The sequence below is a fragment of the Sturnira hondurensis genome, unplaced genomic scaffold (assembly GCF_014824575.4).
Source record: "Sturnira hondurensis isolate 20B ecotype Veracruz unplaced genomic scaffold, ASM1482457v3 Scaffold0002532, whole genome shotgun sequence".
NCBI lineage: Eukaryota > Metazoa > Chordata > Mammalia > Chiroptera > Phyllostomidae > Sturnira > Sturnira hondurensis.
Genome location: NW_028075163.1, coordinates 186,606 through 258,467, shown reverse-complemented (window position 1 = coordinate 258,467; position 71,862 = coordinate 186,606). Strand labels below are relative to the sequence as shown.

The 71,862-nt window shown below is 37.7% G+C and overlaps 5 protein-coding genes across 5 annotated transcripts; all 5 read right to left on the bottom strand.

Annotated features, from left to right (window-relative positions):
• Positions 1-17,667: 17,667 nt before the first annotated feature.
• LOC118982867 (olfactory receptor 52Z1) lies at positions 17,668-18,642 on the bottom strand. Its single transcript, XM_037040020.1, has one exon. It carries the CDS (start codon positions 18,640-18,642, stop codon positions 17,668-17,670), a length of 975 nt encoding a protein of 324 aa, XP_036895915.1.
• Positions 18,643-31,915: 13,273 nt separating this feature from the next.
• Positions 31,916-32,797, bottom strand: LOC118982901 (olfactory receptor 51V1-like). The gene has a single exon (XM_037040050.1). It carries the CDS (start codon positions 32,795-32,797, stop codon positions 31,916-31,918), a length of 882 nt encoding a protein of 293 aa, XP_036895945.1.
• Positions 32,798-51,478: 18,681 nt separating this feature from the next.
• LOC118982887 (hemoglobin subunit beta) lies at positions 51,479-52,960 on the bottom strand. Its single transcript, XM_037040041.1, has 3 exons — positions 52,806-52,960; positions 52,465-52,687; positions 51,479-51,727 (listed from the first exon to the last, which is right to left on the bottom strand). Exons 1-3 carry the CDS (start codon positions 52,895-52,897, stop codon positions 51,599-51,601), a joined length of 444 nt encoding a protein of 147 aa, XP_036895936.1. The 5' UTR covers positions 52,898-52,960; the 3' UTR covers positions 51,479-51,598.
• Positions 52,961-57,558: 4,598 nt separating this feature from the next.
• On the bottom strand, positions 57,559-59,013 carry LOC118982886 (hemoglobin subunit beta). The gene is made up of 3 exons (XM_037040040.1): positions 58,891-59,013; positions 58,550-58,772; positions 57,559-57,814 (listed from the first exon to the last, which is right to left on the bottom strand). The coding sequence occupies exons 1-3, from the start codon at positions 58,980-58,982 to the stop codon at positions 57,686-57,688; spliced, it is 444 nt and encodes a 147-aa protein (XP_036895935.1). The 5' UTR covers positions 58,983-59,013; the 3' UTR covers positions 57,559-57,685.
• A 5,730-nt stretch (positions 59,014-64,743) lies between these two features.
• LOC118982885 (hemoglobin subunit epsilon-2) lies at positions 64,744-66,102 on the bottom strand. Its single transcript, XM_037040038.1, has 3 exons — positions 66,004-66,102; positions 65,660-65,882; positions 64,744-64,883 (listed from the first exon to the last, which is right to left on the bottom strand). The coding sequence occupies exons 1-3, from the start codon at positions 66,093-66,095 to the stop codon at positions 64,755-64,757; spliced, it is 444 nt and encodes a 147-aa protein (XP_036895933.1). The 5' UTR covers positions 66,096-66,102; the 3' UTR covers positions 64,744-64,754.
• Positions 66,103-71,862: the final 5,760 nt, after the last annotated feature.

Below are 71,862 nucleotides of genomic sequence, written 5' to 3'. Positions count from 1 at the left end.
ATAATTCAGATGAGATATTTTGAAGTGATGTGGCAAAATCAGAAGGATATCAAGGAAGCAGTATCTATGAGACTCACTGACTTGATGTAGGCAAACTGAGAAAGATGAAGCTAAAAAACACTATGTTCTCAGCATGGGAGTAGCATCACTGGATGCTGAAGAATATGGTGAAAGCAATTGTCTGTGTACAGAGATATCTATATGTCTCTGTATATCATCTATCTATTTACCCACATCTATGTATCTATGTGTCTATGTATCTATCTATGATTTATCTATCTATCACCTGTTGAGAAGAGGGAGGAAACCTATCTCAAACCCTTGAAATTCATAGACCTGGAAAACAATCATGAATCTCACGTATCTAATAAATCTGGAACCATTAATACAACTTACAACTTTAATTCTGACTCAGGATGTGTCCCAGAATCTAAAAGATTTAAGAAATTTAGGGTGTAAGCCCACTCCCCCTACAATCTTAGGAGATCTCCTCTCTCTATAAAATCTCTGACACGTGCCCTTCAATCTGTTCTGGAAGCCTCCAGTGACAGAGAATTCTGTTTTCTGAGAGTTTGCCACATTGCAGAACAGCCCCATGTCCGATAGGCCTTCTTTCTATTGAGTCTCTAGTAACAGTAGGTCTTAACTCCACATTCCATGTTCCAGTGGTAGACATCAGTCATAGGTCATGGCCATTAGTGCACAGGTCTAAGTCAGTCATGAGATTTTAAATTCTGGATGCCCCTCTTTAGCTTTGCACGATCTTCAGTCAGTCTATGTGTCTCAATTATCCTTCGTGGTAAAATACAGTTAATGAATAGAAATACAACACTGTGTGACTGAGAGGGTTAAATACATAACTTATCTAAAATATTTAGAAAGATACTTAGAATGTATTGAAATAACAATGCAGACAATAATCCACAGACATTTATCTTCTTTTTTTCATAAATGACCTCAGATATTTGATGAACATTTCACCTGAATGTCCTGAAGGGTGTTGTTTCCCCTGAGTGCTTTCCAGCCTAAATATGTATAATTGTCTGACCTTTTAACAAATAAGCTTTTTATTCATTCATTGGCCAAGATATTATTATCTAGAAGTCATCATATTTGTCAATGCACTTTAACATGTTTACCTACTGTGTCATTAACTGACTTAGAAATATTCTGAAGAGGATGAAACAAATCTTTCTGGTGCTTAATCACTCAACCAGCATAAGATTTTATTGCTTTTTTTTTAACATCCCGGCATCATATTGGATCAGATAGGACATGTTGTCTTTGAAACCAACCCTCCTTTTCCCCAAATCTAGTGTAGAATTGCAACCCCGAAGACTTACCAGGGATTATCTGCTGTAATACATGTAGAAGGCATAGAGTGGAAATCATTTTGATGTTTCAGATAGTGAAGGATGACTGTTTTGTATCATAAGACACACCCTGGGGCTTAGTTCTCACCAATCCCTAGTGAGCTCTTAGGTTCATCTTGGACAAAGGTGAAAAAAGTACAACATAGTGCAGAACATGGGTTTGTTGTCTAATAAAGGTTCTGTATATTAAAAAATTCTCAAACTCTCTTTTCTATTTGAGACTGAGAACCAGTATAAACCTACTTTTAAATATTCCTTAGAGAATAAAGTGCCCAAAGGCAACATGAAACAGGTCGATGACACATTTTCAAAAATAATGAGCCAATACAAGAATATAAAAACATCTTGAGCCATGATGGTAAAGCAACAAAAGGAATCTTTCTGTGTTCTAATTCCAGTTGAAGAAGCAGTTTCTTATTTAGGTCCCTAAAAGGAGCTGACTTCGGAAAGTCATCTCAGAGCATCAATTCATTCACTTTCTAAGCTTCTCTTACATGAAATTTGGTGACAATTTTTTCTGTATTCAAATTTCCCTGGTCATGTTTATATTTTTGGTGAAATAATGATCAGAAAATTTTCTAACACTCACAATATCTACATCAGCTGCCCAATGGGAACTATTATTCATGGCAGGCATTTACTTAGTTAGACAAAAGGGGGTTTATGCCTTAGAAACAAGATTTTAAGCTTTTGTATCAAGAAGAGTAAACAAAAGTCTCTCATTCTTTTCATAGAACGAAATTAAGTTTTAGAGGAAGGATTACTTGCATCCTCTTGAGATATAGTGACCTTATCTGTAGTCACACTGTTTTTTGTCCTGTGTCATTGGGTCTAGCCCTGCTTAGTAGACCTCTTCTTTTGGCATTGAAAAAATTATCTTTGACTTCATTTTGTCATTCAACTGTGAAAAATTATATTCATTCTAGAAAAACTATTGATATAAACTTAAGGATAGTTACATCTTGGAGCCAGCTCAAACCAAGTAAGGAGAGATCGCTGTATTCATCTCTCCCCAGTTTTGCATTCAGTGATTTCATGTTGGTTGATTAAAATCAGCCATAGCTGGAGTACTTACACCAAGAAAATGAGTGAACAATGTTCATCAAATTCACACCACCCACCAAATGGACTCCAAATAAAATAAAATCTTTTCAGGGAAAATAAGATGAATACTTTTCAGAATGAATATAAAGTAGACTGTGGTGAGTTACTCAGTTTCTGAAATTTGTAGCTATGTAGATATAGTATAACTAACAATTACACATGCTTAATAATTCTCAAGATACTTTTGAAATACGTGAAACATGTTTGAACCTCAATGCATCAAAATGTTATTGAATGTTACAGACAAAAAATTCTTAGATACTATTTAGTTAAACCTGTCAGAACAATGGGAGAATAAAGTATTTTAGAAAAGATGTGACTCCTTATCTTGGTGGTTCCTTAGTACTCCTAGTATTAAATAGAAATAATGTATTCATCTGTAAAATGCAATAGGAAATAAAGAGAGCAAATTTTTAGGAGAGGTTCTTATTTCTGCACATTATTTAGAGAAAACAAGAAACAAATCATTTCATTTTAAAAAAATAACCAAGTTAGAAATGGGTGTTTAATAGCTTTTACTGTGGATGGGTGATAAAATTCCCCAAGTGAGTAGAAATAAGCTTAAATGAAATAGGGAAAATATGAAATAGAAGTGTCTGGCCATGCCTATATTAATCATGCAATTGTCCTAATTAAGATGGAAACATTTACCCTGTCGAGAGAGGGATTAAGAAAAAAACATTGGATCAGAATCCTGCCTGCCACGTAGAAGAGGAGACTCCGATATTTCCATGCAATGGCATTTTATTCAGACGTTAAAAAGAAAGTTCTGATTTATGCTACAACACAGATGAAATTTAAAAACTTGATGCTCTTTGAAAGAAGCTAGATTTAACAAGCCATGTGTTGCATGATTCCACTTAAATGAAATGTCCAGAAAAGTCAGATCCATTGAGCCAGAGGTGATTAGTGGTTTCCACAGACTGGGGACAGAACAGAATGGGAAGTGACTGCGAATGGGATGGAATATTTATATTGGGATGACTAAATGTTCTGGAATTAGATATTAGTGATAGTTACACAATTTTTATATGTTAACTTATATTTTTATCTTTAGTCAGAATATATGTGTATACATACATGTATTGTACCATCTCATGGTTTGTGTATTGCTTATTAATTTTCTCAAAATTATACTTTTATTGAAGTTACAAAATATATTTTTTCAACCCATTTTATGTTCAAGTATTTATCCTATAATTGTCCTAGTCCAATTTTGTGAGGACAATAGAAAATCTTGGGCATCCTTTTGTCCCTGAAATTTCCCATTTTTTTTCTCTTCTCCATTTGTAGGTCTCAGTTTAAAATTAGTTCTCATAATTTGAAGATCGCAATAACTAGGTAAACTGGATTTTTCACTAGATAGTTTATGGAATATTTGCTATTGAATATGGTACTAATACTTTCTAGTTTCACATTCTGTTTCTGTTTCAGTCTTACATTTCTATATATTTTCAGGACTACTTCCAGAACCAGGAGTTGTTAAACGTATTTCAAACATCTCCAAATTAGCTTAGTATTAGAGTGGAACACTCAAAGCTGTCTGCTGTCTGTATCTGTATAACCTACTAGATAAGCATATTCTTTTTTACAAAGAAACTTTAGCAATCAATTTGATGATAGAGAAAATTTAACTTTAATTCCACTTAAGCAGAATGCTCTCCTCAGGAGAAAAAAATCAATTCCATTCTTCTAATGAATAAACATGAATTACAGAAAACCTATACTACTTCTGAGAAGATATGTTGCCTTAATTAGATACACACAACACACACATGTCTTTTTTATAGAGAAAAACTTTCCAGTGACACATTTGTAGTTTTCAGAATAAAGTTAACAAACTTACACAGTGTGCATGACTACTCTTCATTTTTGTTATATTAAATTTTTTATGTAAGTGTAGTTGGTATGCAGTATTTGAGTAGTTATATTAATTTCTGGTGTTCAATATAATGATTTGACATTTTTTATACCTTACAATGTGGTCACTCCACTAATTCTAGTAATCACTTGTCACTGGGAAAACTTGTCACCATACTATTGACTATATTCTCCCTCTCCTCTTTCATCCCTATCCCCTTCCTCCTCCCCTGATGACCATCTTTTGGTCTTTGTTTCTATGAATCTCTTTTTTTTTCTTGTTTGGTTGTTTTAATGTTTTTAGATTTTATGTGTAAGTTAAACCAGAGGGTATTTGTTTTCCTCTGTTTGTTGTGTACTTACTTCACTTAGTATGATGCTATCTAGGTCTATCCATGTAGTCACAAGTGGTGAGATTTCATTATTTTTTATTGCCGTGTAATATTCCATTGTATAAATGCACCTCATCTTTTTAAACCACTCATCTATTGCTGGACACCTTGTACCTACATTTAAAACAACAACAACAACTACAATAACTGTGTAGTTACCTTAAATGGCATTTTCTAGTTTAAATCTCCTTTATGGTCTGCTTGGTTTGGGGTGTCCTTACTTGCTTGTCTATGCATTCATCCTTGCTCAAAAATCAGACTTCTTAATTAAAACACAAAACAAAACAAATATAACTCTCCTGGCTGCTGTGTTCAGTTCAATTTCAATCCTTTGGTTTTTTTTCAACCTCATATTTCATGATTATCACTATTAGTTATTTTTCATATCTCTCTCTCTTGTCTCTCTGTTCCCTCTCTTCAATGCATATATAAGGCTGCAAAGACAACAAACCCATGAAATTTAGGCATTAAATTTACCATTTTTTTTACTATTCTCTAATTGCCTGATATTCTTCAGATCCCAATTTAAAAATGGATTTGAATATTGAGTTATAGAACTCAGAATATGGCTGGTTGGAAAATGAGGTTTTAAATTAGACTGTCTAGTTTTGAGTCTGGATTCCACCACTTATTAATTCTGTGATTTGGGGCATGACACTTCTCTGTTTCCATTTCCATAACTGTAATATGTGGAGATTATTGATGATTGCTTCATATGTCATTTCTTTGAATAAATTATCTCGATATCTTATGTATAAATCACTTAATATGATACATTGTATAGAGCTTTCATCAAATATATTTATAACTTTCATTATGATGTTTTTGAATTTTGAATTAGGGTGTAGAACTGTTACTATCAGGCATGGTGAAATTTGGCTCTGGGATTCACACATCATCATATTGGCGAAAAATATGACTATAATAAAATCTAAGTGCTCATTAAGTAAATTGTACCAGGAACTGTGCTAATTGTTTTACATGCATCATTCTACTTAATTTTTAAACCATTTTTGTGTGGCATGGATAAATTTATGTAACTTTTTGTTTTCTTCATTTGTGTATGAGATTAATAATACTATCTAGCTTACATATTTGTCATGGAGATTACCAATAATGATCGTTATCCAATGGCTTCTGAGCTACCTTGAAAAATTAAAGATTAGATTATTAAAATACCTTAGCCCATTTTCATAATTCCACTGACTGAGCACTTTTAAAGATAGATATATAAAAATAGAATAAAACTCAATAATTTGAATGAATTAGATAAGAACAGAAAAAAGATCTGAATGATGCCACCCATCACCTTATATACTTATCATTTATTTTAGGACAGGGACCTTTCTTAATTACTTTGTTGAGTGAAAAATTATTCAAGACCCTATGGTATATGATGATATTCACTGTATTTTGTGGAAAGTCAAAATTATATGGAAAAATATGGAGCACTGCAGGTCCTGTCTGGGGTAGGGGGGTGGTTACTCCACTTTGTTTCTTCCCTTCCTACCTTCTTGTGATCAGAAAGTGTCTACTACTGAATGATTTGTGCCAAGCAAAAATATTAGAAAAGTAGGGGCTTATTTTTTAAGTTGTTTCCTTTTAACACCATTATTTTTACATTGCTGTTTTTTTCTAACTTAGCTCATTAAAAATAAAATCTTTTTCTAAAATCAAATCATTCCCTGACCAAATCATTCTGACCAACTGTAAGTTATCTTTGAGTCATGGCCTACATTTAATAATGATTTAATATGATCACCACTAGTATTTCTTTAAATTTTTTATTAAAAGCATTCAAACAGCCCTGGCTGGTGTAGCTCAGTGGATTGAGCGCGGGCCTGCGAACCACATGATCGCGGTTTGATTCCCAGTCAGGCCACATGCCTGGGTTGCAGGCCAGTTCCCAGCAGGGGACTCACGAGAGGCAACCATACATTGATATTTCTCTCCTTCTCTCCTTCCCTTCCCCTCTAAAGATAAATAAATAAAATATTTTTAAAAAAGCATTCAAACATGTACAGAGCAAACAGACTGTTATAATGAATTTTCCATCTACCCATCATCCAACTTTAACACTTATCAACATTATACCTTTCTTATATCTTTTATAACTCCATTTACCATGTAACGCAATGATTATTGCTATTATTTTTAGTCTTTTAAATATTATATGTATATACATAAGTGTATTGTACCATGGTTTGTTATTGCTTATTTTCTCAAAATTATACTTTTATTGAAATTACAAAATATATTTTTCAAGCCATTTTATGTTCAAGTATTTATCCTATAATTGTCCTAGTCCAATTTTGTGGGGGCAAGAGAAAATCTTGGGCATCCTTTTGTCCTTGAAATTTCCCATTTTTTCTCTTCTCCATTTGTAGGCTATGAGTTTTAGAGGTAAAATTGAGATATATTGAAATGCACAAGTTTTAGCAGTACCATTCTGACTAATACATGCAGTTCAGCCACTGCACATTCAGAAATGTTCCATGTGCATTTGAAAAGAATGTTCAGTTTGCTATTTGGGGATGATGCACTCCATATATATCAGTTAAGTCCATTTCATCTAGGGCATTGTTCAACACCACGATATCTTTGTTGATATTTTTTTGTAAGATCTGTTCATTTTTGACAGTGGGGTATTAAAATCCCCTAATATAATTATGTTGTTTTCAATATCTTTCTTGACGTTCTCCAAGATTTTCTTTATGTATTTGGGTTCTCCTATGTTGGGTGCATATATGTTTACAATGTTAATGTCTTCTTGATGGATTCTTCCCTTGAGTCTCATGAAGTGACCTTCTGGGACTCTTTTTATGGCTCCTTTTTTTTGAAGTCTATTTTGTCTGGTATGAGTATTGGTACCCTGGCTTTTCTTCACTGTCTGTTTGCTTGGAGAAAAAAAATACTTGTTTTGAGCCCTTCACTTTCAGTGTGTGTAGGTCTTTTGTCCTGAGGTGGGTCTCTTGTTGGCAACCTATGTGTGGGTCATGATTTCTTATCCCTTCAGCTATTTTATGTCTCTTGATTGGAGCATTTAATTCATTTATGTTTAATATTATTATTGATAGGTACTTGCTCATTGCCATTTTTTCATATCTATGTTCCTCTCTCTCTCTCTCTCTTCCTTCCTTTTCTTAAAGCAGTCCCCTTAGCACCTCTTGCAGAGCTGGTTTGGTGGAAGTGTATTCTTTTAGACTTCTCTTGTCTGGGAAGCTCCTTATTTGGCCTTCCGTTTTAATTGAGAGCATTGGTGGGTAGAGTAATCTTGGTTGCAGGCCCCTGGTTCTCATTACTTTGAGTATTTCTTGCCATTCTCTTCCAGCTTCGAGCATTTTCATTGAGAAATCAGCTGCTAGCTTTATTGTGGCTCCCTTGTATGTTACTTCCTTTTTGTCTCTTGCTGCCTTTAAGATTCTCTCTTTGTCTTGGAATTTTGCCTTTTTAATTATGATGTATCTTGAAGTGGGCCTCTTTGGGTTCGTCTTGATTGGGACTCTTGTGTTTCCTGGATTTGTGTGACTTTTTCTCTCATCAAATTTGGGAAGTTTTCCATTATTACTTTTTCAAACAGTTTTTCTATTCCTTGCTCTTTTTCTTCTTTTTCTGGCATCTCTATTATATAGACATTGTTATATTTCATGTTGTCTTGCAGGTCCCTTACCACCTGCCTGTTCATTCTTTCTGAGTCTCCTTTCTTTTTCTTGCTCTACCTGGGAGGTTTTTCCTACCTTGTCCTCCAGCTTGCTGATTTGATCCTCTGCTTCATTCAGCCTGCTTGTAACTCCTTCTAATATGTTTTTTATTTCTGAGACTTTATTGTTTATTTCTTCTGGTTTTTGTTTAAAGTTTCTACTTCCTTTTTCATGCTGATGTAGTTCTCACTCAGTTCCTTGTAGTTTTCTGTGAGCTCCGTGAGCATCTTTATAACCATTAATTTGAATTCTATACCTGATAGTTTGGTTACCTCCATTTCACTGAGCTTTTTCAGTGGGGAGTCTTTCATTCCTTTTGATTGCATGTTTGTTCTTTGGCTTCTTGTTTTAGATGACTCTTCATTTGTATCTGTGCTTCTTGATATTTTGCTTTGTTAGCTGCCTTTGCAGAGTTAACTTTTATGGTAGGAATTCTATGAGGTTCGGTGATGTAGTCTCTGATCTTCTTGACTAGATTTTCTAGGTTTGCCATTTCTTCTGTTTGTGTGACCTCTTTTGTACTTGGGTTTGTACCTTCTGGTGGTTCCTTTATTGGTGGTTTTTCTCCTGCAGCAGGTATACTGATGTTTGTAGCTCCCACCTATTCTTGTGTGTGATCAGTGGCAAGGGGTAGAAGAAATGGATTGAAACAGCAGGAGAGTATTTTATGGGACTAATGTACCAGCAAGTAGAGAAGAAATAGGAGACTCTTTGAATAAGTATAGCATTTCACCTAATCAGCCACTTTTTATAAGAGGTGAAAGAGAGGTAAGATTCTTGTTAGAAGGGAGGATGATTGTGAGCTGAATCAAGAAAACAGAGTGCTTGTGCAAGGTTAGATGATGAGATATAGTGAGATTAAAATATAGAAAGTATATGTAGTGTAAGAGAAAATAGAGTTAACTACAACAATAATAATGCTCAGGATTAAAGTACAGTGGGCTACGATCATGGAGGGTTGCTGTGTAGTATGTACAATTGTATGGAACAAAAGTTGTTTACAATAGAACTGGAACAACAATAATATGATGAGAAATATATGTTTTAGATAACCAGAGTAGAAAGTACCTGATCAAGGGTTGTATATTATTGTCCCTGGCTGATGTAGCTCAGTGGATTGATCGAACAGTGGTCCAATTCCCACTGAGGGCACATGCCTGGGTTGCAGGCCAGTTCTTAGCAGGGGACACAGGAGAGGCAACCATACATTGACATTTCTCTCCCTCTCTCTTTTCCTTCTCCTCTAAAGATAAATAAATAAAATCTTTTTAAAAGTTTTATATTATTGGAACACCAGTGAAGTGAAAGAAGGAAAATTAAAATACAATACAGAGGAAATAAGGAAAACGAGTTAGGCAATGCAATTAAACAGGGAAATAAAATGAGAAATACTAAACATAACGAAGAAAAATAAACAAATACGAATAAAGTAAAAGTGGTAAAATTAATTGCAAGATAATAATAATGCACATACACAATAAAATGCCAGCTCTGTTGGATAGCAAAGTGACATTTGTCTTAGTTTCTCAGTTTTTGCGGTTAGCTTTGTGCTCACCCTTTCTATTTGTCTTTGGACTCTTTGTAACTCCACATCTTACTGTCTCACTTGAAAGAAGAAAAAAGAAAAAGAAAAAAATGGTGGGGGTGGTGGGAAGAGAGAAGATCCAAACAATAAATGGCGGGGGAGGAGATAATAATAAGCCTCCTGCTGACTTTAAACCCATTCAGCAAGTTCTGCTGGTCTTCCTAGATGCCACAGGAAGAGGGGGCTGGACTTCACTTTTTTCCTTTCCTTTAGTTCTGAGAGGATGGGAACCGGGTTTGGGTCACACTATTCAGTTTCCCTGCTTCTGGCCCAGGTTTTTTGTGAGCTGCCAGGCTCAAATAAGCCACTCGGCTGCTCACAGTGTGAGTCAATCTCCAGTGCAGGGCCCCAGACAAGCGGAGTGAAAGGTTCCCCTCTACTACTGTCTCTGGGCGTGCAGTGTGAGACTAGACTAGGGGCACACAATTCCCCTCTGCCACTTTGGGTATGCGCCCTCAAGACAGGTGAGGTGCATGGTTCAGATTGGCTACTGTCTCTGGGCGCTCGGTGCCAGACAGGTGGGGCGCATGCTTCCCCTCCACCATTCACTCTGGGCAAGGGCAGCTGAAATCTCCCTCAGGGTGAGCTCACTACTGCTGGAGAGTTCCTTACAAAGCAGCTGCCCACCATTCTTAACACGTGCACGGCTTTTCACACAGCCCCACTTTTCAACCAGTGCAGAGACTGTCCGAGTCAGGGTCCTACATAGCCCAACTCCTCTTGTTACAGAACAAACACACAGGGGCCCAGACTTCAGAGGATGGTATACTAATACCATCGGACCACCTACTGGGCTCAGTTGTCTGCTGCCAGTCGGAAAGACATGTCTCAATACCAGAGACTTGTGAAAAGGAAAGGAAACATTTATTTAATGCTATACACACTTAACGTAGTGACCTAACATCTTCATTAACATATCAAAGTCCTTTTGGATATCCACCTAAACACACACACACACACACACACACACACAGTGCTCATTTCTCCCCCTCCCCTAATTCAGAATACCATAACTCAGGAAAAGAGCAAAAGTCCGGGATCCAGGCTCCTGCCACCATCTGCTGTGTCACCGTCCAGGCAGGATCTCTAATTAATCCAAAGTCATGTGGCACCTTCTCACAGTCCACTGACAAGAGTTCTTTGTACTCATTTTCCAGGCAAAGTCTCTCCTGGTTCCCAGGCCACCTGGCTGAAGGAGCACCCCAAAGCCGTGTGAGCCTCCTCTACCAAAGCTGCACTCTGGCCAAAACCATATGGTTCTTTCTTCCACCAGAGCTGTGGGGCTCTGCACTCTGCCTAAGCCTCATGGTTCTCTCTTCTTCCACCAGAGCCAAGAGGGGGTCCTCACTCTGCCAAAATCATATGGTTCTCTCCCAATGGCTGCTGTGTCTGGGTTTAAATCCCCATGCTGGTCTTTCTCAGTTCCCCCATCTCTAACTCCTCCCACAATCAATTACACCTGGCAGCATTCCTGTATTATTCCAAGTTTACTTGGCTGCCATCATGAGTCTGGGCAGGTATGGCCCCATGTCCTAGAGCAAATCTTCCGTAAGCTCCCATGCAGGTGCTATAACTCAGGGGACCTGCCCCCAGTTCCATCTTGAGGGGAAGTGACTTCCATCCCCCTGGCTCCAAGCCTGGACACAGCTATTTAACATATCCTGTGACCCGCAAAAGGCTATAGACATGTTAAATGACCATGCCATGGATTAGCTGCAAGGCTGTGGCTGTACAAAACAGCCCTGCATATTCCTTCTCCATGTGTCCCTTCCCTTAACTCACACCTGTGGAAGAAAGGGGTGAGGACATCTTATATGTCTCTCCAATATTTCCTATACACCTTGCGTTCTGGACTCCATTCCAAATCTCTTTTTGCACCCCCGCTGCACCCTGTATCACTCCCTTCTCCAGGTATTCCCAGCACCCCAATTTCTCTGGTGCCAGTGTCCACAGTCCCAGTGGGTGTGCATTGCCTCTGTGTGTCTCACACTTTGTGTCTACTTCCCCCAGCCACTTCTTGCACCCAGGTCCCTCCTAGTGCTGGGCTGCCCTCCCTGTTCCGGTAGGGGAGGGAGCTGGTGATCTACCTGTCCTCCCCATATCCTGCAGCAGGCACACAGCCAGGGGCTGCAGCAGCCTTGGTTCCAGTGCAGATCCTAAGGACCTTACCACCCCAGCACTCTCTCCTCACTGTCTATTTTTCAATATTCTCTGCAATTTTTTGCCTCCAAACTTCATATAAGCTGGGATTCCATTGGTTGTTCACCTTCTTCCTTGGAAGATTGGCTAGGGGTTCCAACTGGGCACAAGGAGAACTGGGCTCCACTCCCACCTACCTCGCCACCATCTTCCTGTCTCCAAAATATGTTTATTTCTTTGCAATGATCTTTTTTGCCCTTTTTAGTCTCTTTTATTGTTGATGCTAATACAGTTGTCCCGAATTTTCCCCTTTGCTCGTCCTCTCAAATCTTCCCCCCATTCCCATAGTATGTCCCCACACTGTTGTCCATGTCCATTGGTCATTCACACATGTTCTTTGACTAATCCCTTTGCTTCTTTCAACTAGTCTCCACCTCCACCCTCCACTTTTACAGCTGTCAGTCTATTCCATATTTCTGTGCCTCTGATTGGACGCCTATATTTTAAATTAAGGTACTAAGAGATGACTAAATAAACTGAGAAGAGCCCTTCATACAGGGAGAGGATGCATAATTTTTCACCAGACTCTGAAACTTTGAGGTGTAAAAGTTATATTACCTTGGTAGATGAACTATGTGCAGCTTTTTCCCCAGAAACAGATTTAAAGACCAGCATAGTCAGAAGAATGAATCTCCCACCTCATGGTTTTTGCTCTGTCCTCAGTGGCCTCATATATGATAAAACTTTATGACATAAAGTAGAAAGTGCTAAGAAAAAGTATCCAAAGGTGTAATGAGAGTAAACCAGACCAGAATACCCAGTGTCAAAACTACTACAGAATACTGTTAAAATTAAGGTTTCCCCCCTAACATTAACCAGAGAAGTGTAGAAAATAAGAAACAAGACAAATCTGATTTTTGTTCATTAATTTTTATTTATTTATTTGTTTATTTACTTGGTTTGAAGATAATGTGATTTTTTAATCTATAAAGCATAGGTCCACAGAGTTCTACAAGAACAATATACAAATGCACAATGTTTATACTGTATTTTATACTTGAAATTTGCCAAGAGCACAAGTCTTGGGTATTCTCACCACAAAAAAAGAAGAAAAAAATTGTGGCATTAATTGGTGGATTTGTTGATTGACAGATTAGGTGAATATTTCGCAGTGTATACTTAATGTTGGGTCATTGGATTTCACATGTTAAATTTTATTTTGTGTTTAGGCCTGAATAAAGCTTGGGGAAAAGTCAATAATGTCTTATAGTAGCAATAATTAATAAAAAAATGAAAGAGAAAATGACCTTATTCAAAATGGTAAAAAAAGTATACGTAATGAAAATAAATGTAGGAAATGTTAACTGCATATTGTTCATTGAAGAAATAAAAATTTTATTAAAAACAATCTACTAAGTTAATATCATCCCACTCAAAATATTAATATGATTGTATTGTGTTTGACTGATGTTTTTTTGCTCAATTTTTCTCAAATTTTTATTGTGGTAAAAACTATGTACAATGAAATTTGCTATATTAGCCTTTGAAAAGAATTTTACTTTAAATAACATTTTTCTTATTTATAATTAAGGTATAATTGATATACAGTATTATAGTATTAGTTTCAGGTGTGCAAAATAGTGATTTGATATTTATACATCAAATATTTTTAAATGCACAATACAGCAGCATTAATAATATCCACAATGTTGCACAACGATGATCATTATGTAATTGGAAATTTTTTTCACCACCAAATAAAGAAACTATATACCTATTAAGCAGTAATTCTCATTTTCCTCATAATCTCCAATCTACTTGATTTTTCTATAAAATTTTTCCTAGGTATTTTATGTAATTGGAATCAGACAATATTCATGCAGGGATTTTTGGTGAAACATCACCTCACCCAGGTGACTCTGCCTCCATACAGCCCAGATTTGGTGCCCTGAGACTTCTGGCTGTTTCCAAAATTAAAATCACTTTTGAAAGGGAAAAGATGTCAGATTGTTGTTGAGATTCAGAAAAATATGACAGTGCAGCGATGGTGATTGGAAGAACTGTGTGAGGTCCCAAGGTGCCTACTTTAGATGGGACTAAAGCATCATTGTCCTATGTACAATGTTTCTTGTGTCTTGTATCTTCTTCAATAAATGTCTCTATTTTTCATGTAGCATTGCTGGATACTTTCTGTACAGACTGTGTGTGTGTGTGTGATCTGAAAGAATACATCGGTTTTTCTTAAACCCCTTCAGAACGCTACAGAACTCTACATTTCCATTTTGTGTGGTGTTGTATCTTCCTCAGTCATTGTTCACTAGCTGGAGATTTAGTGGTCAAGGAGACACAGGAGGGCATGAAAAGTCTCTTTCAAAAATTCCAGGACTGTAGCTCAGCATATTGCTTTCAGCAGTTAAGCACAGACAGGGACCTCCTAATCCCTTTCAGCATGTGCATATTTCTGAGCCCTCAGCCTGAAAGTGTCCTTAAAATCAAGGCTGTCAATTCAATCATATTTTGTTCCTCTCCTATTTCACACATTCTGGATATGAGATCAGCATTTTCCTATTTTCTCATTGCCGATTGTGAGCATAAAAATATCTTATGGCCACTTAATCAAATATTCTGTCATCATGCTGTAATACAGTAACTCTCTTACTCTCCTTCATTCCTTGAAGAATTTGCCTTTGAGTCAGAAATTTATTTGCTGCAACTTTTGTCAAAATTTTATGTGACTTCACTGTCTATGACAGTGACCCATTCCAAAGATTTTCTGAGGGCTATTTGGAGGGCTAGGTTGTTTGGTGGACTGGGTATTTTAATGTGTTTATTTATAAAAATTGCCATTATTATCAAAACCAAAAAATGAGTATTTATAAAATGTTGAGTGTATTATCTGATGTATTTTATTTAATTATCAAAGCAATGACAAGTGTACTAAAATAATTCAATTTTACCAGTTGATAACCAACAATTAATGTAGAATGCCAATTTCATACAATTAGTGTGTGACAGGCAAAGTAGAATTCATAATATCAGTTTTTTAACCCCTAAAATACTCTTTTTAGCTGAAATTAAGGTGAATTGAACATATTTATCAAGCCAAGGTCATTATCTAGATCTCCAAAGTTCAAAAAAATAAAATTTTCATTTCTAACACTGACTGTTGGTATTGAGTTTTAACTTAACTTTTCATTAATATATGACCCTTTACATAATACTCATTTTGCTCTTCCAAAAAATTATCTGAATCATATTTTTTCTTAAAACTATTAATAGTTTCACATTATTTGCATGGACCGGATTTCTGTTCAAGCCTGCCCCTTTCCCTGAGAGTCTGAGAAAATAACTTTATCTCCCTGTCCTATGGACCAGTCCTTCACCTATAGAGTGTAGATACTGCTACCTACATTAATTAGTGGTGTTGTGATAAATAAATATAGTGCTGAGTATAAACTTAACAGAAAGACATCTAAAGTATTATAGGAAAAATGCCTACTGGTACTTTGAATTTTTAAAAATATATGGATAAAACCAAAATATTTTGAAGATAAATCAAAATAATGTTTATTTAGCCCAATACCACTAGGCACAAATTACTTGTATTTTCTGTCTTCTCCCCTGCTTCCCCAAAATGAAAATGATATACAAAGCCTATTCATAACTTCCTTCTTTTCTGGTGCACACATGTATGTATGTATATGTGTGTGTGTGTTATAAAGAAGCAGATAAAAAACCTAACCCTCAGAAGCTTACAAATATTCAAAAGAACACCTCAAAGGTTTTATATGTCTCTTTTTAAGTGTGAATAAGGTCAGATTTCACATTCTCCTGGCATTGGGGTAGGCCTTGAAGAAAAGAGGTTGAAAAATATTTTCTAGATATGAAGGAATTAAGGCACAGGTTAGAGACAAGTTCATAGATAATTACACTTGGTCTGATTAGAGTTTTTAATGCAAGATTCTGTGTAAGCATCCTGTTTAATGTTCCATTGACTTTTATTTTTGTGTCCTGGGTATGAAAGTTTTCAATCCTTTAGTCCTATAGTAAAGTCTCTATTATATCAGGATGCTCTTTGATGATTTGTGCCTTCATCCCCAACATGTAGAACAAAAGTATTAGCTATTAAGTTATCTGTGTGGTTTCAGGTGGGTTAATTTAATGCTGGATATTACTTTAATTCAGTATTATTCATTTACTCAATAAGTATATACTGTACAGGGTGGGGCAAATAGGTTTTTAGGTTTTGTATGGAAAATAAAACGAAAATGAACAAATGACAATATAAGCATAAAATGTGTTACAGTTTATGTACTTACAAGAGTAAACTTACTTTTGTGGTGCCCTGTGTGTCTATCCCATACATCATAATGTATAAGATGTCATTCATAAACTATTTGATTTAAATTTTTTGTATTTTATTGTTGTTCAAGTATAGATGTCTGCATTCCCCCCTACTCCTCCCCCACCCCAGCCATCACTATCTCCCTCCCCTGATTCCACACCACCTTGGTTTTGTCCATGTGTCCTTTATAGTTGTTCCTGAAATCCCTTCCCCACTTTCCCTCCATAATGCGGAGAAATTATTTGATTTTAGAGCTCACTTTTTAACTTAAGAACTAGATACTGAGAAAAATAACTAAAATATGGAGACCTCATTCTATTGGTTCAATGATCAACTGAGAGCAATAAGAATGTTTCTATTTAAGCAGAATTTCAACTGTCTATGAAAAAATTGAGTGACTCACCACTCCCACTTCCTAGCTTTATACATGAAAAGTTAATCTGGGTTAAACCTTGAAATACATTTCTTTTGTCAGTTATCTTCATGTATTTTGGGGAATAAATTAAAAGGCATAATAACAAGTTTTCTAGAAGAAGTGAGAATACCATTAATTTATTTTTATTGTATTGTAATTAATTTTAGGGTGGTATTAGTTAACAGGATAATATAGGTTTCAACTGTATAACTCTGCAATGCACCTTTTGTACATTGCATCATGTGCCCACCACCCAAAGTCAAATCATTTTCCTTCACCATATATGTGACCCCCAAACTCTTTACTATTCCCAATCTTTCTTCCCTCTAGTAACCTCTATACTGTGTCTGAGTTTTGGGGTTTTATTCCTTGTTCGTTTCTTGTTTTCAGCTTTATATCCCATATATGAATGAAATTATGTGGTTCTTAACTTTTTGTATCTTATTCCACTTGCATTATATTCTCGAGATTCACCCATCTTGTCACAAATGGCAGTATTTAATCTTTTCTTATGGCTAAGGAGTATTTTATTGTATATATGTACCCTCTCTTCTTTTTCCAAACATACACTGAAGGACATTTCAGTTGCTTCTATATCTTGTCCACTGTGAATAATGTTGCAATGAACATAGGAGTGCATATATTTCTGTGAGTAAATGAAATAAACATTCTCAATTTGGGGGGATATATATGCAGAACAAGGTGTACTGAGTCTCAAGGTAATAACTCAATTCTTAATTTTTGATGTATTCTTTATTTTAAAAATGTGCTGATGGAGGAGAAAAGCAAAATCACTCGGTCTTTAATCTGTTTGGTCTTCACCCCATAAATAATGGGGTTGAGCATAGGAGGCACCACCACATAGAGAATGGCAACTAGAATGTGGATGTGGTGAGGGATGGTTTTGCCCCCAAAACGATGGACAAAGAATGAAAAGAAGGCTGGAGCATAGAACATAAGTATGACACAAATGTGCGAACCACATGTGCTTAGGGCCTTGCTTCTGGCTGCCCAAGAAGGTCTCTGAAACACTGTGAGAAGGATCATTGTGTAGGAAATAATGATGAGCACTACATCCAGTCCTGTAGAGATCAGAGCCACAGTCAGGCCATAAATGATGTTGACATTGATATTGTCACATGCCAATCTAGCAATGCCCATGTGCTCACAGTAGGCATGGGGAATGATGTTTCTCCCACAATATGTAAGTCGGTATACCAGGAAAATGAATGGAAAGCATATGATAAAGCTCCTGACCACAGCTGCTATGCCAATTTTTCCAATGGCTGAGGAGGTTAGGATTGTGGTATATCTCAGTGGGTAACAGATGGCCACATAGCGGTCAAATGCCATGGCCAGGAGAATAGCAGATTCTGCCACAAAGATGAAATGTATGAAGAACATCTGTGATGTACAGCTACCAAAGGATATATTCACGCTATGGAACCAGAAGATTGCTAGCATCTTGGGGGCTGTTGCTGTGCAGAGCAGGACATCTGCGAAGGCCAGCATGGAAAGGAAGAGATACATGGGCTCGTGGAGACTGCTCTGGGTCCTGATCAAAAAGATTAGGAAGATATTGCCTATGACAGCCACAATGTATGTGAAACAGATAGGAATGGAGATCCAAATGTGTGCCTCTTCCAGTCCTGGAACTCCTGTCAGGACATACCACATGTCCTGGGCATTAGTGTGATTGTAAAAAGAAGGCCCAATCTGTGGCTGCATACTCCAGACCCAGTACCTTCAATGACAGACCACAGAGCTGACTGAAGATACTGGAACATCACCTCAGGCTGAATGGCATCTGATCATATATTTTCCCCAATATATTCTTCCTTATAAAAGAATAATGAGATGGATTAACTTGCCTAAAATTCCACTCTGACTCCTTCAGTGGAAGAATTAAATACTGTATTCTGAAAAAAAGTTAACATTTCATAAATTCTTAATATGTATTATAATACTCTCTATTAATACTAAATCTTCACAATAGCCTGTTGAAAGTACTTTACAATGATCTGTGACATAGATACCGTTATTATTCCTATAGATGACAGAAAGGATATGTCCCATAGACCTTCATTTAGCCATTTGCTGGTCGCAGTGGATTTGAAGTCATGCAGGGTAAATTTGAAAGCTATGATCCTAATGACCATCCAATACTAGCTATTAAAAGAAAACTAGATATAAAAATGTCATCAAGTTTTTTACTGATCACATTGCTGAGTAAAAGAGACAGATGGGAAATTGGATTATACTGCTTATGGAAGAGGGAGAGACTAGGTGTTGACAAAATACATTTCAAGCAATATTTTACATATTCCTTCTTCAACATTGGTTGATCACTGACTTGATGCTGAGCCCCATGCTAGACATTGAGGACACACAGGTGAATTAAATAGATCCCTGCCTGCCAATCCCTTAAACTTGTGGGATTAACATTAAAAAATATTTTTACTGCAAAACTGAGTTGGGTTCTTGAATGAATAATTAAGCTTAGCATGTGGTGAAGAAAAATCATTCTGATCCACTTGGGTCACTGATGAAAAATGAGACAATATACTTTGTATCTCCAAAGGCCATCACAGCAGCAGATAACTTAATATTTTCATATTCCAAGGCAGGGGTTCATAGTCCTTCAATAAAAGGGAGGGAAGGTAATCTATTGATTACTATTTTCTATAGTTCTCAAAGAATATGGATAGAAGTAAGAGAGTTGCTGGGTTAAAAGTCAAGCTAGGAGACCTAATATTAGGGTGGGCTGTATGTGTGTGTGTGTGTGTGTGTGTGTATGTGTACATAAACATGTAGATGTAAACACAGGTAGAGACATAGATACAAAGTAAATGGTTGACGAGTGGCTCCCATCCTCTCACAGTCCCTGCTCTCACATAAGAGCTAGCCAAATTTCTCATCTTCTAAGGTTTATACAGGCTTCAGTATTGGCTGCCTCTTCATCTCTCGATTCTACTGCAGTTCAGTGTAGCAATCATTGTACAGTATTGTTTCACTATCTTTACTTTTATTTTTATTAAGCTTTCAATATCTCAATCCCTCATTTTATGTGCTTGAAATGTTTGGGCTCCCTTTTTTGAGTTATGTGTTAGGATATATAATAATCAAATGGTCAGCCCAGTATGATTTTATGTTGGGATGTAATTATTTTAAAATAATTTAATAACATGTTGATAGGTATCAGTCTAGGGATCTACTTTCATTACATAGATCAACGGGTGAACCACTTCACATATAGCTAAAATTAATTGTTTTAAAATGTGAAGGGGTTTTGCTGCTTTGGGCAGTGAGAGAAAAGATAATTTTGGAGCACACCCACACCAATCTATGACAGAGTCTCATATGGGAGTATAGTGCAACAGTGAAGATGGGGCTTATAGTGAGTGAGGCTTCATAAGGACATTAGAAAGGGAGAAGGAGGAGTCTAAGTGGTGGAAAGGAATACAGAAGTGGAGACGAGAGGGAGGAAAAGAAATTGTGTAAGTTTGCTTTAAATTCTACCCATGATCTTCTGAGATATCTGATCCATTTTATTAGTTTTTTTTCCCTTGACTATAGCATAATTACTTGTAATGATCTAACTTATAAGTGTGGATTTCTTTGTGGCATTATTTTAAAATATTACTGATGGAATATTCTGACTGGATCATTAACATATGAATGGGGCAGTGAGTGGTAATACAGATAGTGTGATTCAATTCTACGTAGAATTGAATTTAAATACTGTCTAAGTCACATTCTGGATTTTAGACTATGTGCCACCACACAGAGATTGAAATGGTTCAAGGTATCCATAAGGGCTGTGCTTTAACTTATTTTCTTACACCAAGCCCATGGTTCTAATTGATAATTTTTACCCTAAAACAATCATTTTACTTTTATAAGGTACAGTTTAACATAGTGATGGATGCTTGGGCTTAGAAATAGGGTGTTCTTGCCCCATTACTAATGAAACACCTTAGTTATATAGAGAAAGGAGTTAAAAATCTCTGAGTTTCAGCTTCTTCATATGCACCTAGCACAACACCTGATATGTAATGAATATTTAGTAAATTCTATGGAAAAAATCATACATATGTATGTGTATGTGTGTGTGTAATCTTTAATAAACTTTTTAATAACTGAGACGTTTTTCACTACTGGAATATAAGTTCAATGCATCTAAGCACAACATTCAGATCTGCATGTCAAAGAAAAATGACCACCGCATTACCATATTCTAAAAGGAAAAATGCAGACATCTGTGCTCTTTGCAGAGGACCCATTTAATAAGAGAGCACAAAGAGATACTACAATTGCAGGTGAAACTCAGAGTTAAAGTCACATCCAGTACATCATAGATCAAGCGTAAGGGAAATGCAAAATGATTCAGTTCCAGGAAAATGAGCAAATTCTGTTCTACAGTGTACTGCATTATTTTTCCTGGTTTCTTTTCTATATGTCTTCACTAAGCATAACTCAGTTTACTTACCTATATTTTCTAGGATCCTGAAGGTATTTAATTGGTTGAGTGGAGAAAAAAAGTAAAAGCAAGGAGATGTCCAAAACACAAATAGGAATCTAGAACCCTCTATTTATACCTCCTTTCAGGCATCTCTCAGGTCCAACATCTTCAGCCCCTAGAGGACTGAATTTTATTTCCCTGTGGACAGAGGTGTTTCTGGTCCATAGAGCTGTTTCTGGTGCATAGCCTGCAGGGAGAAAGCACCCCTGCTTTCTCTCCCTCTACAACACATCCAGTTGTTCCCCTGGCTAGCACTTTCAGGCACCCAAGTTAGCACATACAGCTAACTATCCAGATTTCCTTTACATACCAGAGATTAGTGCTACTGCAGTAATAATACCCTGTGCCCAATAGGCATTTTGAAATATAAGCTGTCAATACCACATGTGGAAGAATTATGTGCTTCTTAGAAGACTTCTACAACTGAGTTCCGTCATCTTATTTACTTTGAAATTTTCAAGCTCCTTACCTTCTCCTCTCTTCCATTGGTCACAGTTGTAGCCACAGTTGTGGTCTCAGTTGTAGCCACTCCATGTTCCCCGCATTTCAAATGCTTCTCATCCAAAAGTATTAAAAATAAAAATGACATTTAATTGGAATAGTTTCTCTAGAGATTTTCAATTTGAAAAAGAAAAAGCACTTTTCTTTTCACTTATCCTTGGAAAACAGATGAAAAGAACTGAAGTGTAGTAGAGGCAAAGAGACTGAGGAAGGGAAGTGAAAAATTGGGTGACAGTAGAAATTGGTCTCTGTGTCTGATTTTCTGATAGTGACCAGAAGTATAAAAAATGGGATTCACAGGTGGAGGCTGTAGGCTATACTTATAATTTATTCTTATACTTTCAAATCTAGGGACTCTATAGCCCTGATTGTTTAATTCCTTTGAAGAGCTATGCTCTATTTTCTGATCAGAAGGTTTTGGTAGATAATGATTTCAGATACATATTTTCTTCTAGAAATAGTTATATTTTCCTTTTTGATAAAAAAATCTTTGGTAGATAATATTTCAGATACATATAATAAGCAAGTAGGCAGTAAACTGTTACTAGTTTAAAACCCATTTCCAGTAATATTCTATACAGATTGATTAACTATTACCTATGACTTTCAATAGATATCTATATTTAGTCTCTCTCACAGATATCTTTAGTCCATTTTCTAAAATCCTGGGTCGCATTTTATAGAAAAATAATTTTCCAGATTTTAGAAAAGTTACGTGTTCATATTCTTGATATTAGGTAACAATATCATTGGGGTCTTGGTGATTTCCTCTTAATCAAGTAGATTGATATTATTTCAACAAACATTTAATATTTAAGTACACAGGACAAATATCCTCACAACAGTGTACATCGGTGTGGCAGACTCTGGCCAGCAGAATGTTGGGAATAGCCCTGCCTGCTTTCAGAAGTTTTAACCCCACCATGGCTAAGGCTGAGTGAGTGACCTTCAGACCATAAGCCACTAAGGAGACAAAGCTTATCTCTCTGACAGTGATGCCATCTCTGCCCCTTTTACTTCACCCGGGCTGGCCCCTAGTGCATGATGGGTTAGCCAATGATGGATAAGATTCCTCGTGGGAGGAATGACCTAAGACAGGCACAGTCATGGGGAGTCCCAATGGAAGAACTTGGGGGGCTACAGCAAAAGGGAGTGATGGACCCTAGCCCCTGGGCTTTGATACAGCCTGAGTCCTCATTCTACCTCCAAGAAGTCTCCTAATCTTTTGGTCGCCTTATTTCCCCTGCCTGACTGAAGCCTGAAACAATGACAGAGGGCGGTGCAGGCCTGTGCTGGAAAGGGCAGGCTCCCTGGGTGATCAGGTCTAAGAAAGAATACATAAAATCCTGTGAAATCTGCTTTGCTAAGGATACTCTCCATTAAATTATAGGGTCTGAGCAGAAAATGAATTTGTTTCCCAAAGTTTTGTAGCCCTTTAGCTAGTGGACCCTGACTCAGAATAAGCCCTAGTAGTTCTTTGTATGTTATCTATTGTTTGATCCTCACTGTCTCACAATGATTAAAGAACTTTACCTGTATTCCTGTGCAAAATGAACCCAATAAAAGCCCATTGAGGAAAAGGCTCTTGGCCCTTCTCCTTTGAGAGATGGGCCACCTTTCCTCCCCAAGCAGATCTTATCTTGGTAGACTTATTCTTATCCATGGTGGCTGGGGGGGTGCCCTCCTGGCGAAGCCCCCCCCCTCCACCCCGGAGCAGAGTCCAACTGTTGTGACTGAAGATGAGAACAAATGCACAGGCTACAGCAATCCCTTGGAGAAAAGGGGAATGGCACAGTCACTCTCTCAAGGGGAGAGCACCTCTCAGCGTCTCAGCCACTCTCTGAAGAGGAGAGTGCCCCAGTCCCTGCAAGGACAAGCTTTTATTGTTTTTCTTGGGTCTTGCATCAAAGAAGGGTTTATAATCTATTACATGGAATATTATTGTCTACATTTTTGGTATAATCAAGGAAATGAAAATAACTCATGCAGAAAGGCAAGGCAATGAGCTGATTAGCTCTGTCCTTGGGAAAATTCACACAGGCTTTGGAAATTAGCTTGAAGATGGACAACATACATTTACTGTTTCAGACCAGGGTGAGGGAGTTTAGCAAGAGCAAGCCATAGCAGTCTGTATGCATTTTCTAGGTTTCTGATTTCAGATACATATTTTCAGATACATCACAACCCAGTCACTTGGTTGTGATGCAATATGTGAAAGGGGGGTCAGAGAGGGAATATGAACAATGGGTTCATATAATAATTTTAAAATAATTTTTTTAGAAAAAATCTTTCATTGATTTTTTCTAAAAAAAATGCTATGACAGGTGTCCCATTTTCTCCCCTTCAGTCCCCTCCACCCTGCACACTCTCTCCCATCCACATTCCCCACTTTAGTTCATGTCCATGTGTCATAAGTTCTTTAGCTTCTACATTTTCCATACTGTTCTTATCCTCCCCCTGTCTATTTTCTCCCCACCGTCTATGCTCTTATTCTCTGTACCTCCCCCCCTCTCCTCCTCCCACTCTACTGTTGCTAACCCTCCATGTGATCTCCATTTCTGTGGTTCTGTTCCTTTTCTAGGTGTGGTTGTTAATAATTGTGAATTTGCTGTAATTTTACTACACGTTTTTTATCTTCTTTTGCTTAGATAAGTCCCTTTAACATTTCATATAATAAGGGCTTGGTGACGATGAGCTCCTTGAATTCGACCTCATTTGAGAAGCACTTTATCTGCCCTCCATTCTAAATGAAAGCTTTGCTGGATAGAGCAATCTTGGATATAGGTCTTTGCCTTTCATTACTTGCAATACTTCTTTCCAGCCCCTTCTTGCCTGTAAGGTCTCTTTGGAGAAATCTGCTGACAGTCTGATGGGAACTCCTTTGTAGGTAACTGTCTCCTTATTTCTTGCTGCTTCTAGAATTCTCTTCTTCATTTTAATCTTGGGTGATGTAATTATGATGTGCCTTGGTGTGTTCTTCCTTGGGTCCAACTTCTTTGGGACTCTCTGAGCTTCCTGAACTTCCCAAAAGTCTATTTCCTTTCCAAGATTGAGGATGTTCTCCTTCATTATTTGTTCAAACAATTTTCCACTTGTTGCTCTTCCTCTTCTTTTCCTGTACCCCTGTAATTTGGATGTTGGAACATTTAAAGATGTCCTGTAGGTTCCTAAGCCTCTCCTCTTTTTTTTTGAATTTTTGTTTCTTCCTTCTATTCTGTTTCATTGTTTCTTTCTTCCTTCTGGTTTACTCCATTGATGTGAGTTTTAATTTTCTTCCTATCACTATTGGTTCCCTGTACATTTTCCTTTATTGCTTAGCATAGCCTTCATTTGTTCATCTAATTTGTGACCAAATTCAACCTATTCTGTGAGCATCCTGATCACCAGTGCTTTGAACTGTGCATCTGATAGGTTGGCTAGCTCTTCATCACTTAGTTGTATTATTTCTGGAGCTTTGATCTCTTCTTGAGTTTGGGCCATTTTTTTTTTTTGTCTTGATGTGCCTGTTACGTAGTGAGGGACAGAGCCTTAGGTATTCACGAGAGTGGGGCAACCCAGTCACTGGGTTGTGATGCAATATGTGAAGGGGGGGTCAGAGAGGGAATAATGGCACTTGCTCTGCTCTCTGCCTGATTTCAGTCATTCCCACTCCTCCCCCAAAGCAAACTGGGCCCTTCTGGTGCTGATTCCCATGTGGGTGGGTTTTTGTATGTTCTAGGACCCTGTGGGTCTCTCCAACAAACTCTCCTGTGAGACTGGGAGACTCTCCTGGAAACTCAACCCCCCACAGGTGTTTCCAATTAGTGTTTTGAAGCTTTATTTCTCAGCTTTGGAACCCTGGGTTGTGTGGTCTGTTTTGCTCCCCAGTTTCGCCTAGTTTATTTGTGTACAAATGTGGGACTGCTTGGTCTACCAGCCACCTTGAGCACTGTGTCCCTCCACAATCTGCCACCTCACTGGGTCCACCCGCTGCTGCCTTGCAAGCCCTGGTTTCGCCAGCTGACTTTTTGCTGCGAGTCCTCTGCATCCAGCCTCCCAACTCCACCCCTCCTACTGGTCTGGATGAATGTTTCTTCTTTAACTCCTTGGTTGTTGGACTTCCATACAGTTCAATTTTCTGTCAATACTAGTTGTTTTTTGTTTCTGAATTTTTGTTGTCCTTATTTTGGTTGTGCAAGGAGGCACAGTGTGTCTACCTATGCTTCCATCTTAGCCAGAAGTCCATAATCCCTCTTTTAAATATATAACACCTTAGACCTACCACCCTTTGACTTAATGTCCCTATAGGTGAATCACACTTTTTTCAGTTACTACAGAAATTATTATTATAATATAGATATTTTTGCCAGGCTGAAATGAAGTGGGCTTCTGTATACTTTAGTTAGAATTTCTGACACAGATGTTCACCTTTTCTACTGTTCTCAGTCCCATCCCTGTGTTTTTCCAGGATTGTTCTGTGCAGATTATTTTTCTTCTTACTAGTACTGCCTTCTGTAGACATCTAGAATTCTTATTTATCTATCTTTCTTTGTCTTTTGTGAATAATATTTAAAATTTCTATGTTTATAAAATTTGTTTTTATAAACACCCCTATCATTTCCTTCCATAATATCTCTTTGTGTGCAGCTACAATTTTAATGGATTATAGAAAATAGCAAAAAAACCCACATTCTTAATTTGCTAAGTTACATATAAACTGAAATTTTAATAATCCTTAAATTTGTGTTTTATTATTAAATTAAGCACAATAATGTGCATAATAATGGTACCAATTGATTAATTGGCACAAAATCAAAAAAGTTTATAACCAGATCTCTGAAGAAGAAAGAGAACACCAGCAGCATTCCCAAAGCTAATATAGATTCTGATTTAATAGAGCTGAACTGGAGCTCAAGATTCTGCATTTCTTTAAGTTACCTGATGGCACTGAGGATACAAGACTGGAAACCACACTTTTAGTAGAAAAACTTTAGAATGCTAATTACCACTGCAAAGAAGTTTTTGGCTATCTTTTCTATTTTTTTCTTTTTAAATTTCCAATTGTGCGTTTTGGTCTTTATTCATTAGCCTAGCAGATTCTTTTTTTTTCAAATAGTGTCCATAAGTATCCTAGTGGAAAAAAGACATGGTCTCTGGTAGAAAAATCTTCTGAGTCAATTTAATAATAAAGTTTTGATAAACCTAGAAAAATTAGTCAGTATAGTACACAATGAGCATCTGTAATAAATTGTGACTTTATTATGAGCAGATTGTTTTTACTGATATCTTGTTTCCTCACTTCCAAAAATCAGTCACATTCCCCTTTCTGGACCTTAGCTTCTTGATGTGGGAGTAAATCCAACTGAGCCAAGACTTTTGATTTTCTGTACCCTACTTTGTCACCTACCTCAACCAATACCCTCTAGATTTCTCCTTATTAGTTATGACTTCACATAAAAGAGCAGTGTACAATAGCATGACAGCTTACCTAAAACAAAAACAAAATAAGGAGAATGTGGATTTCACTAAACTGACTGTGTTACTTTAGTAGTGTTTCCTACCCAAACTGGATAGTAGCCTTACAGGTGTCCTAAGTCTGGACAGCCCCTACAAGATTACTGCATCGCACTGGCTCTTCAGGCGACTAGTATGATAACAGTAGCAGGACTTAATTCATGTGTCACATGTTTCTTATTTCATAAAACTGGCTTTTTGGCATCTATGGAAAAATGTCTCTACCAGTTTTCTCATAAGGCTGCAAAGTACCCAATGATGCTTTTAACACCTGTGGTAAGTCCCATCTATTCTCACTGTGAGGACCTGAGCTGATGATTCTGAAATGGTTTCTCCTCCCTAGGAAGAGCTATAGTTGTTTTATAAGTTAGTTTCCCAAAATAGAAGCCATTAGTAAATAAATAATCAAAAGTAAAAACTTTTTAAACCCCTTTCCTTCTGTGTAAACCCAGGAATCAAAGGAAATTTACTTTCATCAGTTTTCTTTCCTCATCTTCCTTCCTTTGGCTGACCTCCCTCATTTTGATCATGAATTTCAAAAATTCTTAAATTCTTATGTTTTTCATACATTTTATCATTGTAGTACAATCACATAGTTGTAAATTAAACTGTGATTTCTGAAAATACATAAGATATTTTTACACCTATTTATAGCCATTTTTGCAAGTACATTAGTTTTACAGTTTGCCATAATCTGAGGTACAAATACTCATAATAAAAATTTCTCAAAGGAACGTTCCTACTCACCATATTAAACACCGCTCTCAGACCAACCACTTGGGTTGTTGGATATATAACTATATTCCTTTAAGTTTGTACTTCCATCATTCCTGGTAGGTGGAAAATATATTCTTCTATTGCTGAGACCCTTGCTTTTCCAAGATCAAGTCAGTTTTGAGGACAGGTGATTACAGGATCAAGGCACCAAAGGGAACTTGTCTCGTCATTGAATAACATGCACTCAAAGATTATCTGTGAGACACCTACTGACTTCTATAGGTTCAACAGTTCATTGATGCTTTCATTCTAAAACTGGGCCATACAAGTGTTGTCAAATTGGCTGGGTTTCAGTCTGCCAATACACACCGTGTTGACATTCATCATCATTAAGTCACTTAATACAATGCCTGACATTCATATTAAGCTAATTGTTACAGTTACTTTGGTTCTGTAGCAAGATGATAAATCACATTGAGTTATCAATTAGAACACTTATTTTTCATCCTCACTTTAGACACTACCTTATACTGTTCATTTCTGGTATCTTTGGCAGAAAGTAGACTAGCTTCTCCTTGACATCAGGAAATTTGCTTTCTTCTTCTAATTAAGCTCCTATTCTAACCCAGGAGTCCTAATTTATTATTCTGTGGATAATCTCATACATTTTTTGGCCAAAGTACTTTATTTTGTCCAGGACCTATTCCCCACACATTGAGGCTTAAGTTATTGGAAACTAAGCCAGTGTTTTTGTTTTGTAGAGAGAATCAATAAACAGAGACTACTTAATTGAACAAAGTACAGAAAGGAGAAAGGGACATAAAATACATTATTTTATTTACTTTATTTTTTTTAGTATATTAACTGCTTACCCTTTCCACTTTCTCTCTTCAAGCGGTCCAGGAAGATTAAACCAATTATTTTACATTTATCCTTATAGACACTTGACTGGCTCTCTTTTTCTAACTCTGTGACAGTCATAAGCATACAGCTTCATCTGTTCAGGACATTTCCATGTTTGGATTTAAAAGCAAATGATTCAGAGCAAAATTTACTTCCAGCTAAATGACAGTGGGGTCCATATATAAAATATAATAAAGAGTAAGGATTTCAATTTAAAGTAGACATGGTAAAAGTTGAATCGTAAGTCATATATGTCATTTTTTGTATCCTATACTTGCACTATCCAATACAATGCTCTTTTAAATGTAAGTTTACTACAGCTAACCAGATTTTAAAAAGGAGTTGCCCAATTGTACTATGTACATTTCAAATGCTCAGTAGCCATATGTAACTATTGTCTTATACTGCTATATTTAGTCTACGTAATACGACACTTTCATCATTTTAGAAAATTTTATTAGACAGTTCTGATTCATATAGTTATCATAATATTCCTGTGAGTTAGTTTGCTATTTTTTTCATTTTGAAAATTAATTAACTGAATTTCAGCAAATTAAAGAAGCTGCAATTTATCCACTTTTAAAATGAAAAGATCTGGACTTCCGCCAAGATGGAGGCATAGGTGGAAACACTGTGCCTTCTCCCACAACCAAGTTTGAATACAACAAAGCTTTGGAGAAACAAAGACACAACCAAAGGACAGAAAATTGAATTATACGGAAGTCCGACTACATCTAACCGTTCAACGGGGACAGTAAGAGGGGCGGAGCCAGCAGCGAGCAGGGTCGGGCAGGACAGGTCCCCCGACCCAGGCGCGCAGGCAGACAGGAACCAGTTGGGGAGTGGGGCAGACCGCGGGCGCATATTCCCGCACAGTGAGACAGACCATGCAGGCCCCAGGGGACGAGGGCTGACGGCGGTGGCACGGGACGAAACGCCTGGGCCCGGTGACGGCAGCAACTGCGGCACCGGTGAGGGCCGTAGCGGAAGGTGTGGACAGGACACCATAGTCCCTCTTTGACCCCGCCCCCACATACAGCGTCACAACCCAGAGACTTAGTTGCCCTGTTCTAGTGAACACTTTAGGGCTCTGATCCTGCTATGGAACAGGCACGAACAACCCGAAAGATGGCCCGAGAAGAACTCAAAGTCCCAGAGCCAATAACTCTAAGCGACCAAGAAATTGCCAGCCTCTCAGAAGCACAATTCAGGACACTATTTATCAGGATGCTCACAGAACTGGTAGATTATAGTCACAAATTAGAGGAACAAAGTCACAAATTAGAGGAACATATGAAGGCTAAACTAATTGAAATGAAGGGAGATGCACAGGAAACCAATAGTGATGGAAAGGAAACGGGGACTCAAATCAATGGAATGGACCAGAAGGAAGAACAAAACATCCCACCAGAAAGGAATGAAGAAATGAGAATTCAAAAAAATGAGGAGAGGCTTAGGAACCTCCAGGACATCTTTAAACGTTCCAACATCCGAATTATAGGGGTACCAGAAGGGGGAAAGAAACAGCCACGAGTGGAAAACGTATTTGAACAAATAATAAAGGAGAACTTCCCCAGTCTGGCAAAGGAAATAGACTTCCAGGAAATCCAGGAAGCTCAGAGAGTGCCAAAGAAGTTGGACCCAAGAAGGAACACACCAAGGCACATCATAATTACATTAGCCAAGACCAAAATGAAGGAGAGAATCCTAGAAGCATCAAGGGATAAGAGGACAGTCACCTACAAAGAAGTACCCATCAGACTGTCAGCGGATTTCTCAAAAGAGACCTTCCAGGCAAGAAGGGGCTGGAAAGAAGTATTCCAAGTCATGAAATCCAAAGACCTACAGCCAAGATTGCTTTATCTAGCAAAACTTTCATTTAGAATGGAAGGACAGATAAAGTGCTTCTCAGATAAGGTCAAGTTCAAGGAGTTCATCATCACCAAGCCCTTATTATATGAAATGCTAAAGGGACTTATATAAGAAAAAGAAGATGAAAAATATGAACAGTGAAAGGACAGCAAACTCACAGTTATTAACAACCACACCTAAAACAAAAGCAAACCAAGAGGACAGCTAGATCAGGAGTGGAACCATAGAAATGAAGAACACATGGAGGGTTAGAAATAGGGGAGTGGGAGGAGGAGAAGGGGGGAGAAGGCACAGAAAATAGCATAGAGGGTAGGTAGAAAATAGATAGGGGGAAGGGCGAGAATAGTGGGGGAAATATAGAATCCAAAGAACTTGAGACACGTGGTTATAAACTAAGGGGGGGAGAATGGTGGGGGAGGGAGGGTGCGGGTGGAGGGGAATGAAGGGGGGGAATAGAACAACTGTAATGGTATAATCAATAAAATATATTTTAAAAAAATAAAATAAAAATAAAAAAATGAAAAGATCTATGATTTGAATTTAGCTTTGTTTTATTGCAAGGAAAATACCTCAAAATATATTTTGGGCACTCAACTACTTTTATACTTACTTGAATATAATTATGCTTGTGGAATAACCTGCATATGTTTTATTTTGCACACATCAACAGTTCATAGGGTTTATGAAATATTTCAGATGGAGTTGCCCACCTTCAGCTCTAAGAACAACTCATTTTTAGGACATAGATTAAAATGAGATGTATTTGTAGTTGTTTCTCTGACTATATTTAAAGTGTGTTTTAAAACAAGCATCATGGACTCAGGACTAAAACTCTAATTTTAATAAAATTGATTTTTAATTGTGCATAGTTATTAATGTTTTCCTTTTTTATTTTTTGAAAGAACTGAATGTCTCAATGCAATTTTAAGGAAAAAAATCTGAACATTCTGCTATGAATCTGGTGGGTCTTGACACTATAAATGATGAGATTCATCAAAGGTGGAAAACAATGTAGATGTTGCCCATGAGGACATGGACAATGGGGGAGAGATGCTTGCCAAAACAGTGCACCATTGTTAAGCTAATGATAGGGATGTAGAACACAAGAACAGCACAGATGTGGGAAATGCAGGTCTGAAGTGATTTATGTCTCTCCTCCTGAGAAGCAATTGCCAGTACTGATTTAAGAATCAGGACATAGGAGAAAAGGATAAGAATAGCACCCAACAGCAGTGTGCAAATGACCAGCATCAGGGCATAGTAGCTATTGAATCGGATGTCTGAACAAGCTAGACGGAGAAGGTCCTGGTGCAGGCAGAAAGAATGAGAAAGGATGTGGGGACGGCAATAATTCAAGAACTTTAGGCGAATGATGACTGGAGGTATGAGTAATGTACTCCTACATAAAACTGCCATCCCAATTTTCATGATTTTGTTATTAGTTAGAATGGATGAGTAGTGTAGTGGGTGGCAAATAGCAATGTATCGATCAAAAGCCATAGCAAGGAGGATGGGGGACTCCATGAAGGACAGGCCATAAATGAAATAGGACTGGGCAATGCAGGCATCCAGGATGACTTCCTGACTTAGTCCCCACAGGGTCCCCAGCACCGTGTGCACTGTGGACAGCCCCATGCACAGGTCAGTGAGGGCCAGCATGGCCAAGAAGTAGAACACGGGCTGGTGTAGACTTGGCTCAGTCCGGATCACATGCAGCACCAGGCAGCTGCCCAGAAGCACCATGGTATAGATGGTGGAGAAGGGAATGGAGATCCAGGAATATTGCTGCTCCAGGCCAGAAAATCCAGTAAGAAGGAAGGAGGAGGAATTCATACTAGGGCTTGCTGAAGCAGTCACTCTGGAACTAAAATGCATCTTCCAGCCAGCAATAGTATAAGCATATTTCAAAGGAAATGCTCCAATTTCAGATGAGTTAGATGGAATTTTGAGGCAAACAGCATTATACTAAAAGTTTACTAAGTTTACAAAATATAACCAAGTAACTCCGTTCTTTAGAGGTGTATTATCTGCTGTGTGGAAGAGAATGGTCTTTTCCTGATATCATGTAAGAGCCATTATTCATCCACTGGCAGAGCTGTGCATAGAAGCCATGTGTATCGAATAAAAACAAATAGACTGAGGTAAAAACCTAATTTTCAGAAAAAATATGGTACCTGGAACCTTTTCCCAAGGATGCTGCTGAGATGCTGTATCTGTAAAATTGAGAGCTGAGTTTCTCAAAATGTTCTTCTTCTACCCCCCAGTTCATTAAGCATTTAAGAATAATCTCTGAGCTTTGATACTATACTTGCATTTAAATAGTTATTTCATACCCATCATTTTCCACTTCATGATGTCTCCAAGTGTACTTTTTCTCTAAAGAATATTTAGTAAAGGCGTTCCTATGTTATCTCATGCCAGATGACATAGCTAATGATTAGTTTTTCTTTACTGGTGATAGTCAGAGAGGGGGATAGTTATACAGAAGAACTTGGATGAACGATTTCCCACAGGAGCATTGTCCCTCTGAGTTTTCAGTAGCATAGAGACTTAGGCTGAAGACCCTCAACTTCTGACATCACCCCAGTGCATACTGTACAATTGTTCATTCATTCAGTTAATCAGTTGAGTGTTCATTAAATATGCAGTTATGAAAGGGATTGAGTAACTGTTTTCTCTTCCTTAGAATCATCATTCTAAAAATCAGGTAGCCAATGTCAAATAGTTGTTTAGAATTTTTAAAAGCCTTATTGCAGCAGAATTGATTGTCTTCTTCATGTAGTTTTCCTGCCATAATTAAGTTCTGCTCCTGGGAGTCTTCACAAAAGATTTAAAAGTTCTTGTAATATAGACAGGTATTTAAAAGTCCATGCTGGCTTTCACATTTGTTTTAATTAATTCAATGTGTTAAAATAGCTTCAATTTTTTTGCTTCTTCCTGTGACCTACTCTTAATTTTTGTTTTATTAGTTTACCAATCAGATCCTCAGGCTGATCTTTGTTTTTTTGTGGGGCAGGGGGTAAGTGCTTGGGCTTGGAGTGCTTTATTTTAAATTGAAATGAAAATGTAGAAGGTGGCAGTATTGGAAATTGAACCAACTCCAGGATTCAAGTTCTTCCTCTTCTTATCACTATTGGGTTAAGTTCTGGCTCCTTTTCTCACCAAAGGAACCTCTTTGAAGCTTAGTTTCTTTTTGTATATAATGCTGATAACAGTAGTTTTTATCCCCTGGGACAACTGTAAATATTAAGTGGTTATAATGCCATAAAGCATTTAGACCAGTGATTTTCAACCCATGTACTGCAAGAATTGTTAAAACATGCAATACCTGACTATTTAGTCAAGGGCACTGACCTCTTTCCCCTTAGATTGCCAAATTTTAAAAAGTTTTTTTTAATGTACCTTTTATCCCTGTCAGCATTAGATAGTTTAGTTTACTATTTTAATGCATTTCCCTCATCAAACAGAATTCTTTAGCCCTTTAAAGAAAAATTGGCCAGCTTTTGAACACTTCACTTATTCTTCTAAATTACCATTTCCCGTCTTTTATGAGATTTTTCTCCTGATGTTCTCTCTGCCTAAGATGTTCTGTCACAAGGAGGAGACTGAGGTTGAGGAAAATTTTCTCAACCCCTGCTTCCAGCCTTTGGGCAATAGAAGATCAATGAATGTTGGAAAAATTAAGTTCTATTTTGAGAAGTAAGATGGGAGTCAGGAGATGATAGTGTTAATGAGACCAATCAATGGAGATTTGGAGAGGAATGTGTTCAGATATGTCAGCTGCACCACATGCTCCACCTGTACTAACAAAAGAGGAAAAAAACGCCTTCATTTCCCAAGCATCATGCTGTGTTGTGCCACCTCAAAGTCAGTGTGCATAATAATGTTCTGAATTTCCAGCGACCAGAGCAATGTCTGACATGAAACAAATAATTAAACAGGATAAGCAGCAGTGACTTTGAGTTTGGGGCAGTGATAGAATTGTTGTATTCCCTCCGTGTACTTTGCTGGATCCTAGAATGTTGATTTAGAAAGCAAATCTCTGATCAAATTAAACAGATTGTGTTTGCAGGGGAGCCTTTTCTTATGCCTTCTAATTGAAACTGAGCTACATATCTGGGCATCTGTACTTTTTCCCGTCCTTTAGACATGATTTCCCATGTGCTTACTTGTTGCCTTTTTTAGGTTAGATAAGCTGATGAGCAAAACCAAAGGCATAGAGGAAGAGTGTTGGGTCTAAAAGTCATTGTCTTTATGGTTATATTGAATAGAAAACATTGCTTTTTCAGGATAGTCCAGATTTTTGTTGTTCTTTGGCATAATTATTTAATGACACCCACACAAGCCCTGCTTTGAATAATTAATTAAGTATATTGACACTCTTTGACAGATCATTCCTCTAATGCTCTCCCACCTGGCTACCAGCAGGAGGCAGAAGCACTCCACTAATTTTCCTCTTTCTTCAAAGGAGCGTAAAGCAGGTTTGTTTTAGACCTGGTTAAGTAAGCTAACATTGGAGACAATTTATTCACCACAAACCCACAGTAGGCTTAAAAATCTTGTGAAGGGTTATGATTACTAATTTTGTAAATGAATTCTTTGCTATATATGAGTTTATTTTTATATTTTTATTATATATGTTTTTTGTATATCTATAAATGATATTGTCATTATGATGGAAATAATGAAACATTTTTACCCATGATTTAGAATCATGATCAATATTATAATACATGGTGCATTTGTTTAGATGTTGCCCTCTGGGTATTGAATTTTTTCTGTATTATTTGTATGATTTGGTTAAACTATGACATAAATAATCTCTCTCAAGGGAACTTGCCTGTTTGAATACTTTCCTACATCTAAGAAAATGTGAGACAACTTAAATAAAAATCAGATATAATAAAATGACAAACACTGAATAAAAAATGAAGAACAAGCAGAAAATTGTGAAGAAAGTGGCAACTAACTCTCTCTTTAATTACATCTAAATTATACATTTAAATTTTTGAATATAAATGCTTACACTGTTATTCATATTTAAAATTGTGCCCTGAAAATTACAGACCAGGAATGCTCATTTTCAAGATAAAGAAATGTGTACAGGTTTTCTAAGAAATTAAGTACCAAGCTCCAGACTGCTAGACTGCATGTTTACATTGTTCTCCAATGCCTTTTTCTGGCTTCGCTTAAGCCGTCTATAATTCCCTCATTCTCTGATGCTTACATAATGAAGAAGAATAGCTTTTCTAGGAATTAAAAAAATAGGGTCATCAAGGAACATATAAAGAATCCATGGACAAAGCCAAAGTGGGGTAGGATTGAGGGTGGGAGGTAGGGATAGGTGGGGCAGGGGAGAGTGTTGGGGGGAAATGGAGAGGATTGTACTTAAACAACAAGTAAATAGAAATAATTATAATATTTTAAAAGTTTAACAATATATCAAACAAGATGCATTGGGGATTTCTAATACTCTAAATAAAATGGAATAGAAGGAACTTTGTTAAAAACAATGAAGAATATTTATAAATCTTAAGACTCTGTTAGAGACTATCACTAGTAAAACATGTAAGCGGATAGCCATAGGTAAAATCTAAGGTTCTTTACATCTTCAGTTACCAGTTATATTGAAATAGAAAAAAATCCATTTATGTAAACAAAATACATAAAAGCCTTGGTAATATATTTAATAAGAAAAGAAACAGTAAAAAAATGTCTTTAGAAAGAAACTGCATGTGCTTCTAGGCTCTGTCTTTCCCTTCTGTAGGTATTTTGTTACTTTTTTATTTCCTCCCTCTTCTCCACAGAGTTAAGATTTAGGTGCCAAAGCTGACAAGGTGGTAAAATTTCAAACCTACTTAATTAAAGGCAATTAAGAATGTGTTAATACCTCAGTCTGTAAACATTCCTTGAAATCCAAAAAAAAATCAGATTTTTTTCATTGTTTAATTTTGTGTTTATATATTTAAATTATAAAACTTATATAGAAATGTAAACAGATAATAAATATACAGCTCAACGGATAACTGCAAAATAATACACCCCTGGACAACAACTCAGATTAGGAAATAGCATATTAAAAGTATCCTAGAAGAGCCACATGTGCTCCCTGTCTGTCATTAGCCTAATTCTCTCCAAAGTTAACCACTATCCTGATTTGTCTTATTTCATCTATTGTGTTTGATTTATTTTTTCTTTTTTAAAAAAGAATATTCTAGCCCTGGCTGGCGTAGCTCAGTCGATTGAGCGCGGGCCTGCAAACCAGACGATCGAGGTTCGATTCCCAGTCAGGGCACATGCCTGGGTTGCAGGCCGGTTCCTTGCAGGCTAACTACCAGCAGGGGTCGCACAAAAGGCAACCATACATTGATGTTTCTCTCCCTCTCTCCTTCCCCTCTAAAGATAAATAAATAAATAAAATCTTTAAAAAAAAAGAATATTCTTAACTTTTAAGGAATTTTTTTTAATATTTATTTATTTATTTTAGAGAGAGGAGAAGGGAGATAGAAGGAGGGAAATCGATATCACTGTACGATTGCCTCTCATGTACCCCCAACTGGGTATCTGGCCTGAAACCCAGTCATGTGCCCCGACTAGGAATCAAATCAGCAACCCTTTGGTTCACAGGCTTGGTGCTCAATCCACTGAGTCATACCAACCAGTGCTGATTTCTTTTAGTTATATGAAATAAATGTCACCATATTTGTGTGTAACATTAATGCAACATAATATCCATGGATTGTCTTTATATTGTTGCTATAACTGTAGTATATTTTTCATTTGGTGTATATTATTCCATTTATTATATTCCACAATAAATTTATTGACACTACTATTGATGGACATTTTGGTCTCTTCCATCTTTTGACTATAGTGAATAATCCTGCTATGAGGATTCTTGTACATTTTCCTATATACAAAAATGACACATATACAGGTGTGAATTTCTGAAAAGTGCTGGGTCATAGGATATGCACCTGTCCTCTGGTACAGACTGCTGGAGAGCTTATCTCTGAGTTGAGGACACTGGTTTCCAGAAAGTCTAAATTGCCCACAGCTGCATCTTGGAACAATTACCAATGCACGTGGTATTGTCCAGACTTGATCAGGAATTACATGTGAAGAATTACATGAAGCAAGTGGATCCCACTAAAAACAAAATGAGAGAATGCCAGGACACCTAAGAGGACCCACGCTCCTCCCAAGGTTGTCCTCCCAGAAACATCTGACTAAACTTTAGAGGAGGCAGTAAATCATATCATGAAAGGTAGAAAATCGCTTCCTTGCAGACCAATTATTCTTTTCCACAGCTGGGTCTAATGTGTAAATTGAGAGAAGGGAATTTTGCCTATTCTAAATCATCTGTTATTTTAGTCTATTTTTGACAGATAAATAATAAAACTGATGTCTAGAATACCTCCCATGTTGCTCTGCTTTCTTTATTCTCTTTCTTTTCCCAACCTGATGCAAGGATCTTGGCCAGCAGGATCTGTGTGTTGTTGCCACAATAAACAAATTCACACAGATGACAGAAGGGAGATGGCATGGCCACTCTCTAAGTGAGAGAGAGGGCCCTAATCCTTGCCTGGACAGGCTTTTATTGCTTTTCTGGGTACATTACATTGAGGATGGTCTTCATTTACTACGCACCAGTTCACTGTGGGTGATTACCTTTTACATATAACAAAGGAAAAAATGTTGCTAATTACTTCAAAGAGAAAGATGTTACAGAACAAGGGGAAAAGTGGTTGAACCGGTTACACTCCATACTTGGGAGGTTTAGGTCAGATTTTAGGAAGTTACAGTAAGCACTTTCTACCTCAATTCAGGGTGAGTGAGTTTTAGCAAAAGCAAGTCTCACAGCAGCCTAAGTGCAATGCATGCCTGGTTCCCTGAGGGAGAACCTATCCATGGGTGTGGCTCCTATGTGCGGGACCTCACTTCCCACTGGTCTTTCCGAGTGGAAGCTGGGCTACATTCCCACACCACTTGGAATGGTTACCTATATCAACCCTTTTTTTTTCTTTTTATGTGTTTCCTTATCTTTTATTAACCTTCCCTTTTCTCCATAAAGTCAAGGCTGCCTAATTCTTGTTTAGGTGCAAAAGCTGTTACAACAGTGAATTTCAAAGCCTAATTCTCGTCCAGAATGAGTAAGCAGATGAAAAACAGCATCTTCCCCAGACCTAAGGTCTCCAGCTTCTCCCATGTGCTCGACAGGTTGTCTCTACAGCTCCTGAACTAAGCACTTATCAGAAACTAACAAGGGCAGTTTTCCTGCATTTGATTCCTTTATCAACAAAGCAATGTTACCTTTATCTCTGTATTCCCCTTCCACTAGTTTCTCCAAGAGCTTCAGTGTAGTATTTCTTAATCTTTTTAGTGTCATCTGATTTAGTTTCAGAGATAGTACCTGAGTTATTATAATGACTACAATTTAAAATTAGTGATTCAGACTGGTCAAATGGACCAAGGGGTGCATCATAAATTTGTGTAGAAGTATCTTATTGTTGCATGCCTCTTGGAAAGAAAATAATAAAGAGGTAATTGAATATCTTTAAAGAAGAAGAATCATCTTGGACTAAATTGTTTATACTTTTTTTGAGGGCAAGACAACATAGATGGATCTTGAGAGTATCATGCTAAATGAAATAAGTCAGATGGAAAAGAACAAGAGCCATATGATTTCACTCATATGTGGAATATAAAACAAAAAGCAGCAATGAACAAACAAAGCCAACAAAAAAAGCAGACACAGACAATAGGTTGATAGTTACCAGAAGGGAAGGATGTGAGGCAACAATGGAGAGGGTAAAGGGGAGCGAATATATGGTGACAGAAGGACTTGGACTTAGCATGGTGAGCACACAATGGAGTATGTAGATGATGTATTACAAAGTTGTGCACCTGAAACCTATATAATGTTATTAACTGTTACCCCAATAGATTTATTTAAAATTATACTATTTTTTACCTCCAGCATCCAGGACAGTGTTTTTCATTTAATATATAGTGGTATAAATGTTTGCTGAGTAAAACTGAATCAAAGGGAGGTAAAGAGTAATGACTCATAAAATTGCTCTCATAAGGTACATACAAGAACTGTTAGAGACTCTTAGTCAGGTGTCCAATTGTGTGTTTTATCATGGGTAGTGTGATACAAGAAAAAGAGAATGGAGAAGCTACAGGGACTGTCATACCAGCTGATGCCAGATAAAACTTTCAGCAAAGCTTCCAATTGTTTTGGCAAAGAAACAAGTAGTCATTCACTATTTGAGAGCACTTCAAGTAGAATTCTGTCAATTTCAGCCTTTTTTTCCCCAACCTTATTTGTTTCCTAGAACATTTCTTAGTTTCAAAGCCCCCTTCACTTGATGCTTCGTATGTTTTCTTGCAACTGAGCTATACCTGGATCCATAACTCTGCGGAATCCCCAACAAAAGAGAAAGTCGATCCAAAGCCTGAGGTCTGAAGAAAACTGACAAGATATTTGGGTGAGTATCATCTTACAACTTGAGATGCTGTGAAGGGCCCATGAATCCATAAAGCACTGGCTTCTAGGCACTGAAAGGCACTGCTTCAAGGCACTGTATTCAAATATGGTTTTAGAACTGTATTTGAATTTGTCAGCAGTAGCCCTGGCTGGTGTGGCTCAGTGGATTTAGTCACAGCCTGTGAACCAAAGGGTCACTGGTTTAATTTCCAGTTGGGGCACATACCTGGGTTGTGGGCTGGGTCATAGGCTGGGTCCCCAGTAGGGGGCACACAAGAGGTAAGCACACATTGATGTTTCTCTCCCTCTCTTTCTCCCTCTCTTTCCCTCTCTCTAGTAATAAATAGATAAAATATTTTTTAAGTATTTATCAGCAGCAATATTTCTAGGCTCTTATATCTGTTTTTAAAAAATTCTCAGCAGCAGAAGTGTATAAAAGAGAACATGGGATGACTGATGCAACTGCCACTGAAACAAGTTTATATTTATTATTGAAGTCTGTTCCTTTGTTTTTGTTTTGTTTTGTTTCAACTGGGTAGTCTCTGAACTCCTTTCAGTCTTCAATCATTTGTACCTACGATTTGATCTCCTCATTTTCAAGTATCTAACTTAAAGATTAGAAATTTTTTTCCTAACTTGGTGATTCCAGATGCATGTAGCAACTCAGTTTTCTTCTAGACCTGGCTCATGCCAGTATTGCTGCCTGAATGTTGCTCAGGTCCATTAAAAACAAGACTCCAAAATTCCTTACTGCTCAGTATTGCATCCCAACCTGAGGTCTTTGGGATTTAGGAAGAGATGTTACCAGAATCAACTCATTCTATGTAAATTCTCAGCTGGCTCAATTTTTTTGTGAAAAGGCAAAATAGGGGAGTCACTTTTTATAATTTGCTATGCCTAGTAGTCCCTGGCATCATGTTTGGTTTTTCATGTTCCAACTGTAGCTCTTCCAAGTTCCTGCTGACAGGTTTCCAGGATTTGAATGGGCTTGTTGCTGAATCACTGTCCCAATTTTCTTGGTGTTCCTGGCAGCAGTCCTGGGCAATGGCATTCTCATTTACAGTGATGTGGACATATCCCTGCATCAGCCTAACCATGTATGACTTTCTGACCATGCTGACAGGAGATGACCTGGGTCACTGTGTATTTACCATACACACAGTACTATGTATTTACCATACATAACAGTACTAGGACTGTTATGGCTAAAATTTGAAAGTGTTCATTTATATGTCTGTGTCTTTCAGTTTTATTTTGTGCATACCTTTTCTTTCATGGAGCCAGCCAAGCTTTTAGCCTTATCATACGATTACTTTGTGACCATCTCCAACCCTCTAAGGTACCCCTCATTTCTCACCAGCTCCCATGTATTAAAGATCAGAGTATTTGGGGGAATTCTTAGTGTATCACTCATCTTTCCTGGTGTGTGCCTCCTTGCATTTTCCTGCTATCACAGCAATATCTTTCTTCATCCCTACCATCTATAGTAGAATATGATCTGACTCTCCTGCTTGACCATGGTTCAACAGCTTCTATGCTTTGTCAGTCATCTTGCTTGCTATGGGCCCACACTTCTTTTTCATAGTGTTATCTCATATTCTGATTATCAGATCTGTAATGGCCCTTATCTCCCACATATTACAACTCAAAGCTCCCAACACTGGTGTATCTCACATTCTGGCTGCCCTAGTATTTTAGGTTTCTGTGCTGAGCTCTTCCATTGTTCCCAGGTTTGCAAGCCATTCCTCCCCCAACCATTCATGTCATCAGGTCCAATGTGTACCACCTTGGTCTATAGCTTATAAAGCCAGTCGTTGACAGCCTCCAGGTCTACCACCTGCACCAAGGCATTATCAAGGTGTTCTCTCTGAAATGAACAGAAATTTAGTGTGTTATCAGTCACTCAATTCCCCTTCAACTGGATTAGTTCTTACAAAATTTCAGGTCTTGTTCAGCTCTAACATCAGTCCCTCATATGTGTCTGGGGATTCCTTCCACAGTTCGTTATAAGAACTTAGAAAATGTCTTGATTTTAATATAACCCAGAACCAAATAATCAAAAAATAAAAATAAAAATTAGTCCTGGAAGAAAAGCAATCATTTGAAAAACTAGTTTCAGAAGCAAAAGTAATTTCAAAAAACTCTGTCTCAGACCCATCCTTTAATATAAATAATTGAGAAAGACCTATACTGTTTAATGGCTTTCAAAGTGAAAGAATCCTTTCCATAAGACACACAGATGCTACTGGACATCCAAACAAAAATAGTCACCTCTTCCAACGATATACACATACTATGTTCTGTCTGTTGCTTACATCCTGCTCCATGTCCAGCTAATGTTAGTACACAAGTAGGCCAATAGACAGATACTACCTGGTTTGCCAAGGTTGGGCATTTATCACTTGGGAACACTATACTTCTAAGCAGACAGGTATTGGGTGATGCTTATTGATTTGATGATCAGTGATATTTACTGAAGCTTTCCCAATTGTGACATTACACCTTTTATACTATTAATGATTAAAAGAAGCAAAAGCTAGAAAGGACCATTTGAGAATTTGAATGGTAGTGGGCAAAAGATAAAAAAAAATTGTGGTTAAGTATCTGGTATAGCTTTTTTTTTCATAAGAGAACCACCTATAGCTTCAACAAGTTTTGTACTAAAAAGAGTACTCTTGCTTAAATAGAGTACTCTGATTTTTAAAAAAATCATCATCAAAGTGTAAAGCCTGGACTCCTTAATATCATTAGTCTTCCATGTCCATCCTCGGCCCTTGTTTCGACTCCTGGATCATCAACATTTCTGCCTAACCCACTTCACCCATTTCATTTTGATACCCACACAGGTATATGTGGCCTATGTTCTCTCAGACTGCTTGCCCAACTCTTCCTTCCAATTTGCTGTTATATCTTAATCTGTCAGCTAATACCAATTCTTATTTAATCTAGATCTACAGGGTCTCTGCTCCCTGTAGATTTACACACTCCCTCAATATGTAAATCCTTAATACTCAGGTTAATATCAAAGGCAAAAGTTTGTTCAGAGGATAAACAAAGTTGTCCCCAAAGCACACTTTTAACTCTTTTCTGATCCTAGAGGTTTGGGAAATTCTCAATCATTTATTTGGAAAAACATCTTTTCATCTTCACTTTATATGTATGTATGTGTGTATGTGTTTTTTCTTGGTACTCTAATTTTGTGAATAAGCAAGTTCTGACAATTCACCAGAATAAGGCAGTAATGAATAATAATCTCATATCATCAGACTGAGGTCTGGCCCTGCTGATAAAAATGTTAGCCATTTAGATGTAAAGATACTGCATACTTTTTAAAAATTTACAACATCAGGAAGACCTATTTTTTTTCACAGCTTGCTGAATGAAAGCTCAGATTTTAACTTGACTGGTGTTATATGCATCTAAAACGTGAGCCCAAAGTTCAAGAAGTAATCATTTCCAGAGGGAACAGAAAGTAGCACCATTTAAATGATTATCATACTGAAATCTATGGGTATCTTTTTAGTGACATCTACCACCTCAGAACAAGTTGGTGTCCACTTTAATGTCAATGAAACCCAAGAAGGGTGAATAGTAGTAGTGAGCCCAACTGCAGTACCAACGTCTGTTCGACAATCTCCCTACCTAGTTGGAAGCTTCAATTGTGTAAATTAGCAGGTAGGCTTTGAAAGTACTCAGTTCCACTTAAAAGCAGAAAACCCTGGGCTCATCCCCAAATTCAAAATAAATAGGCTTCATAGGAGTGTATATTGCATAGACTAAGTAGGAACTGTCTGAGGCTCATTCTTTATAAAGGTGACTTTATCCTTTTGGCAAAGGCATGTTTTACTCCTATCTTCAACTGTTCCTTATGCTCACCCTCCTACCTATTTAAGTGCCTAAGCCATGAGGTCAGGGGATATTTCTAGGTTGTATGCTACATGTTAATTAGTACAGAGAGTTTGATTATTGTTTTTGTATCTAAAGCTATCTCTTCACTCAGATTTTCCACTAGAACCACTTACATCATTGGATCTAGGGGTATAATAGTTTTCTGTGTCATTTCTGGAGCAACCCTTGAAGCTTCAGTAGGCTGTGCCTATACCAGCTGTCTCCCTTCTAGCAGAACTGATGGGATGCCGAAGTGGCTAACTACGCCTCTATGGAGTCACGCATGGACCATGATCATCAACTAAGGAAGCAATCATCCACAAAACTACCCTATGGAGGCTGCCAGGTCTAGATATGGTTTTCCATGTAAATCTGAAGCTGCATTTTAAAGCTTGGAAGATCGGTCACATTTGGTCCAGCTTCATCAGAAGTAAACACAACCTCTTATTTCTTATTGATCTGTACTTCAGCAATTCTGGTTTGCTTTTTGACTTTCTGAATTTTAACTTTATATTTTATACTGGCTACTGAAACTGCTTTCATTGTAGTCACAAACAGATTTGTAACTGTTAAGTTAATGTACAAATGTTACTATATATCTAAGTTAATCTTTCTGCTATACCTAACTCATATTGACTCTCTATTGCCTTATCCAAATGTTCACCTCTCTTTGATTCCTTGGAACAAGGTCAAAATGCCCAAAATAATACCAGTTATTAATATTGCTTTTAAAATGTAGATTATGCAGTGCACTTTAGTACCTGAAGGAAGCCCAGAGTACTTCAAGAATTCAAAATACAAGATATTTTTTTAGACTTCTGGCTAAGATGGAGGCGTAGGTAGAAACACTGTGCCTCCTCACCCAACCAAGTTTAAAGACAACAAAGTTTTAGTAACAAAAACACAATCAAAACACAGAAAATTAAACTGTATGGAAGTCTAACAACAACAAACCAGTCAGCCAGACTGGTAAGAGGGGCGGAGTCAGCAGCTGGCAGAGCGGGATGGGTAGGAAAGATTGGCAGGACCGACACAGGAGTTCTGGCAGCAGTTGGCAGATCCCAGGTGTGGGGTGGCAACTGGCAGACCAAGTGAGGGCACAAGGCAGCTTGCTGACCACAGTCACACATTGCTGCACAGATAAACCAAGTGAAGAAGTGAGCAGTGAGACAGACCACTCAGGATAGGGTCCCAGCAATGGGAATTAGAGCCTGAAAGCACCAAATGGAAAGGCTTTCAGGGTCAAAGTGCCAGGAGAGGCTACCAAGCTCACAGAGAGTTCATTGGAGAGACCCACAGGGTCGTGGAGGGTGCACAGGCCCACACACCCAGGAGCCGGCACCAGGGGGGTCTGGTTTGCTTGTGGGAAGCAGCAGAGAGGACCAAAATCTGAGAGCAGAATAGACGCCATTGCCCCTCTCTGACCCCACCCCCAGATACAGCGTCACAACCCAGTGACTGGGTTGCCCCAGTGAACACTTAAGGTTCTGCCCCTCATACCTAACAGGTGCAAACAGACCAAAATATTACAGCTCAAGAAGAAGAACACCTCAAATCCCCACAGCCAATACTTCTAAGCGACCAAGAGATAGCTAACCTATCAGATGCATAGTTCAAAACAGTGGTGATCAGGATGCTCACAGAACTGGTTGATTTTAGTCACAAATTAGAGGAACAAATGAAGGCTAAACTAATTGAAATGAAGGGAAATGCACAGGAAACCAATAGTGATGGAAAGGAAACTGGGACTCAAATCAAGGGAGTGGACCAGAAGAAAGAAAAAAACTACCAAACAGAAAAGAATGAAGAAACAAGAATTCAAAAAAATTAGGAGAGGCTTAGGAACCTCCAGGACATCTTTAAACATTCCAACATCCAAATTATAGGGGTAACAGAAGGGGAAGAGAAACAGCAACAAGTGGAAAACTTATTTGAACAAATAATGAGGGAGAACTTCCCCAATCTGGCAAAGGAAATAGACTTCCAGGAAATCCAGGAAGTTCAGAGAGTCCTAAAGAAGTTGGACCCAAAAAGGAACACACCAAGGAACATCAAAATTACATTAACCAAGATTAAAATGAAGGAGAGACTCCTAGAAGCAGCAAGAGATAAGAGGACAGTCACCTACAAAGGAGTTCCCATCAGACTGTCAGCTGATTTCTCAAAAGAGACCTTACAGGCAAGAAGGGGCTGGAAAGAAGTATTCCAAGTCATGAAATCCAGAGACCTACAACCAAGATTGCTCTATCCAGCAAAGCTTTCATTGAGAATGGAAGGGCAGTTAAAGTGCTTCTCAGATAAGGTCAAATTCAAGGAGTTCATCATCACCAAGCCCTTATTATATGAAATGTTAAAGGGACTTATCTAAGAAAAAGAAGATAAAAATATGAACAGTGAAAGGATAGCAAACTCACAGTTATTAACAACCACACCTAAAACAAAAGCAAACTAAGAGGACAGCTAGATCATGAGCAGAACCATAGAAATGGAGATCACATGGAGGATTAGCAGGGGAGTGGGAGGAGGAGTGGTGAGAAGGTACAGAGAATAAGTAGCGTAGATAGTTGTTAGAAAATAGGGGGAGGGCAAGAATAGTATGGGAAATATAGAATCTAAAGAACTTGTGACACATGGACATAAAGGGGGTTGAATAGTAGGGGGGTTGCAGGGTGGAGGGAAATGAAGGGGGAAGTGGGACAACTGTAATGGCATAATCAATAAAATATATTAAAAAGAAATATATATGAGATTTTAATCTAATCAAGGGAATTTTAAGATAGTAGATATATACATATATAAGTGTGTGTAATATGATTAACAAAGAGGGCAAAACAAGCAACACACCAGCAGTAGCCTTAGCATTAAGTCAGAGATTTAACAAAGCATTGGACTTAAGTAGAAATAACATTAAACAGTAAAGCCAAATACAGGCTTGAACTTTACCACTTTACTAAGGTATATCATGGGAAAGTGGTGAGGTAATCTTGTAGATTTCTTGTGAAAACAGAGAATAAAGAAAACCTTGACTGGTTATAGTTGAAGAAAAAGATAAAGCAGCAGGTCTATGAAGAAAGACTTGACAGTGAAATCCCTAAAAGTCCAATTTTCTCTTTCCTAACTTGTGCAGGCATTAGATTATAATACGTACACAATATACCAATTATATTTCATTGTAACTTTAAACAGAAAATAACTTGTTTTCAATTTTTTGTCTTATTCCAAAATCATGTTCTCTTACATGGTGACCACATTTTTTAATATTTTATCAAGTCGCTATTATTGACAATCTTTTTAAAAATGTAATTCTGAATGCACTATCTATAGTCTTATTTTTATCTTTCTGATCAGTGCCACTTACCTCTATGTTTCCATTTACCACATGTACCCCAATGACTCCCATCTCCCCTTTTCTCTGAGCTAGCATTCTGCAGGCTTCTCAGATTCATCACAGCCAAACGTTATAATCTAATATATTTTTCACCAAATATATTTTTTATTTCTTATTTTTTAAAGATTTTATTTATTCATTTTTAGAGAGGGGGAGGGAGGGAGAAAGAAAGGGTGAGAAACATCAATGCGCGGTTGCCTCTCATATGGCCTTTACTGGCCCACAATCCAGACATGTTCCCTGACTAGGGATCAAACTAGCAACCCTTCGGTTCCCAGACTGGCACTCAATCCACTGAGCCACACCAGCCAGGGCAGTTCATAAGCTCTTTAAGAGGAATACCTGAGGCTCCAGAGGCCCTCTGTCTCACTAAACCACAATCCCCATTGGTGTGCACAGCCAGAAGTCAGGAACCCTGGGTTGGGGGTTCCAATGTGAGATTGAGGCTTCTCACTCTTGGAGGGAGGTATCCATCCCAATTTTTAACCACCACATGATGTGAGTGTATGATCAGTCCATTTAGTGTTTTCTTCCCTCCTTCCAGTCTTGATGTGGCTTCTTTCCTATATCCTTATTCACAGAATGTTCAGCTACATTTCAGGTTGTTGAGAATGATGGTTGTTCTATAATTTAGTTATAATGTAGATGTTGTTGTGGGAGGTTCCAAATACTGTTATTGCCTGTACCATCATCTTGACTGAAACTACATCTTATTTAGTGAGGTATCATCTGTAACACCCTTTGGCCCTAAACAGTTCGTAAGTACATAAAAAGGGATTAAAATATAAGTATTAAGATAAATTGGAAAATAAAATTTTGGTGGCTTGAAATCTACTATAAAGTGAAAAGTATGGTGAACCCAACTCTGTGCTTGAATTTCAGCATTATCATGATCATGGTCATTATAGAAACAAAACCAGCAAAGAAGTAGGAATCCAAACAACCTCTCTGTTTAGATATGGGAGTACAAGAGACACCTCTCTTCTTTGCCCCAGCATCTGAATGAGTTAAAAAAAAAACATCAAAGTTGTACAGAGGAATCTGTTAATCCATAGAGTGGTAAAGTCTGCCCTACTGTTATTAATTTCTTAATCCTCTAAATACTGCTTTATTGTTTGCTAGTTCTAATAGGGTTTTTCTTCTTCTATGCACTTCACTCTCAAGCACTTACCGTATACCAGGGTGTCAATTATCAATTCGATGCTTCTCAATTCCAAATCTACTCTTAACAGACTATTCTATCCAAATAAAGATAAGCTTTTCAAAATTCTTTTTCCGGTTGGCAAAATGTTAACTTGAGCCAGTGGTGTGTTCTGGAGAGATCCTGGAGGAGGAAGGGGATTCTCTTCCTTGTTTTGATGTGATCCTCGGGGCAACACCCTGCAGTAATCTCTGTCTCTGCAGCACCAGACTATGGCAAGGAGGTGCCAGCCTCCACCAGCACACATGGTTTTGCAGCGGAGGGTTTCAGTCTAATACCTCCAGTTAGTGGCTCCCTTTTTACACCCTATGGAGTGCCTTTGCAATAGAGTGTTGTTCTTCTGGAATTTTTCTATGACTTAATTCTCTTATCCCTTACTCATTATACCTTCAGGAAGTTTTATAGAAAGAGCTGAGATTTAGCTCTTTTATGTGGGGGGCTTCTGCTGGTACCCCAGAGAGAAGATTCTCAATAAATGCTGCTAATGTGGCACCTCAGTGGGTGGCTTCTCATACATATTCCCTTGGACAGCTTTGCAAACTCAAAAATTTTTTAACCTTCTGTTGAACCTCAGTCATGATCTTTCTCAAGAGGTTTGGCTATCAGTTCCAAGAGAAAGATGTTTCCCAAATTTTTCCTTAATTGATTTCACTATCTAAGAACTAGGAACAGGGGTTGCTTACTATTTCTTCTATCATATTTTAGAGTCCTTATTACTCCTTTTTTATTAATCTTTCATTTCTCCAATCTTCAGTTATAGTTAAAAATTCTTTATAGTTAAATGTTTCCAAATCTCAGTGTGATTTCAGCCTCCTAATTGGAGCTGGCACACCGAGTGGGGGCTGTTTAATAATGGAAAAATCATACAGACCCCTAAATATGAGAGGTTTGGGGGGCATAAATAGTACTAGGCTGGAGATAATATTTCTAGCTATGAATTTTTCTCTTTAATGAGACAATAACTCTTTTATGCATTATTATCAATTTTAATTACTGATAGCACTTATACCTTTATTTTTCATAATAATTGTAACAAAACACTATCAAATTACATTTGCTAGGTTATGTGTCAAGCATTGTGAAGTGCTAGATGTTGCAATAAAATTTTTTGTATATTTTTCTCATTTAATCATTATATTGCACCATAAGAAAGATATAAATCATTTTGAATATTTTACAGGTAATAAAAATGAGGTACAGGAAACAAAAGTGTTTTCTACAAGGTCAGAGCTAATAAGTGGTAATGTTGTTTTCAATACAGTTTGATTTGAAAACTTATGTTTTAAACTACTATACTATCCCACTTCACTTATCAACTTACAGTACAAATATAGCTTATACTTAATGACTAGATTGCCTTTTTGTATATATTATATTTTTGTATATATTTTCCACAGTGTTCACCAAAGTTCATACGTGTATTATATTCTATTCTACCATATCTTATTTTATCCTATCCTGTCCTATCCTATCATCTTGGAGGCAATTTTGCTTCAATTGTCTTTGCTACCTACTTGAAATTCTCAGAATACCAAACACTACTGTAATTGTCAGTGATTTGGCATATGCCGTTCTCATTTTTTTCTCCTCTTTATGAAAAAATACTACTTATTATTCATTCTAGATTAAGGGCCTCACCCTCTGATCTTATAAATCCTTGTACGTGCTCATTTATAGTCACTTATTAGATACCTTCCAATATCTCTCTAAGCAGATTCAGAATTGGAGTACAGGAAGAGACAACATCCATTTCAAATTCATACATTGTGTCTAGAGTCCAACATCCACCTAAGTGGCTGTTGAATGAGGAAATTACATTAGGGTGTGCTATTGCTGCTACCACTATGCTAATGACTATATAGGCAGAGAGGCCATCAGAGGTAAGACAAGAAAGAGAAAAGATCTCCAGTCATGTGTGGGGTATGAACGCAAAAGCATCCTGAGAAGAATAGAATTCCTTTGGTGTGAGCCCATGACAGGGTTTGAAGACAGCAGTGAGTATCAAGCCACAAAATCCCCTCAGTCTCATCTTTATCACAATATAAGCAGCACCTTCCTTCTAAATACAGACTGTGAGAAGCTCCAGAGAAGAGGCAGTGAAAGGACCTCCCCCTGCTTCCCTTCCTTCAAGCATATCTCCATGAGATGATGGAGAAAAGTGGCATAAGAGTGATTGGGAGGAGGAGAAATGGGGAAAGCAAAACATGTAAGAAAAATCTTGGAGGAATAGGGGTATCTTTAGGCAGAAGAAATGAGTGGATTTAGGGCTACAGCATTCTGGAGAGCTGAAGAGAGAGAAGACATTTATAAGACAGGCTAAATGAAATAATTGATTTAAATAAAACAGCAAAATTCTAACCTCCAAATCCAGATTCAACTTGAATCTTTTTCTGAAGGCAACAAAGAATAAGCAGCAGGGTCTGTTTCCCACATATTAACTATTTACAACCTCTCTATTCATGGGGTTTAAGACACAGATATATTTTCCTGAGGTCTAACTTAGCCCTTCCTTTCTTTGTGTTTTAAATGCCTTGCCCTCCCATGTGCCATCTGAATGAGAGACGCAGAAATAATTTAAAACACCAGTGCAATACATGCGTTTTATTAAGCAGAAACCAGGTGCTCACATTCCTTCATGAAACTCCCACGTGCAGTTGTTGGGCTGTGGGGCAAAAGGCACCTTTCCTGGAGAACAGGAAAGGGGGCTCAGTGGTATTTGTGAGCCAGGGCAGTGGCCACACCAGCCACCACCTTCTGATAGGCAGCCTGCACCTGAGGGGTAAATTCCTTGCCAAAGTTGCGAGCCAGCACAACCACCAGCACGTTGCCCAGGAGCTGTGGAGAAGAGACAAGAGGCACAGTTGTGGTTAGCAGACAAACCCAGCTTGGACTCAGAATATCCCAGCCTCATCCCAAACTGTGCTTTTCGAATATAAGCAGAAAGATAGGTGGATTTTTGATGTCACTATTGATGCAAATCCATCCACAACAGCCTGAATTTTTACTTGTTAATGTTCCTCTTTTTCTGCCTTACATCAGAACTTAAGTTATCACTGTAATTCTTTACAACCATGCAAAGAGGTAATAACATACTTGAAAGAAAAGGAAGAGATAGAGGAAAGAAAATATTAGATAATTTTAAGTGGACTTAAGCAAGACACTTTTTAAATTAAATACTCAAAATAAGAGTTTGCTTAAAAATAAAGAGAAGACATTGCAGAAGATGAAAAGAAAAAATAAGAATGTATTAGAAGAAAAAATGCTTGTGAGCACTGAGGGCAAAATAAACCCTTAAATGGTCATGTAGAATCTGTGGAGATGCAACCAAAGTACCCCTGTCTCATCCCAAAATACATCCTGACATTTATGCCCTCTCCCCGTGAGGTTACAATGAACCAAGGCTGGTTGCTGCTATTGCCAGGCCTGGGGTCACTTAGAAAGAGGTACTGGGCACACAGAAGCCAGATGCTGCTCGTTTGAGAGATTTTAGAAAAGTTGGAACCCCTCTCACCAGGACATGACCTTGACCATGAAAAGAAAGAAGGAGAACATTGAGTGTCCTAGAGACTCACCCTGAAGTTCTCAGGATCCACGTGCAGCTTGTCACAATGCAGCTCACTCAGCTTAGCAAAGGTACCCTTCAGGTTGTCGAGATGCTGCAGACCATTACTGAAGGAGTCAAGCACTTTCTTGCCATGGCTCTTCACCTTAGGGTTGCCAAACACAGCAGAAGCAGAGGACAGGTCCCCAAAGGAGTCAAAGAACCTCTGAGTCCAGGGGTAGACCACCAGCAGCCTGAGGGGTAAACACAGCACAGAGAAAAGGGGGAGTCAGTGTCTGTCAGAAGCCCAGGGGACAGTGCTGTCTCCACATGCCCAGCTTCCACTCGCTCCCCTTATGCCTGGATACCAACCTGCCCAGGGCCTCACCACCAACTTCTTCCACGTTCACCTTGCCCCACAGGGAGGTGACAGCACCCTTCTCTTCACCGGTCAGATGCACCATGTTGGCTGTTTGTTTAGTTGCTAGTGAACACAGTTGTTTCAGAAGCAAGTGTAAGCAGCTGCTGGGCCTTCTCTTCGTTTTATGCCCAGCCCTGGCTCCCACCCTCCCTGTTACTATGAGCAGATTGGCCCAGGCCTGGGTGTGGTTCTGCAGGGTGAGGACTGAATGATGACAGCCATACTTGTCCTTGGCAGTTCTGGCACTGACTTATGAGTCTGACTTCTGACTCTCGGCCCTCTCTCTAGGTATTCTTAAGTGCCATTCAGCAGCACAAAATGCTACTTAGAGTCAACCTCCTTGGAAAATCTACTTAAATCATTTTTAGAATCACTTACAGATTACCTCCTCAATTTTCTTATTCCTGAAATGAAGAATCTGAAATTCAGAAAGTGTAGGGGAAGTGCCCCCTGTAGTTCAATGTAAGAGTGTGTGGATAGATCTCCTACTGTGTCTTTAGAATGCACAAAATGTTTACAAGAACAGCATGCATGAAACATTTGCCCCCATACTAAGTATATCTTCCTTTTCTTTGCTTGATTACATCTTTCTGGTAAGAAAATATCTATTCATTTATTCTTTTCTTAATTTAGTAACATAACCAAATAAATGATGATTGAAAAATAGAATGAATATGAATCAAAAGTGTCCTGTGAAATAGTTACCTTATTAGATTTGTGGATTCACAGATGGAGACAAAGAGATGTTTCAATGTTGTAAGAAACACAAATAAGTGAAAAATCAATTACAAACCAAAATGGTGACTTGGGAGAAGTAATGTTTTCAAAGACTAACCAGGTTTGTACAATATGTTTCATCCTGGACTGGTCTGGGAAAGTGTCTGAGAGAAGAGAGAAGCTTCCCTGTGACTTAAAAGATGGAGTAGACCAGTGGAGATGAATTCCAGCCTTGTCTCATGCTATTTTTTTCCTTAGGCTACTAAGAGTGCTGTGGTGTAGTTATTTCTGTGATTCAAATTCATCACCCACAGTCTCACTGTCTCTCTGTATTTTGTTTGTTTAAACCTTCTTTTACTAAAATTTGCTAATACCCACTCCCCACCTGACCCTGCCCCACCCCCACTCCTCTTCAAGCTCCTTTTCTCCTTGTCGTGAGTTCTGTTAACTTTTCAGGCTAGGAAAAAGACCCGAAGTGTAAAATTCTGTTCCTTGTTATTAAAAATGCAACAAAAAGATTAAATCAGCAAGTATGAGCTCAGCACATGATCTTTGAGTTCTCTGTAAGGCCTTGCTAGTTATTTTCCCTACTTTGCATCCTCTCTACTTCCTACATGTAGAGATGATGCTTTCCTTCTTCCCAAATCTTCATTTCCTTCCAGTAAGAAAAGGGCCATACATTTTCATTTTTTCACTTTCCATGTTTCTCCTACCATAGACTCTTCTGATTCAGCTGTCCCAATGTCTAGAATCACCTTTCTCTCTCTTTTGCCATCACTGGAAACAAATATGTAACAAATCCCACATCCTTTCAGCTCTAATACTCTGAAACTTCAACTACAAAAACAATTTTAGGGGAGTAAACCAGAAGAAAAAATTTTATTTTTAGTTGTTCCAAAGAAATTCATAGAAATCCTGCTTCCATTCCTCCATTTCCCATAATATGTAGTCCATTATGGTTAGATAAAGAGAAATTCATCATTCCTTTTATCTGTCCCAGGCCCCAGCAAGCACCTGTGAACAAGCTCACATAGATTATTCTCAAACATGTAGGGGAGGCTTGGGTTTCATCTGCCTATTTGAAGATAAGTTCAGAATTAAATGCCCCCCAAAAGATTACAGGTGTAAAAAGATAGAAATTGGATATATTTTATTTATATTCATCTTTCTCTAAACAAAAAGGATTTTATTGGGGAAAGAATCCACATGTTGACTTCTGGGAAAAGAGATCTTTTAAATGTTTTAAATGTGAACAACAAAAAAACACCATTTGTTTTGACCTTTAGATCTCAAGTTTCACTTTATAATGTTTAAGCCTTTTTTAGCTTTGTCATTGTTTTACATTCAGATTGTTTTCAAAACCTTATTTCACATTCTTGATATCAGAGGTCAGGCTTATGAATGTGTAATGAGATCTTCTAGGGAATGTTTGGAAATGTGTTATTTAATAACTCAGTGTCATGGAAAATTCACAGACCTATTTAAATAATAGTATAGACTACGTTTATGTTTTTCTATAAAGAACGGTTTCAAGCTTACATGTTGTGCCATCTTGGTCAACAGAAATTAGTCCCTACTTAAAGACTTCTTCTACCATTCCCTATTCTCAAAAATGGTCCCCCTGAATGTTTCTGTTGTGTTATTTTTCTTAAGTCTTCTCCAGCCATGAATAACCTAGGAGCTGCTCTTTTGTACTTCAGCTACCATCATCCTGGTTTCAGGACAAAAGGTGCTGCTTTCTCTCACTGTTGCTACTTCATATGATTTAAGTGTAAAACAAACTTTTCCTTCCATTACCCTTAACCCTACAGGAACAAATTTGCAAGTTGAAATAGACATCAAAACTCAGACATGACAGACAAAAATGAAAACTATAAATAGTGATAATTGTGGTACGCTCAGAGCCTCAGACTCAAATCCAAATCAGCATTCAAAGGTTCTGGAAGGCTTCTGTCATCTTCACCGTTGTGTCCTTGCATCTGCCCTGTGAAGGGGGACAACTGCAGGGTGTCTTTCCACTTTGATTGCAGCCCCACTGAGCACTGACACACACACATTGCATGTCCAGACAGAAGTTTCTTTCTTTTAACCCCAGTCTGCCAAGTTTACCTAATTCTTAATGTTCTACACCCAAATGGGCCTAGTCTGAGTATGATTCAGAGACTCCACTAGAACACTTTTTAATATGTTTTACTGTACAATCCTAAATTCCTAAAGACAACAATTGCAACAACTTAATCTATATTTCCTTGGTCCAACACAGTTTTCCCCCCCTCTCTTTTCTCCCAGATGCGTGGTGTTTTAGTTATTTTTACTGAACAGTCTTTTAAAAATTAATTTAAATTAATAAAATTAAAATAAAAATACTCTGAAAAAAGCAAAATTCATAGAAAAAAGAACAGAAACACAGAATAGTTTAGAAATAAGATAGTTTAACTAATTTTAAGTCAAATTTTTCTCTTTGGTATTGGAGACTTGAGGCCTAGTTTCTTGTCTGTGTTTATGGGCTATTTCCAGAGGTAAAAGAACAAAAGAGGGTATAGTAACTCTGTATACACTTTTGTTCTTTTCATGATCATTTTGAGGAAAGAAGGTCATTTTGTTTCCTCCTTTCCAGATCATAAAACCCACAATTTCTCTTATTCTATTTCAAATTCTCTGAAAGTCTCTTATATTTGATTCTCACAAGGACTTTTTGGGAATCAAGAATGTGGAAGTAATCTTCCTAATATTTTCCCAAGGTGTTTTTGCTTCCAGGATGTGAGTCCGTGGTTGCTAAAAATATCCTACTCAGATATGAACAGGCCTCAGTGTCTACTATGAACAAGGACCTGAGAAGAAAAAAATGAATACAAAAAGCTTCAGCTCTCAGACAATACAAAATATAGTGGTGAAACCATACTGTAATGTATTGTTTATACCTGGTAATATAAGCAGAGTTTTTATGAAAGCACTTTCATACAGAAAAAAAGAAACAGATTCTGTTTCAGGTAGTCACATCTAAAATTAATTAACAGGAAATGATATAGATTTAAAGAAATATGTGCAAGTTAGAAAGTTCTAGAAATTCTTCAAAGATGTTTCACTGCCTATGATCAGTAAGCAAATGTCGATCAGTGCTTTACTTTCCTATGTGCCTCCTCATAGTACATTGTACCCTCAACACCTGAGGAACTCTGTGCCATGTTCTATTGTTCAGATTGTCTTCTCACCCCAAAAGTTCTAACACCAGGAATAATCACCTACTCATTCACTTGTTTCATTTAATAAATATTTTTTTACTACCTATAGAGGGACTTAAGGCACAGTACTCACAAGGGATAGTACAGAATAATAAGAAATGTTTGTACAGAATGAAGTATGAGGGTAATGGATAAGAAGAAATGTGAAAATTGGGGAGGTGGCTGGAAGGATTCTCTTGGGCAATATTGGAAAGTTCATTAAGCCAGAGTCAAAAATGGTCAAAGTGATATTTGAGCATTAAACTTTGCCTGAAAGCATGTGTTAAGGGAGCTGGTTTGAGAGGTATTCTGAAAAAAGTGAGAGAGGTGGGCTATCTCTTAGAATAGAAACACTTGATGGAGTCTAATATTGTAGGCTACATATAGTACAGGCAAGAGAAGTAGAAAAAAAACATAACAGTGTCTTGAGCAATCATTATGTCTCTAACTGAGCCCATTATATTTTGAGTAAGTATAGGAAATGGACCAGAGCATTAGCCTGAAGGCCATGTCTTAGGTTTCACATTCCACATAGAGCCCTTGTAATGCCTGAATTGTCCCCATATTTCAAAACTCCTTGAAAGTCCCTATGCTTCAGAGGTAGAAGCATCATCCTTTAATGACTGGGTATGGTTCCCTTCCTTTCCTTATTTTCCTTGACCTCCTTGTACAAGACACAAGAGCTCCCTGTGGAAGATCCTCAGGGATGTTCTAATTTTCCCAAAGGAGAAAAAAATAAAAAAAATAAATGAAATGAATCAAGAAATTGAGCTGAAATTCTTTTATTAGGCAGAAGCCATGCCCTTGAGAGAGGGCATTATTTCCCCAAGTTCAGAAGATGGAATATAGAGAAACAGGGTCTTCCAAAGGTCACCAGGAAATAGGGAAGGATCTCAGTGGTACTTGTGAGCAAGGGCAGTGGCCACACCAGCCACCACCTTCTGATAGGCAGCCTGCACCTGAGGGGTGAATTCCTTGCCAAAGTTGCGAGCCAGCACAACCACCAGCACGTTGCCCAGGAGCTGTGGGGAAAAGGCAGACAAACGTATATGCACGATTAACACCTTGAAGTCAAAGAAATTGGGCCAATAATCATTTTTTGTGCCTACACTTGAGCCCAAATTGATCCTTAGTTCATTCCCACCAGCATACATTAGTAAATATTTATGTGTTTATATTATATATATGTAAAGTATTTATATATCTTACTTTAAACATTATATGTACTATAATTGGTGAATTAGGATGAAGGGCTGTCTTTCAGCAACTATTTGCTGCCCTACTTCCTACTTCTAGTCTTTTCATCCTTAGATATCCACTTTTCTTTTCTGTCAATTGAGTATTGACTCTGTAAAGTTCAGGTTATTTTTTAATTTTAAAATTATTTAGGCATATCTCCACTTTGAGGCATCCCTTCAAACCCCTTTCAAATCCACATGAAGGATTTTCCAAGTGTAGAGGAAGGAAGTGAAAGTTTGTATATATAACTTGAGAACTGGGTAGGGAAGAGTAAACTGGCGTGGGAAAATAGAGAAGTAAAAAATAAGACATTAAAGAAACAGCTTGATTTTAAAAAAGCAAGTTTGTGAGAAAATATGATATTAAAGAAAAATATGAAACTATATACATTTTTAAAAGCATTAAGTAATGAGGTACAGTAAAACAAAAAGGAATGTGGAGGAAGAACAAGTAGGTAAAAGAACCAGATTGAAAGATGAGACAGTGAAAAAAAAAAGTGGAACATCTCCTAGACTCACCCTGAAGTTCTCAGGATCCACGTGCAGCTTGTCACAATGCAGCTCACTCAGCTTAGCAAAGGTACCCTTCAGGTTGTCGAGATGCTGCAGACCATTACTGAAGGAGTCAAGCACTTTCTTGCCATGGCTCTTCACCTTAGGGTTGCCAAACACAGCAGAAGCAGAGGACAGGTCCCCAAAGGAGTCAAAGAACCTCTGAGTCCAGGGGTAGACCACCAGCAGCCTGAGGGATAGACACAGCACAGAGAAAAGGGGGAGTCAGTGTCTGTCAGAAGCCCAGGGGACAGTGTTGTCCCCACATGCCCAGCTTCCACTCACTCCCCTTATGCCTGGATACCAACCTGCCCAGGGCCTCACCACCAACTTCTTCCACGTTCACCTTGCCCCACAGGGAGGTGACAGCACCCTTCTCTTCACCGGTCAGATGCACCATGTTGGCGGTTTGTTTAGTTGCTAGTGAACACAGTTGTTTCAGAAGCAAGTGTAAGCAGCTGCTGGGCCTTCTCTTCGTTTTATGCCCAGCCCTGGCTCCCACCCTCCCTGTTACTATGAGCAGATTGGCCCAGGGCATGGCAGAAATTCATTGGTTTTTGAGAATGTGGGATGTACTCTCATTCTCAGTTCCTTTCACCTGGCCTTGAGATCAATTGTCCTGGGTCTTGTGTGTCTTGAATCTGACACTGTGGTCTCCCTCTATTATCCCCTGACCTCATCTCCTTTAGCAGATGCTTCTACAAATATACTCCCATTCCAATTCCTGCATTCATGTTTTAATAAGATATGGTGGGATGTATCTTAGAGTTCAACTCCTCTAGTTCTTTCATTTTTAGATAAGAAGACTAGCTCTTAGAAGGCAGAAATTTTATCAAGTAGGCTCTTTATGGAGCTTCTCTTTGTCTCTAAAGATATTTATAAATGGGTGAAATGGGTAAATATTTTGCCATAGTTTTAACTTGTCTTCTTTCTGCTACTTGGGTAAATACTTACAGTCACACACTCTTTTTTCCATTTCTTTCTTAAAATAAATGTCCATTAAAATAATGAAAAATAATAATATCTGTCTGCTAATGATCAAAATATGTTTGGTAGCATAAAATGTAATGAAAAATAAATCAAAATATATAATACCCAGGACATAATAGTTTAAAACTATAAGAAAGACTAAAGAAAGAATGCACAAAAATTGAAAAAAATAAATGTACCTCATTCAGCCAGATTAAGTCTGACAGGGTTTTAGAGAAAATTCAAGTGCCAAAATTTCTTCGTCTGTGTTCTTGTGGAAAAATAGAAAAGAAGGGAGGAAGGGAAAAAGGGAGGAAGAGAGTGAAGAAAAGTAGGAGGGAAGGACTATGTAAATTGAAGAGAATTAACTGAAAGGGAAAGAGGAGAAAAAATATAAAGAAGATGAGAAGAGAGATTGATAATTACAAAATTTGCCAAGGATGTAGATTAACAAAAACTCCCATACTCTCCTAGTGAGAGTATAAAATAGTTGAATGGCTTTTGAAAGTATTTGATATATATACTGAAGCAGGCAATATGCAAAATCTATGATCTAGCAATTACCCTTTTAGATAAACAGAAATGCAAACTTCTGTGTACCCAAAGATATACCTAGGAATGCTTATAATATCTACATACATAAGAATCTGAAACTAGTAGCAACCTAAATATTCCTCTCTTAGTGGAATAAATAAATTATGGGATAGGAAAATAATGAAGTATTACATGGCGATTTAAATTACTGCTTCGCAGGCAGCAATAGAGATGAATTGTACAAAATAGTGTTGATTAAAAGAAACCAGACAGTGATTTGAATTACATGGTTTATATGTAGAAAGATGGACAGTGGTGACTGTAATTCAGATCACAAGAGAACGTGATTACACAATAGAAACTTAAAAAGCAGTTGAATGATCTTTAAACTAGGCTACAGATTGCTTTCCTTTAATCTGAAAGCCAGGAAAAGTATGGAAAAATTCAAAGAAGGGGGTGGCATGATTTGGTTTGTATCTTTCAACAATTATTCTGGATTCAGTGTATAAATAGACTTTAGGAGTAGAATAAATAAGAGACAAATAGAATATTGTGGTAAGAGGGGGAAGTAATCATGCCATCTCTATTTTCAGGGTTAACCAATGAATGATGCATTAAGTCACTGAGATGAGGAATGCAAGAAAAGGGCTAAATTAGGGATAAATTAGCAAAAGATTAGGAATTCAATCTTGTACATGTCTTATTCAATGCACTCCTAAACAATCCCAAATTAGATATTAAGCAAATAGATTTATGGGTCTTGAGTTTAGAAAGAATACAATCAGGTTATGAATATACACTGAGCCCTGATCAGTGTGGCTTAGTTGGGCACTATCTTGCAAGGTGAAAGTTTGCCAGTTTGATTCCTGGTCAGAGCGCATGCCTGGGTTGTGGGTTCAGTCTTGGGTGTGTTCAAGAGGCAACTGATCAATATTTCTCTCTCACATTGATGTTTCTCTCCTTCTCTTCCTCTCTTCACCTTTCTCTAAAAATAAAAGAAATAAAAGATATATTTCTAAAAGAATACACATTGAAATATGGTACAGAGGAGCACATCACAATGCATTGTATAAACCACCACCAAAACCTTTAAAAAATGAAAGACAATGCACTTTACAAATACTTCCTTGAAACCTTGGAATGTATGAGCTCTGTGTGAAAAAAAGTCCAGCCATTGTTAATATAATGAGAACAATTTTTGTGACATTGATGTAACCTGGCAGCCAAGGACAGTGGCCTGAGATGCACGTGCATAAACAATGACAACCTCATTGTACTAATCAGTGGGCACAGTAGATGCTATTGAGTGAGCATGTGTACTCTGGCCTTCACATTCAAAATGACTGAGCTAGTTGAGCAACTAATCTGCATCAAATTTTGCATTAAGATTAAACATTCCTCCACAGAAACTATTTCAACAATTCAGAAGGTTTTCAAGGACAATACAATGAGTGCAGCCCAAATAAAAATGTGGCACAAATGCTTCAAAGATTCAGCAAGATCAAAGCCATGTTAACTGTGTTTTTTGATTTTGAAGGTTTGTCCATCATGAGTATGCCCCTCCAGGCCAAACAATTTATAAGGAGTACTATTTCAATTTTCTTCTCTCTCTTCCTGAGAGATATGACAAAAACGTCCACAGCTATGGCCAACTGATGACTGGCATCTTCATCACAACATCACACCTGCTCATACATCACGTTTCATGCAGAGTTTTTTTGTGAAACATCAAATCACCCAGGTGACTCAGCCCCGCTACAGCCCAGATTTGGTGCCCTGTGATTTCTGGCTTTTCCCAAAACTAAAATCACCTTTGAAAGGAAAGAACTTTCAGACCACCATTGAGATTCAGAAAAATACAGTGGGGCAGCAGCTGATAGCTACTCCAACAAAGGATTTTGTTGAACAGTGGAAGACACTGGGAGAACTGTGTGAGGTCCCAAGGTGTGTACTTTGAAGGGTACTGAAGCACCATTGTCCTACATTCAATGTTTCTTGTATTTGCATCTTCAATAAGTGTTTCTATTTTTCATATTATGTGTCTGGATAGTTTCTGGACATTTCTAACTCACATTTGTGGAGTTAGAATCACTGTGTCATCTTACAAATGAGGAAAAACTTTTTAAAGATTTTACTTATTAATTTTTAGAGAGGGAAGAGGAAGTAGAAAGAGAAGGAGAGAATCATTGGTGAGAGAAAGAAACATTGATTTCTTTATGCACACCATTCAGGGACTGAATCTGCAACCCAAGCATCTGCCCTGATTGAGACTCATACCAGGGATGTTTTCACTCTGAGGAACAACACCCAGTGAAGTGAGCCACACCAGTCAGGGCAAATGAGGAAATTTTTAACTATACTTTGCACATCAAGGGGGATGTAATTTCATCTTTGTTCATTAAATCCCAAAGCCCTGGCTTTTCACTTTTATGCCAAGGACCTGGGTACAGGAATTTCAAGTAATTGTTACAAAATGGCTATGCTCAGTGCCAGCACCAAATAAGAGACTTCTATGCATTTTCAGTTTTGTGAATAAATTTTCTTCTTTTCATTCAGCATACAGGGAAACTGGCTATCATTTATGACTTCTCCGCTCTCTCTTTTTCTGTTTTAAGTCCTATATAATTTTTGCTTAAGTAAGAAACAGTGGCTCCTTACTTAATTTTTTCTTGGTTGTGTTGTGTCTGTCAAGTTCAGTCTTTTACCCATCACTTCACTATAATCACAGCAAACTCCTATGGCCATATCCAAGTTAGACCGTGTCTTTTCAGTTCTATACCTACACGTGAATCAATTGCCCTCGAATTCCCTATTTACTATTATCCACTCATGTGCAAGAAACCTCATTGGTTTTTTGCTCCTAACAATAGTATCCCTGCTTTCTCTGGTGTCTCTAGTAATGTCTAACTTTATACTACTGCACTGCATTTAAAGGGCAAGTTTCTCTTCTTTCACTTAGGCCTGGCATGGTGATTCCTGGATTTATCATTTTCCCATATAAATGAGCTTTTATATCCATAAAAGCCTTAATGGAATTAGAAATATATTTTGTGTCACAAAGATAACAGTAATTTCATATGCTTTAGGTATATTTCTTTCATCAATACCACTGAAGACACTAGGGAAAATCTTATAGTGTGACCCTTGACTGGGTCTGTGGGAAGCCCCAATGTCACTGTATTATAGCTGATAAAAAATGTTTCTTATGCCCTGGCAGGGTGGCTCAGTTGGGTTGGAGCATCACCTTGTACACCAAAAGGTTGTGGATTTGATCCCCAGTCAGGCCACATACCTGGGTTGCGGGTTTGATCCCTGGTTGGGGCTCAGGTTCCTGTTTCTCTCTCACATCTCTCTCTCTCTTCCTCTCTCTCTTTCTCTCTCTCTGTGTTCCTCTCTCTCTAAAATCAGTAANGTGCAAGAAACCTCATTGGTTCTTTTTGCTCCTAACAATAGTATCCCTGCTTTTTCTGGTGTCTCTAGTAACATCTAACTTTATACTACCACACTGCATTTAAAGGGCAAGTTTCTCTTCTTTCACTTAGGCCTGGCATGGTGATTCCTGGATTTATCATTTTCCCATATAAATGAGATTCTATCTCCATAAAAGGCTTAATGGAATTAGAAATATATTTTGTGTCACAAAGATAACAGTAAGTTCATATGCCTTAGGTATATTTCTTTTGTTAATACCACTGAAGGCACTAGGGAAAATCTTATAGTGTGACCCTTGACTGGGTCTGTGGGAAGCCCCAACATCACTGTATTATAGCTGATAAAAAAATGTTTCTTATGACCTGGCAGGGTGGCTCAGTTGGGTTGGATCATTGCCTTGTACACCAAAAGGTTGTGGATTTGATCCCCAGTCAGGCCACATACCTGGGTTGCGGGTTTGATCCCTGGTTGGGGCACAGGTCCCTGTTTCTCTCTCACATCTCTCTCTTCCTCTCTCTCTCTCTCCCTCTTTCTCTCTTTCTCTCTCTCTGTGTTCCTCTCTCTCTAAAATCAGTAAAACATGCCTCAGATAAGGGTTATTTACATATATGTAATATATAATATGCATATGTGTAATAATATGTGTATATTATATATAACATATAATGAAAGCATATATAGTGAGGATTGTATATATGTTATATATTTATGCTTTGTGTTATGTATTATATATTATGTAGTTTCTTATGTTAAATAGAAGTGAACTATAGCCCAAAAGGAGCCCTATCCTGAGTTTATACAAATAATAACATATGCAGGACCCATACTAAGTTCTAGCATGTCCTACTCACAGTCACCCACCTTCTTGCATGTTTCAAGAGTACCCCTATTCCCTCCCTTTTTCTAAAGATGTTGTTCAATTCAAGAATACACCTTCTCTCTCTGGAAGTAACTACTCCATTAAAACCACTCTTGTCTTGCAGAGACTCACAAGAGATTCTTCTCTATCCTCCTCAAACTTCCAATCTAATAATTTCATTCTTGTAAGGGTGCTTTATTTTAGTGGAATTAACATAAAAGACAAACACACACAGAGAAGACAAAGATATTTCTTATAGAGCATAATTTTTATTTTATTTTTGTCGTATAAGAGTTAAATCTAGAGGCAAGGCACTATCCCCAGTCTTCTTGGAACACAGAACCCTCTGGTAGGCACTCACAGAGTTGGATGGGCAGCTCAGTGGTACTTAAAGGCTAGAGCGTTAGCCACAGCAGCTGTCAGCTTCTGCCAGGCAGCCTGCATCTGGGGGGTAAACTCCCTGCTGAACTGGGTAGCCAAAACAATCAAAATCACATTGCCTAGGAGCTGAGGAGAAAGTAGGGGTAAAAAGAAAATATAACATAGTAAACAGAAGGCCTCAAAAGTAGACTTGCAGCAAAAGATACAACACCCATGTCCTTCCTGATAAGAATTTGAGCAATTTTCATGGTCATGTTCCCACAAAAGTGCATCCTTATAGGCTTGACATTGGCTTCTATGTGATTTCCATTTATGTACCTGCCATTGGTTTCAATTCTCTTCTCATTTTTTCTGCCCACTTGAATTCAGATAGTACATGTATTCAAATTGTGTGGATACTCACATGACAAAGAATCTTTTGCTGTATATATAAAAGCATTTCATCACAGCTAATGGGAGGGGATGGCAAGGGACACAATCATCCATTGAAAAGAATGCTCTTACTTTGCCCTGCCTAAACCTAGGTCTAACATCAGAACCATGCAGCAATATATTCATCCAATTTTATAAAAAAATTCAGTTAGACAAAGCAAAGTATTTTCACCCTGGCTCAATTTATGTTCCCCAGGCCAAAAACATTTAGCTCAATTTTGGCCAGCACTCTTCATAACAATATATTGTTTCAGAAATAACCAGTGGTCTCTACTGGTCATAGTAATTACTCTACTCTATTCTATTCTACCTTTGAAACAACTTAACCAATAAAATCTAGCCCTTCCCTGAAATATTACTTTCAACAGCTACCTATATATGATAAGACTTAGGTGCTTGTGTTTCCTAATGCACGCACGGCACAAATACCTAAAATAAAATAATAAAATACAAGCATGCTCAGGACTCACCTTAAAGTTCTCAGGATCCACATGCAGCCTGTCACAGTGCAGCTCACTTAGCTGAGAAAAGGTGCCTTTGAGGTCATCCATATGCTTAACAGCATTTCCAAAGGAAGTCAGCACCTTCTTGCCATGGGCCTTGACCTTGGGATTGCCCATGATTGCAGTTTCAGAAGATAAGTTACCAAAATTGTCAAAGAACCTCTGGGTCCATGGGTAGACAACTAGGAGCCTATGGGATGAAAATAGTCACAGACAAGATGGGAAGTCAGAGTATGTAAAAGACCTGACCAGTTTCTCTTTCAGGAACACTCTCTGCCTTTCGGCCTCCTTTCCTCACCTCTAGTACTTACCTTCCCAGGATCTCACCTCCAGCCACATCCACATTCACCTTGGCCCACAGGCTAGCAATAGCAGCCTTCTCCTCAGCAGTGAAATGCACCATAGTGTCTGGGAGCTTTCTGTTGATCACAGAGGAGCCAGAAACAAGTCCATACTGTTGATTCTCTGTGTGGCCTTTTATTCTTCATTTTTGGCCCCCAGGATCTTGCTTCTCCCAATGAAATGAGACCATTGGTCAAGGGTGGGTTGTCACCACCAAGGGCTGGGTTTGGACAAGGGAAGGCCAGCAGATGGACATTTGTGTCACTGATAGTGTTGGGCGGCTCTATCAGGGGGAGTCTGCTGTTCTCTCCCCTACCATCTACTATGCAACTCATATCTCAAGCTTCCCACCCCCACAATCCCTGGTGACCTGTAGGCTGACCATGAGGCATAACTGGAATTGGGAAGAGTGAAAATGAGAAATCTGTTGGTCATTGTGTCAGCTGTTCAAGACATTATTCTGTTCACCTAGGATGTAGAAGAAGCCACAGTTTGAGTTGGTTATTCATTTTTCTAAAGTTTAATGAGACTCATACTTTTATATTTCTTGCAAATAAGAACAAAACCCTAATCCAACGTTGGTTTGAAAACAGAATACGCCAAAACTCAATAATTTGTAGAAGAATTGAGCATTTCACTGTTATTGAGTTCTATTCGTAATATACTCCTTTGTGTGAGCAAATTTATTTTACTCTGATTATATGGACAGGTATCTCTGGCCCATACCATGTATCTACTCATTTTTGTCAGAAAATATACAGTCTAGTGTTGGGGAAAATAGGTGGGTCTGTGTTCAATGAACAGAATATTAGAAGACTCCTTGCCCTGGATTAAGGGAGTTGTCCCTAGCAAGTGCTGGATACATACTCCCTGTGGTGTTTAACTTTTCCTCTTATCTGATCAGACAGAGGTAATCTTCACTGACAATAATACATCACAAACTACTGCCATTGTGATTTAAGGTACTTCGGTCTCATGCATCTCAAACAAGCATTTGTGGACTGAGAAGAGCATTATTACTGTGGGAGAAAAAAGGTTTATTTTATTTTTTCTTTCAGAGGTTAATTGCTCCCATATTTTGAGTGCCAGGTGTGTTCATTTGTGTCTTTCCAATATCAATCTTACAAAAAACTATATAGTTTCATAATCTCCATGTGCATTTACAGAGGTACTTAAAGATTAATATATTAACCAAATATATTAGAGCTGAGTTTCTGTTTTTACAGAAGAAATCCTTTCTATTTATTCGATACAGTAACAGACTTTTATCTGTTCAGCTTGGAAAAGATTTCAATGGGAAATGTGGAAAAGAATTGCTGAGATGACAAAAGATAGTTTGCCATGACAAACCTGATTATCTATGAGCTCTCAGTGCCAAGCTATTTGATGTGAGCAGTTTGGTACAGAGATGCAAAGCAAAGAGTTGAAATCAATCCCAAAAGGATTTGCTTCAAGAGAAGAGGTTACCTGTCATCTAGATGCTTATCACATCAGTGCTAGATCACCATCACAGTCATCTAACAGTTTTCCAATCATTCATCATATATTAAAAATTGAATATTTATTGAGCCTAATCATGTAGGGCACTGTTTTCAACACTGGAAATCTAGATTAACAAAGCAGCTTGGTCAAGTCTTACATGCTCACATACTAGTGGGCAGAAGAGACTGACACTAATAATTAAACAAATAAATAAGATAATTTCAGATAGTGTTATATGGAAGGAAGAAAATGTGTCTGAAGACACCGTAGCAAGTGACTACAGAAAAACAATATAAGGAAAGATGTCCTGAAGTTGTATTGGAAGTGGGACCTTAATGGCAAGGTGGAAACAGGTGTAAGTAGTTTGGAGAAAAAAGTACCTGGAAGCAGGGAGAGCAGATGAAAAATTCTGAGCCTGGAGAGAAAAAATGAAAAAAGGAAGGAAGGAAGGAAGGAAGGAAGGAAGGAAGGAAGGAAGGAAGGAAGGAAGGAAGAAAAAAAGGGAGAGATATAAAGAAAGTGCTTGGAATTTCATTTAGAGAAAGGCATTACAAGGTCAAAGTAAAATATGTAAAGAAAGAGTAGGAGGAAACAAAGATGGAAAAATAGGTACAGGGTAGAGTGGATACTATAGTCTAAGGCATGAAAAATTAGAACAGATTTGCAAACCTGATATTAGCATGTTCTCTAGTCTCCTCCACACCCACAGCCAGGTTCATCTTTCTAAGCTTCCTGTCCATTACATCACACTGTTGCCTACGAACAGGTATTAACATGTAGTCTAACAAAAACTCCCGAGGTCTGTCCTTACTCTATGCAATTTGTTTCCTTTTCCTTTTGATCTCAAAGTGCTGATCTGTTGCCCTGAGTGATATTCTGGGCTTCTTCTGTTTCATTTCACCCACATAAACCCCCATCTCTCTGAGCAGTTTATAAGAACCCCTCTTCCTGGTAATGCTGCAGCCGATCTGCACACTTGGGCACCGTCTCTCCTGAAGACAATGCAATCAGTTAAATCTAGACACCTCTCACCACTTATGACATAAAATTCTTTTTTCTTTCTTTCTTTTTCTTATTTGTTGTTGTTCAGTTGGAGTTGGCCTTTCCCCCCATTGCTCGCCTAGTCATAAACTTCTCAGGAAAGCCCAGGATCAGTACTTTGGAGTTGACTTGGAAAGAGTTATCCCCTGTTCTGAACTCCAGTCCCTCCCATCCCTAATCTATCCTCACAAGAGCTGGTCACATATCAGCTTCTTTTAGAAAATGTGTTCCCATAAGCAGAATGGAATTAGAATTCTTTAATTCTTCTCTCCAGGCCCCCACATGGGTACTCTGCCTCCATCCAGATCCTTTGCCTTCACAGAATTGTTGACTCAGGCTCACATAATTGTTTGGTTCTGAGGAGTTCTTTTCCCACAATGCCCATCTCTCCCATCAGAATTCTTCCATATCTTTAACTTGAAAAATTCCCAAATGTATGTTCCTTCTAAGTGTATGTCTCAAGTGTTTATTTCTTTTATTGCCCTGTTGTTTTATTTTCTTGTCAAAATAAAACACAAATACATACACATTCACAGGTCAACATATAATCTCTGGGGTTCTTATGTATTTAATAGCTCATGGATAAAATAGAACTGAAGACAATTGCAAGAAATTCTCAGCAGAATATTAATTATTATTAGTATTATTACTATCATCACTACTACCACTATTACCATTATTGTTATTTGAAAAATAAACTTGTTTCTCGTGAATCCACTTTTTAACTGGCCGTAGTCTAAGAATTAACACCAGAAAGCACCTCCTTCATTTCTCTTGTGTGCTTGTAAAATAGCTCTAAAGGGGCAGGGGCTCTTTTTTCTTTAACGAGTAGTCCACACAACCATAGTTGTGGGACACCCCTGGGACACCACTGCACTTTGAATCACTTGATCTCTCATCCACTGCAGTTTTTGAAAGGACACATTTTCAATGTGGCAAAGTCAGAGTTCCTTTTATTACTTCTTTCTGAGAGTGATGCATACATTTCAGACATTACCTGATCAGCAGTCCTGAAGCTTAGGAAACCTGACTTAATTATTTTCCCTGAATACAGACACCTAAAGATCAAATAAATTCAGATTAAGAAGTTACCATGTAGAGTGTTTAATGTTTTCTAGGTAGGTACATAATCATGTCATCTGCAAAAAGTAGCCAATGACATGATTTGTATTTCTTCATTCCCAATTTAAATCCCTTCTTTTTATTTCTTTTACCGGACTGCTCTGGCTATGACTTCCAGTATGATGTTGAATAAGAGCAGCAAGAGTAGATATCCTCGTCTTGTTCTTGATATTAGAGTCAAAGTTTTCAGTTTTTCAACATTATGTATAATCTTATACTTACTATCAATATATTTAATGAGGGTTTGCCATATATGGCCTTAATTATATTGAAAAACTTTCCTTTTATACCCATTTTACTGAGGTTTTTAGTCATAAATGGATGTATCTTATCAAATGTCTTTTCTGCATCTATTGATAAGATCATATGATTTTTATCCTTTATTTTGGTGGTATATTTAAGATCAAAGGATTTTTATCCTTTATTTTGGTGGTGTATTACACTGCTTCATCAAAACGCTATTAGAAATGATAAATAAACACAAAGTTGCTGGATACAAAATGGATGTACACAAAATCCACTGCATTTCTATATACTAACAGTGAAATTTCAGAGAGAAAAAACTTTTCAAAAAACAATTATTTTGCAATTGGAACAAAAAGACTAAAATATATAGAAATAAACTTAACAAAGGATGTGAAGAAACGATATACTGAAGAGTACAAAGCATTATTAAAAGAAACTGAGTAAGACACAATGAAATGGAAAGATACTCCATGTTCATGAATTGGAATAATCAGCATAGTTAAATGTCCATATTACTTAGAGCAATAAACAGATTTAATGCAATCCTGATCAAAGTCCCAATGTATTTTTAAAGAAATAGAAACAAAAAAATCATCACACTTGGATGGAACCACAAAAGACACCAAATAGCCAAAGCAATCGTGAGAAAAAAGAATTATACTCCCTGACTTCGAATTATACTGCAAAGTAACAATGATCACAACAAAATGGAAAAGGAACAATCATACCGGAAAACATATTCACCAATGATACTTCGGACAAGTGTGTGGTCTCCAAAATGTAAGAATGGGGGGAAAGGTGCAGGGATTAAGAAGCATAATTGCCAGGAACAAAATGGACAGGGACATGTTAAGAAATGCATAAGAAATGCAGAAGCTAAAGAACTTACACACACAAGCCATGGACATGAACTAAGGGAGGATTGCTGGAGGGAAGAGGTGTCCTGGGCAGAAGGGTGTAAAGGGGGGAAAATTGGGGCAAGTATAATAGCATATCAATAAAATAGACTTAAAATTAAAGAAATTTAAAAAAAACTCACGTGACTCCACACCAGGAAAACAAGCAATCCAATTAAAAAACAGGCAAAGGACCTGAACAAATACTTCTCCAAGGAGAACATACAGAGAACCCATAGACACATGAAAAATGCTCAACATCACTAGTCATCAAGGAGATGCAAATTAAAACCACAATGAGATACCACTTCACACTGGTCAAAATGGCCATCATCAATAAATCAACAAACAAATGAAGGTGAGGTGGTAGAGAAAAAGGATCCCTCATACACTGTCGGTGGGAATGCAGACTGGTGCAGCCACTGGAAAACAGTATGGAATTTCCTCCAAAAAATTAAAGATGGAACTGCCTTTTGATCCAGAGATACCAGAGCTGGGACTATACCCTAAGAATTCTGAATCACCAATTCAAAAGAACCTATGCACCCCAAGAAAATTGACAAGAAAAATCTTGTCAATTTCTTCTCGTCCACAGCTGTTTTATCATCCCATTTTCCCAAGGTCATTGCTTTTGACATTGCCTAAATCCTCACCTGTAAAGCTATTTCTTTACAAAAGCCACTCCATGGTTTTTCAAACACTCATGTTTGTGTATTCTCAAACATTCATTTAATAACTATTTGTTAAATAAGTTCTTATCATAATTGTTCTAAGTACTGTGGACTTAAAATAAATGATAAAGAGAACAAAACTTTCTCAAGATTCATAATTTTGAGGTGGAAAATACAAAAAATTAATAAACCATTAGTAAAGTAATTTCAGAAAGTATTATTTGCTGAAGAAAATTAATATCTTAACTTAATGAGAGAGGGGAAAAGTTATATGAGGAATAGTATCACTAAGGAGGTAGTATTTGGGCTAGGGCCAGAATAAAAAGAAGGAATCTGCCATGGGAAGATAATGGGATATAAATCTGAAAGT

What these genes read in the sequence shown, in the direction of transcription:
- LOC118982867 (XM_037040020.1), bottom strand. Translation starts at nt 18,642, where the DNA reads ATGCAGCCACAGATTGGGCCTTCTTTTTACAATCACACTAATGCCCAG.
- LOC118982901 (XM_037040050.1), bottom strand. Translation starts at nt 32,797, where the DNA reads ATGCATTTTAGTTCCAGAGTGACTGCTTCAGCAAGCCCTAGTATGAAT.
- LOC118982887 (XM_037040041.1), bottom strand. Translation starts at nt 52,897, where the DNA reads ATGGTGCATCTGACCGGTGAAGAGAAGGGTGCTGTCACCTCCCTGTGG. An exon ending in GGTGGTGAGGCCCTGGGCAG is followed by an intron (nt 52,688 to 52,805) that starts GTTGGTATCCAG and finishes TTTACCCCTCAG; the next exon opens with GCTGCTGGTGGTCTACCCCT. An exon ending in TGGATCCTGAGAACTTCAGG is followed by an intron (nt 51,728 to 52,464) that starts GTGAGTCTCTAG and finishes TCTTCTCCACAG; the next exon opens with CTCCTGGGCAACGTGCTGGT.
- LOC118982886 (XM_037040040.1), bottom strand. Translation starts at nt 58,982, where the DNA reads ATGGTGCATCTGACCGGTGAAGAGAAGGGTGCTGTCACCTCCCTGTGG. An exon ending in GGTGGTGAGGCCCTGGGCAG is followed by an intron (nt 58,773 to 58,890) that starts GTTGGTATCCAG and finishes TCTATCCCTCAG; the next exon opens with GCTGCTGGTGGTCTACCCCT. An exon ending in TGGATCCTGAGAACTTCAGG is followed by an intron (nt 57,815 to 58,549) that starts GTGAGTCTAGGA and finishes TTTTCCCCACAG; the next exon opens with CTCCTGGGCAACGTGCTGGT.
- LOC118982885 (XM_037040038.1), bottom strand. Translation starts at nt 66,095, where the DNA reads ATGGTGCATTTCACTGCTGAGGAGAAGGCTGCTATTGCTAGCCTGTGG. An exon ending in GGAGGTGAGATCCTGGGAAG is followed by an intron (nt 65,883 to 66,003) that starts GTAAGTACTAGA and finishes TTCATCCCATAG; the next exon opens with GCTCCTAGTTGTCTACCCAT. An exon ending in TGGATCCTGAGAACTTTAAG is followed by an intron (nt 64,884 to 65,659) that starts GTGAGTCCTGAG and finishes CTTTCTCCTCAG; the next exon opens with CTCCTAGGCAATGTGATTTT.